This window comes from Melanerpes formicivorus, unplaced genomic scaffold (genome assembly GCF_026170545.1).
Source record: "Melanerpes formicivorus ecotype bairdi unplaced genomic scaffold, bMelFor1.0.p_v2 SCAF_2, whole genome shotgun sequence".
NCBI classification, from domain to species: domain Eukaryota; kingdom Metazoa; phylum Chordata; class Aves; order Piciformes; family Picidae; genus Melanerpes; species Melanerpes formicivorus.
Genome location: NW_027142354.1, coordinates 8136938 through 8208063, shown reverse-complemented (window position 1 = coordinate 8208063; position 71126 = coordinate 8136938). Strand labels below are relative to the sequence as shown.

At 43.2% G+C, this 71126-nt stretch overlaps 3 protein-coding genes across 4 annotated transcripts in view; 1 reads left to right on the top strand and 2 right to left on the bottom strand.

Annotated features, from left to right (window-relative positions):
• SLC2A12 (solute carrier family 2 member 12) overlaps positions 1-12764 on the top strand; it is a 37878-nt gene extending 25114 nt beyond the window's left edge. Inside the window, exons 3-5 of the mRNA XM_068149848.1 lie at positions 6916-7038; positions 9356-9488; positions 12473-12764. Coding sequence (XP_068005949.1) covers positions 6916-7038; positions 9356-9488; positions 12473-12569 — 353 coding nt within the window. The 3' untranslated portion in view covers positions 12570-12764. The remainder of the gene's footprint in view (positions 1-6915; positions 7039-9355; positions 9489-12472) is intronic.
• A 6576-nt stretch (positions 12765-19340) lies between these two features.
• Positions 19341-33065, bottom strand: TBPL1 (TATA-box binding protein like 1). Of its 2 annotated transcripts, none has more exons than XM_068149830.1 (7): positions 32881-33065; positions 26448-26634; positions 25672-25754; positions 24730-24793; positions 22988-23091; positions 22801-22895; positions 19341-20621 (listed from the first exon to the last, which is right to left on the bottom strand). In XM_068149830.1, exons 2-7 carry the CDS (start codon positions 26580-26582, stop codon positions 20551-20553), a joined length of 552 nt encoding a protein of 183 aa, XP_068005931.1. In that variant the 5' UTR covers positions 26583-26634; positions 32881-33065; the 3' UTR covers positions 19341-20550. The 2 variants fall into 2 exon arrangements, with proteins under 2 accessions (XP_068005931.1, XP_068005936.1); XM_068149835.1 differs by lacking the exon at positions 32881-33065 and adding an exon at positions 32453-32553.
• A 12211-nt stretch (positions 33066-45276) lies between these two features.
• TCF21 (transcription factor 21) lies at positions 45277-48257 on the bottom strand. The gene is made up of 3 exons (XM_068149822.1): positions 48185-48257; positions 47369-47821; positions 45277-45816 (listed from the first exon to the last, which is right to left on the bottom strand). The coding sequence occupies exons 2-3, from the start codon at positions 47816-47818 to the stop codon at positions 45727-45729; spliced, it is 540 nt and encodes a 179-aa protein (XP_068005923.1). The 5' UTR covers positions 47819-47821; positions 48185-48257; the 3' UTR covers positions 45277-45726.
• Between the last annotated feature and the right edge of the window lie 22869 nt (positions 48258-71126).

The window sequence follows — 71126 nt, the reverse complement described above, 5'->3', positions numbered from 1 at the left end:
CCCTCTTCATTTTTGTTACCTTAACTAATTTTGTACCACCAGTAAGATTTGCATGTGTTCACCTCCCTTTATGAATACCTTCTCATCTATCCCATGGCACTTCACCAAAGATCTATGCAACCAAAAAGCACAGTAGCTCATTCATTTTGATTCCCATGCTCCTTAGCTCATTCCAAGAGATGCTTTTTCTCAGCAAAACCGGGACAATTCATCCTTTAGACACTGTACATACCCCTCCTTTCCATTTTCCAGCTGAGGTTACTTAGCTTAATCCTATTTCCATCCAGTAGCTTGGTACAGAATTCTACCAGGGTAATCCCTTCATGCATCCTCATTGAATATTTTCTTCAATGCTGGTATGTCTCACCTTCTCCATCCCTGGCCTCACCCATCAGACTCTCAAAATAACTGTCTGCCTGATGATGTCATTGAAAGTCACTTTTCAGCAGTTATAGTGTGTTTTCATTGTTTGGACACAGTTTACATGATTACAGAAGGCCTATTTCTATTTCTAACAGCTTTCTTATCCATTTTTTAATCTGTGCTGAGCTATTTATTTTTCTTTGATTTTGTTGTATGTGTACTTTAAGCCTCTAATCAGGTAATTTACATATTCTCCATAAAAGCATCAAAGCATTTACCCTAATTGTGCTTTTAATTTCTATATAGAAAGCAGGCTTAGTCTAACATTGCTCTCCTTCCAAAACAAAACGTGGTAGGCTCTTGGCTTGTCCATTTCTACAAGAATATTGATTTTGAAATGTTATAGCAAATATAACAGAGCATCTTTGTGACAGTTACATCTTGAACCACCTCTGCTCAGCACTGAAGTAAGATTTGATTTTTTAAATCTCATTAAGTATCAGGCTAAGTGCTAAAAGAAACCATCATCTATGGCACATAAACTGTAGTCCCAGCACTCTGCTCCATTATGCAGTTTATTCAGCCTTAATGGAATCAGCTGAAATTGTCCATTATTATTTTGTTTTCTGCCTTTACAGCTCCTGTGACTTTGTTAAGAGGTGAATGCCACCATCCTGGTCAACGGGTTCTTTTCATAGCTGAGTCCTCTTGCCCTGCTTTGGCAAGAAATGTCAGGGCATTGAGTTTCTGGATACTTAATGAAACAGTTAAGCTTCTTCTGATTCAATGCAATATTTTCTTCTGCATTTGCAGAGGGTGTTCTTTGCTCCAGACTGTACCATAAAGACAGACTGTTCAACATGTTTTCCTAACTATTGTCACCATGCAACACACTGCAGGTCAGCAAAGGTGAGTTATTACCTGCAGCCATTGCAAGAACAAATCACACAGTTTTTAATCTGGGAGAGACTCATGCTGAGTCCTTGGCCTCCTCTCTTACCCACATCTGGCCTGAAGAGCATTAACTCTCTCTCTGGAACAGGCTCCCCAGAGAGGTTGTGGAGTTTCCTTTTCTGGAGACTTTCAAGACCCATCTGGGTGTGTTCCTGTGTGACCTGTGCTAGATTCTATGGTCCTGCCCTGGCAGGGGGGTTGGACTCAATGATCTCCAGAGGTCCCTAACATCCTGTGACCCTATGAACTCTTTTCCCATTCATTCCACAAACACCAGCCAAAGATGGCAGGAGCAGACACTTGAAATATATTGAGTGTGTGCAACATGGTTACTGCCACAGCATCCTTCTGAAATACTGTTAGATTACACAGCAGAAGGAGAGGTGAGGAAGGGGTTATTTGCACCCTCTTTTCAAGGATTTCACCTGCAAAATGCCACTGCTTAGGCTAGTGAAAGCACCACTGCTTAGCCTAGTGAAAGCAGAGGGCAGAGCTGACTTTGCAGTGACTTTGGGAGCGTGCAGGTTAAATTTCTGCAATGATGTGTGCACACAAGGTAGCAGCAGTCATTTTGAATGGGAGCCCAAACCCAGTTACTGGCTCTCCAAGAGAAAGCCACGTCCCCACTGTACCTACAGCAGCTGCTGCTTTTTGGCAAAGATACAAATAGTGAAAACAAGCCAGAGAGGTGCTAAAAGCAAAGAATTGATTGTTATCGCTGGTTCAGCTTGGGGAAAGGGATAAACATACTGCAATAAATATCAGATTTCTACAATTGCTCTTTCTCCATAGGGAATAAGCCTATCCACTCCTTGCCAGCTAAACAGAGGTCAGGGCCATGCCAGAGGAAGCAGCTACCATTAGCAGACATGAAGAACAGATCTGGTGTGTCAGTGGGATCTGTCTGAATAAAAATAACTAGTTGAAAGAGTAGATAACCACTGGTGCAGATAATGTAAATCCTCCTGTATTTTGGTTTCTGAACAGGGAAGCAGTATGTTTCAAACCTCCAGACAAATCATAGTTAGCCTGAAAGGGCCAGTCTGTCCTTGGAAAGTAGTATGGAAGCTGCTGCAGTGTCACATGTTTCAGTTGTGGTATAAGCTGTCTGTTAGTGCCTGTAAGGCTGCTCAAGCTTGTCTAACTCAGGGCTCACCCAGCCTTGCAGGACTGCTGTGTCAGTGCACAGGACTTGTTCCTTCTCTGTGTCTCTCTAGGCAGCCACTGGAAGTTGCTCAAATGCAAGAATATTCTAGAAGAAGCAAATACAGACTCAAGCACCCTTGGTATTTGGGTTATGCTGGGCAGGAAGCAGGTTTGAATTCTGTCTAAGGTGACTCTGAACATCCCTTTTGTTAGTCTCTGTCTATAATCATTTTTCCAGAAGACTTCTGCTACTGCTTGCCAAGCTACCCTGTGGGGACAAACTCCAAGGGTTTCACAAGCACAGCTCACTAGGGCTCCTTTGCATCTTACTGGCTGCTTTGGGGTTTGGCTAGTACTCCCTTTCATGATATATTTGATTGGCTGTGACTGGTTTCAACAGCCCTCATGTTGAGGAAGGGCAAAACACAATCATGAGATCCCTGTGCATTGCCAGGGCCTGATTTTGCTCAGGTTGTAGGGCTAGCTGGTGTGGCAGGGTGTCACATTACTGGTAAGATCCTGAAGTCTGCCTCTCTTAAAGTCCAGACACTTACTGGAACTATTTAACAAAATTAACACTTGCCTCTCTTTTCCAGTGCCCCCATAAGGACTTGCACTGACACAGGTTCAAAAAGTTAAAACAATCAAATTGTTTGACTTATTAAAGCAGCAGTTACAACAGATTTGGGATTGAGGGTGATAAATGCAAGATGATTGATCTCAGGATCAATAAATCCCGGGAAACATCCAGCAAAGTCAAGGAAATAAACCTTTTCAATAGCTCTAATATATAATGGTCATGCAGCAAGTTAAGCTGTATATTGAAGGTGCAATTCTTGCCAAGAAAGGTGTCCCTGTCTTGGGTGTAGGAAAAGAAGAACAGTGTCCTCATCTCTCTCTTTCCCTGTCAGCTGCTGCTGCAGCTCTTGCTGCTGGCCTTTCTGCATCTCCTGCTCCTGGTGCTGGTGTCAGTACCCTTGCACACACACGTGTTGCAGCTGCTGCTGCACCTCTTGCTGCTGGCCCTTCTGCATCTCCTGCTCCTGGTGCTGATGTCAGTGCCCTTGCACACACACGTGTTGCAGCTGCTGCTGCACCTCTTGCTGCTGGCCCTTCTGCATCTCCTGTTCCTGGTGCTGGTATCAGTGCCCTTGCACACACACTTGTTGCAGCTGCTGCCCTGAAGAGATGTGCCTCTCCTGGGTTTTAAACCCTAGCCCTAGCTGTCCACTTCTTCTATCATGATTTCAGTGGAGAGCTGAGTAATATAATCATGCATGCTTAGCACGCACTCATTTTAGCTCATTAGCATAGCAAGGGATGTGAACTTTCATATTAAAATTTCAGTTAATTAGGCAAAGGCCTTTACTTGGGCACTCTGGCCTTCCAAGTCTGTTTTGAAGTTAGGTGTTTATGCTATTTTAGCCTTGTTTCATCAGTTTTAGCCAAAACAGGGCTGTCTTATCTTCACAGGACTCCCTCGGTGGTTGGCAGGCCAGCTTCACAGATCTTCACTTAACTCCTGCTGATTGTAAACGACCTTGGTCTTGAAGTATGCTAAATCAAACGTGCCTCCATGTCCCAGGGTAAAGTAGGCAGTTATCCCACACAGGGGAAAGCGTCTGCTTGAGATGCCAGTTCTCTTTTGCTTTGCTCCCCCCTTGGGTGCAGACACCCCACAGAACACACCCAGGGCATTTCTTTAGATCAATGTTTGTCTTGCCTGCAGTGAGTGTATTAAACTCTGCTGTGATCCAAGTCAGTTAAAAAAACAAAAAGCCTCTCTAGAGCTGCTGCTAGACACAGCAGCAGCTGTGATAGGACTAAGTGCCACTTGACTATGTGCAGCAGTGTTAGGCTGTTTTGCAGTGTGCTCTTGATTCTCTAGAATTAAATCCATTCTGCCATGTCTTTCCCACTGTGGGAGTGAAGAGTGTGAGAGGTTTGGTTTTCTTTTCTTTTCTTTTCTCTTTTCTGTTCTTTTCTTTTCTTTTCTTTTCTTTTCTTTTCTTTTCTTTTCTTTTCTTTTCTTTTCTTTTCTTTTCTTTTCTTTTCTTTTCTTTTCTTTTCTTTTCTTTTCTTTTCTTTTCTTTTCTTTTCTTCTCTTTTCTTCTCTTTTCTTTTTTCTTTTCTTTTCTTCTCTTTTCTTCTCTTTTCTTTTCTTCTCTTTTCTTTTCTCCTCTTTTCTCTTCTTTTATTTTCTTTTCTCTTTTCTTTTTTTCTTCTTTTCTCTTTCCTTTCCTTCTTTTCTTTTCTTTTCTTTTCTTTTCTTTTCTTTTCTTTTCTTTTCTTTTCTTTTCTTTTCTTTTCTTTTCTTTTCTTTTCTTTTCTTTTCTTTTCTTTTCTTTTCTTTTCTTTTCTTTTCTTTTCTTTTTTCTTTTTCTTTTCTTCTCTTTTCTTCTCTTTTCTTTTCTCCTCTTTTCTTTTCTCCTCTTTTCTCTTCTTTTATTTTCTTTTCTCTTTTCTTTTTTTCTTCTTTTCTCTTTCCTTTCCTTCTTTTCTTTTCTCTTTTCTTTTCTTTTCTTTTCTTTTCTTTTCTTTTCTTTTCTTTTTTCTTTTCTTTTCTTTTCTTTTCTTTTCTTTTCTTTTCTTTTCTTTTCTTTTCTTTTCTTTTCTTTTCTTTTCTTTTCTTTTCTTTTCTTTTCTTTTCTTTTCTTTTCTTTTCTTTTTTCTTTTTTATTTTCTTTTCTTCTCTTTTCTTTTCTTTTCTCCTCTTTTCTCTTCTTTTATTTTCTTTTCTCTTTTCTTTTTTTCTTCTCTTCTCTTTCCTTTCCTTCTTTTCTTTTCTCTTTTCTTTTTTCTTTTCTTTTCTTTTCTTTTCTTTTCTTTTCTTTTCTTTTCTTTTCTTTTCTTTTCTTTTCTTTTCTTTTCTTTTCTTTTCTTTTCTTTTCTTTTTTCTTTTCTTTTTTTTCTTTTCTACTTCTTTTCTTTCTTTTCTACTTCTTTTCTTTTCTTTTCTCTTTTCTTTTCCTTTCTTTTCTTTTTTCTTTTCTTTTATTTTCTTTTATTTTCTTTTCTTTTCTATTTTCTTTTCTTTTTTCTCTCTTCTCTTCTCTTCTCTTCTCTTCTCTTCTCTTCTCTTCTCTTCTCTTCTCTTCTCTTCTCTTCTCTTCTCTTCTCTTCTCTTCTCTTCTCTTCTCTTCTCTTCTCTTCTCTTCTCTTCTCTTCTCTTCTTTCTTTTTTCTTTTCTTTTTCTTGAAAAAAATATCTGGGTCAGCTCCACAAAACGTCACTGGATTCAACTCTTTGGTACAAGGAAATCTAGAGTTTGCTCAAATCTACTTCTTAACTGAAGACCCAGGGTTTTGGTGGTGGTGGTGGCTGGTTGGTTTTTGTTTGGTTTTATTATTTTGTCCCCTTTTAGTTAGTCCTTTCTAGCCTTCTTCTGCAACACCTTTTTCTTTTCTACTTTTACCAGTCCCACAGGGATCCTATAACTATCTGAAAGGGATACTGCAGTGTCACAAACACTTTGTAGTACATAGAGGAGCCTCTTTCTAAAATGTGACTTTAAGACTGCTCAGTGCAAGTGTCCTGAGGAAGTTCCCATCTGTCATTTTGCAGAAACAGCATCTCACAGGAGCAATTCATAATGGTCATGACCAAAGATCTGAAAACACAGTTCATCCACGTGTACCTCTCTGCTTTCGTGCCGCTCATCTGCTAACCCACAACCTCTTCACACAACCACCTCTTGCTGAAGTATCTTGTTTGAACAAAAGGAGGGTGGTGTCTGGTTTTGGATGGTTTTGGTTTGTTTTTGAGTTTTAAATTATTTTCTAATAACTAGGAATCATACAGAAATGTGCTGGGATTTTTTCCCCCTTTCACATTTTTTTTTCTCTTGCTGTCAAAGTAGTTACACAGCCCGCTCTTCAGGTCTGAATTTGTTTTTGTGGGCTAGCAACACCGGCATTTAGATCACCTGTGGCATGGTGTGATATGAAGGAGCCAAAAATCAGGTCCTCTCTCTTCATTTATACCTCAGCAATCTCAGTTATATGGAGCAGAGAGCTGGAATAGCAAATACACTTCAGAGTGGCAGGTTGATTTATAAGGTGACATAAACACACAGGGCCTCTCTGAGGCTGAAGATTACTTTGGTTTGCTGCCCTCCTTCCATTAGTGTTATGTCACTTGAGAGTTATTTAGTCAGAGCTCCCTTTCATACACAGATGTGCAGTCAGAGCTCACTTCCCCAGTTCTATGTGCTCTGGCAGATCCAGGGAAGGGATGATGCCTCCAGGCTGATGCTAACTGCTGTGCATGCTGCTTGAAGATCATGGGTGGTCCTCCAGGGCTTGGACCTCCACAAACCTAGTGTCCCTGAAAATGACTTATTCTTTCATGTGGCCTCACCTAAATTCATGGACTACTTAAATTTACAGGAAGGGAACTCATCCTTCCAAAGACTATATATATATTTAAAATTATTATTTCTTTTTATTTCAGTGTCCTGGCTGGTCCTGAGTGAAATTTTCCCTGGTGGGATTAGAGGACGGGCCATGGCTTTGACGTCTAGCATGAACTGGGGTATAAATCTCCTCATCTCCTTGACATTTTTGACTGTAACTGGTAAGATTCCTCTGTTTCCTTGCAAGTTCTTAATATTCTCATAATGGACAAAATAAATCTTTCCCATACAAACAACACTGCTGAAACTGCAGCTAAGATGCCCCGGGAGCTAAATTCAGATGTCCATTTAGGTGGTGTTTGTTACTGTAACTTCACCATTTTCACCACATCTTTGGGTTTGTGTAAGTTTGTGTTGAAAATATATAATATTTAGGATTTAGTCCTGCTCTAGATCAGACAGGATTAAAGGGCAATCCCACTGAAACAATTCCCTTCCACAGGATTGTCCTGGCTTTGAGAAAATTTCCTTTAGAAAAAGGTGTCTTTGTAAGGTAAAAACATTTCATGTTGTAATGTGAGAAAGTAGACTACCATGCAAAGGGATAAACAAGGGAAAAAGTCAAATGCTGATGTTGAAATTCAATGATTGGCAAATATTTTTCTAATTATATTTCATTAAAGGTTTTGCAAACTTTTTATATATATATCTATATATATATATATATATATCACAGTATCACACAGTATCACAGTAATATATATGTATTTAGTTTATTCTAAGGAAAATATCTGCTGGAAATCAAAACATATAAGAGAAGAGAAAGTCAATGGTTCCTTTAATGTTGTATCACTTTCCATAGAGGCAGGCAATCAAAGTCATAGGATCATAAAATGTTTATGTTGGAAAAGATCTTTAAGATCATTGAGTCCAACCATTAATCTAGTACTGCCAAGTCCACCGCTAAACCATGTCACTAAGTACCACATCTATAGTCTTTAAATACCTCCAGTGAGGGTGACTCAGTCACTTCCCTAGGCAGCCTGTTCCAGTGCTTTACAACCCTTTCAGTGAAGAAGTTTTCCCTGACACAACTTGAGGCCATTTCCTCTAGTCCTATTGCTAGTTAACTGGGAGAAGCAACAGACCCCCACTTTCCTCCAACCTCCTCTCAGGTAGTTGTGGAAAGCTGTAAGGTCATCTCTCAGCCTGCTTTTCACCACGCTAAGTAACTCATTCCCTCAGTCAATTGTTGTAAGACTTGTTCTCTAGAGTCTTCACCACCTTCCTTGCCTTCTCTGGACACACTCCAGCAACTCAACAACCTTTTTGTAGTGAGGAGCCCAAAACCGAACACAGTATTTCAGGTGTGGCTTCTCCAGTGCTGAGTACAGGGGCATGATCACTTCTCCACTCCTGCTGGCCACATTATTTCTGATACAGGCCAGGATGCTGTTGGCCTTCTTGGCCACCTTGGCACGTGACCAACACTAGACCTATTCCTATGAAAATGTCCCCAAAACTAGATAGCGCAGACCTGAGGTCTTTAGCATCAACTGTTTCACCTATATGTCTCGTTCTCCTGTCATGCAGCATTACTTGTTCATGCACACCCAGACATTGTTCTGGTCTAAGTTTCAAGAAATGTAAAGCCACAGTAACTCTTTTAGCTTAGCTGGGTCCAACCTGCATTTACAAAAGGGTAACTACAAGCAAATATGTGCTCCTAGTCTATGGCAGACATTGGAAATTTCATCTTTAAAGGAATACATGGGGATGTCATAGTGGCCAGCAACACTTGCACTTAGGTATATGATGCAGAAGATATCAGCTAAATTATCAGCCTCAGCTGCAATTTCTAGCTTGTGACACAACTGTCAAAAGTCTCAAACATCTGGCTTAGTTTTAACAGGGAAAAGAGCTAAGGGGGCTGCAGCAGCCTGTTGGGTTTGTATATGCTTTACTTTCCAGGGGCCACAGAGTGCATCCCTCAGCCTAAGGATCTTCTTGTTCATGGAGTCTAGGTCAGAAAACCACTTACCCTTGGCTGTCTTGGATGTCTTTCTAGCCCAGGTCCTGTGACTTGCACTGGAAATGGACAGAGGGGAATTTAGCTGCAGACAACTGCAACAGTGAGGAAAAATGCTTAGTTTTGCTTCATGGAGGAATGTTGAGCAATACCAGACATAGGTGAAAATTCGAGGCACTTAAGATCTCCAGTGCCTTTGCACACAGGAGTAGCAATGGCTACTCACTGTCTTCACCCAGAGTGACCACAAGCAAACCAAATCTACAGATTTGTTCATGCTAAATAGGTCAATATGGGCTCATCAATTTTCTTTCATGAGGAGTGTTAGAAAAAACAAACTCACTCTTTGTTTCAAATTATGGCCAGGCACAAATAAGTGGGTCAAGAACAACAGGCTAACTGCTTTCTGACTTCTCCTGTGCATTTGGGGCTGTATTCCATGAAAATACATCATTTGAAAAACTTACAATATTTGAAAATTAAATAAGAGATGCTTTCTTCCTTTGTAGAGCTCATTGGCCTGTCTTGGGTGTGCTTCATTTACACGATAATGAGCCTAGTATCCCTGGCTTTTGTCATTGTGTTTATACCAGAGACCAAAGGATGCTCTTTGGAGCAAATATCCATGGAACTAGCTAAACAGTAAGTACCAAGCATGTGGCTGCATCCCCCAGGTGCCAGAAGGACAAAGCCTTTCAAAGCTGCATGCTAACAGAAAAGGAAACTGTGTTGATATTTTTCTGGAAAAATCAGATTCTCCCAAGGCTTGAGTATGCACATGTTGATTTCAGTGGCCAAGAACAGATTTTTTTTGGTGCTGAAGGACTGGCCCTGAAGGGATCATTGTTTCCAGTATCCCTGTGGGGAATACCTGGAGCCAGATTTGTCTCCCCAGCACTTTTGCTGACTGGTGTTTTCCCAGACAGGAGGGAAACTGTGTTCCCTCACTTGGGGCTATATGTCTTGGCTCACATGGAGAGAAAGGGCTGTAGGGGGGCCCTATCTCAAACACTTCAAGGCTCCATATGCATTTTGATAGCTCTTGTAGATAGGGTATTTTTGTGTGCATTTACTAAGTTCTGTGTCTCTGCAGACTCTATGAGATCATACTAAACAAATGTTCTTACAGCACGAGTTTTATGTCCCCAGCTCAACACACAAAAAGGGTAGAAGGGCAATGAGAGGGACAGAGAGTGCTGCTGTTATGAATGCCTGAATGCCATGTGGCTGCTCCTTTAATATGATCATTCTGACTGGGTTGATGTCTTCTGACTCTACCTGTCCTTTCTCATCCCTCAGAAATAAAGTGGCCCTTGGAATCACGTGTGTTCAACACAAGTAGCACATCAATTTGGAGAACAGCATTAAATGGTCTGCTGATACACATGCTGTTTACTTATGATCTCTAAACACAGGTGTCATTGACCATAAATTAACTATCATTTTTTTACTGTCAGTTTGCTACTGTCCACATTTTTTCAAATGTTCTTGGTCATTAAAAATATAGGAAAAGAAAAAAAAAACACCTAAGCAGCTAGGTTTGTTTAAAATGCAGTACTCTCCTGATCTGTTCAAGAGCTACTTTCCAGCTGCTACTTACATTTTCAGACTTGTCTCAGAAGCTATCAGCATAATGAATAAAATGAATAAATGATAGGGGGAAACAGCATAATGAATAAAAGAATAAAGAAATTATGGGGCAAACAGCATAATGAATAAAAGAATAATGAAATCACAGAATCATAGAATCAAACAGGTTGGAAAACACCTCAGAGATCAAGTCCAACCTATTACCGAATACCTATGACCTGACTCCTGACAACTAAACCATGGCTTCAAGTGCCATATCCAATCCTTTTTTGAACACCTCCAGAGACAGCGACTCCACTACCTCCCCGGGCAGCACATTCCCATGGCCAATTACTCTTTCTGTGAAGAACTTTCTTCTCACCTCAAGCCTAAACTTCCCCTGGTGCAGCTTGAGACTGTGTCCTCTTGTTCTGGTGCTGCTTGCATGGGAGAAGAGACCAACCCCCACCTGGCTACAACCACCCTTCAGGTAGTTGTAGACAGCAATAAGGTCTCCCCTGAGCCTCCTCTTCTCCAGGCTAAACAATCCCAGCTCCCTCAGCCTCTCCTCATAGGGCTTGTGCTCGAGGCCTCTCACCAGCCTTGTTGCCCTTCTCTGGACACGTTCCAGTATCTCAATGTTCTTCTGAAATTAAGGAGCCCAGAACTGGAAACAGCATAATGAATAAAAGAATAAATAAATGATAAGAAAAATAATGTAGTGGGGCAAATTTTCACAGGGCTGATGGCCTGGAGTGAGAGTCAGGCCCTGGGCACAGCTGCTGGCATGTTGCTACAGGGGAGAAAACCTCCTCCCTGTTCCTGCACACAGTGGACAATGGGGGCTCCCTCTCCCTGCCAGCAGCCTGCTGGGCAAACCAAACAGCACCCAGAGAAAGAAGGCAGAGGTGGGAATATTCAAACTGAAAATAAGACACAGAAAGGTCTGGACATGCTGGAACATGTCCAGAGAAGGGCCACGAGAATGATCATAGGGCTGGAACACCACTCCTGTGAGGACACACTGAGGGAGTTGGGGCTGTTCAGTCTGGAGAAGAGAAGGCTCCGAGGAGACCTTATTGTGGCCTTCCAGTATCTGAAGGGGGCCTACAGGAAGGCTGGGGAGGGACTTTTTAGTGTGTCAGGGAGTGACAGAACTAGGAGGAATGAAAAAAAAAAAAAAAAAAAAGAAATGGGTAGATTCAGATTGGATATTAGGAAGAAGATCTTCAGCATGAGGGTGGTGAGACACTGGAACAGGTTGCCCAGGGAGGTGGTAGAAGTCCCACCCCGGAGGTCTTTAAGGCTAGGTTGGATGTGGCTCTGAGCAACCTGATCTAGTGTGAGGTGTCCCTGCCCATGGCAGGGGGGGATTAGAACTAGATGATCCCTGAGGTGCCTTCCAACCCTGACAATTCTGTGATTCTGCAGAGTGAAAGTGATTAACATGTGCCCAGCCTAGTGGGACAGGCCATCCTGTAGTGGGGTTTGTTGGATTATCAGAGAATACACTTTCTAAAGGATAAAATGCAGCTCAGCCGGGCTTGAAGGAGATTGCTTATGGCCTAATTAAGAACAATTATCCTAGTGCTGAAGGCCCGGAGCTAATTGAGCAGCCGAAGCCCCTGGGCCGTCCTTCGCGGAGGTCAGGTTCATGGGCTGAGAAACAGGCGTTTCTGGTGCAGCCTCTGCTGTCTCCCGCCGGGCACCCTTTCCGCCTTCCGTAAACCCAGGCGGAAAAGCGGCCCAGTGGAGAGCAGCCCGGCACGGCGCGCGGACCCTCCCCTGCGCGGGGAGCCGGGCCCAGCAGGGGGAGCCAGAGGCGCCGGGCTCAGAGCGGGGAACGGGCGGCGACGGCCGCCCCCGCGCGGTGAGGCGGGGAAGCGCCACGATCTCCGGAGCATCCCCGGGACGTACCGGTAGCTCGGCGGGGGGTGCGCGCAGCCTGCCCAGCCGTCCTGCTTTGCTCTTAGAAGGCGTGAGCAGCAGGGAAAGTGCAATGCCAGCAGTGTTCAGCGGTAAAACTCTGTGGGCTCATTTTTTTTTTGATTCTCCAGGAAATACCGGAAGAGCCCCTTGTGCTGGGTGAGCCAGCGCAGAGAGAAACTGGTGCCGGTGGAACTTGCCGAGAGAGAGAAAGAGCAGCTCTACTAGATCCGAGACAATCAAAACAGCCTTCACTGGGAAAAATAAAAGAGAAAAAAAACCAAAGGTTCAGTGATGTTCATGCTCTGATGGGACACGTGCTGTCTTTATTGTACACAAGTTATTCTTTCTTTCATTTCTTAGTAGAGCTTTTATCAGTGGATGTTTACAGCCAGCATTAAAGATTGTTGTAGTTTATATATCTTTTTTTTAATCTAGGCTCTGTCTGTTTCAAACCACTATCCCACACTGCCTGTGAGGTTAAATCACCTCTTATATACAGGAGGTGAATGGAAATTGTGCACAATTCCAGTTATTAATATTCAAGAAGAGTTCAGCCTGGGAATGGTGCAAAGAACAACTGGGATGCCAAGAAGGGATAGACTCATGGGAGCTCACCAAAGATGGGTCTGTTTAGCCTAGCAAAAAAAAAAATAAAAGAGGGGGAGAGGGGTGACTGAAAAGGGTTTGATGCTCTCTGTCTGTACCTTTGGGAAGACAGGAAGACACTAGGGAGACAACTGGACAGCTATGGAGTGTAAAGGACAGTGTTAATGCAGAACCAGGTATGAACTGCTTACAAAATAATTTAGGCTTCAGCTTACTGAGATTTGAAAAAAGGATCTTGTTCATCAGAACTTAATTATTTGTAACACAGAGCATGCTCAGCTCATAGAACAAACTTTACATACGGTTTCCTTGCAAGGGTCAGAATTCAGTGACCTAGGAAATACTCAGAAAACAGCTGAATCTTTTTAATGAGGGAACATTTGCATAATCAGTTACTCTGGACTGAGGATAGTCTTACAGAAGTGGTAAGATTTCTGTGGCTTCCCAGTCCCGAGAAACTTGGAAGCTGGAGGTACCAGAGTTGATGTCAAAATAATTTTATTTCTCAACACAGGGCACACTAGACTTTGACTTTTGGATTCAAGAAGCAAGAACTGTGTGGTACAGGGCAGCATAAAGAGAGTTCAGGAACCATAATCATGGCAAATCACAAATTACATTGAATTCTTGGTTATTGCTTAGCAAGTGTATCCTGAAGTACTCTACAAGTCTCTACAAAGAACGATCTATATTGCTCCCATAAAAGAACATGGGTTGCCTTTATTTTCTTAGAAGGTTAATAGATTTTGTTAGATTTATCAGTAGATAAATATTTATTAGCAGATAAATAAATGGTTCTTTGTTTAGAGGGGGAAAAAGTAGCATTCTTTGAAAGCATGCTGGCTATCTTAGCAGCCACACAGCGGCATTTCTTCCAGCATGTAATTGAGATTGACACTGTCACCTGGAGTGCAGATACTACTCCTCCCTAAGCACATGATCTTACTTTATTTGCTGTCTCATAACACTAAAACCACATGACTGTGTCCTGCACTGAAGGAGCAGTAGCTTACTGATTCAGGTAAAGTTTTACTTCTGAGCAGAGTAGATCAGTTCTGGTCAGATTGTCACAAGGTCACACTTCCAGATACTGACACTGTAAACTTATAGGAGCAACACTGTAAATGTATAGGAGCAGGTCTATTTGGACAGTGAGAATGTGTTCAAACCTGAAAAGAAACTATTGAACCTAAGGACATGATTTGCCAGAAGTCACTGGAAATTTAGCTATCTCAGGGTAGAAGTCTACCAACCAACTCTGTACCACAACATTCCTGCATTGTAAGCTTTAAGGGAACCAATATAAAAAAATCCTGTTGGACTTTGGCTACAAAGGTTGGGTAAGTAGTTATCACAATGCAGAATGTTTAACTATGCAGATCTCGTGCCATCTATAAAGCTCTGAATTGCTAGGCTGCTGGTTAGCCAGTCAGCTTGTATCTGCCTTCTTTTTTCCTGTCCTGATCCTCACAATAACCTGCGAGATCAGGCTGAATTTAGGGCTGCTTATGGTAGGGATGCATAAGGCTCAGCAAGATGCAGTTTTTGGCATAAACAATGTACCAAAGATTAAGTAAAAACTTCTCATAAGGGATCATGTGAGTCCTCTTGACACAGTCTTTAAGCAGTGAGAGACCAAGCACACTCAGGACACATTGAGAGACAGTGGAGCTGTGTACCCGAGACAAAAATGACTCACACCAATGAAGCAGTAAGCCTTTTGCCCTGTGGCAAGTTGGCAGGTTCCCATCCCAAGCTAAAATTCCACGCTGTGTCACAGGTGCTTCCACAGACATGGAAACCTTTTGTTCCTTTTCTTTGAATTTTACAATAAAAATTGAAGACCTGCTTAGAATTTTGTTTGCGGTCCACAATTCCAGTATTGACCAGAAGAGGCTAGAAGGGGTCCCTGTGCTGCTGCATAGGCAGAAGCCCTTGCTGCTTGTGTTTCCCTGACCTCAGCAGTTAACAGTTTACTCCATGCTACAGCAGCAGCAATTGACAAAGGTAAGAGCATTCCTGTAACTTTTGCAAACAATCAGAAAAAGCATGCAAAATGCAGTAGAGCACAACTACATAGGAGCTGCACAGCAGTGTGAAATGGGGAGAGCTGGAGAGATGGATTTGAAGCTGTGGGAGAGAAGATGTGGATGAGGAAGGCACACACAGTGCAAAGGAGGTAAAGTTAGAGACTGACTCTGGAGAGGGTGGGGAAAGAGAATCAAGTTTTAAAGCCGAGATGTTTCATGCACTGAAAGTTGAATTTGTTACCTTAAATATTCACACTTGGACACGTGAGGAAATCAAGATGAGAACATGGCCAAACTGGCAAGATTTGGTGAGGTTTGGGGTTTATTTGGGGGGTTTGTGATTTTTGCACTTTGGGGATCTGCTCTTATTGTGATACAGAGAAGGATTTTATTTTGTTTGTTTAATGTAGTAGGCTCAAACAAAGAACAGTTTTGACAAATACCAATTTCTTCTTGCTAGAGAAAACAACACATTGTTACTGAAATGGAAAGAATAATAGAATATAGAATACAGGGTCAGCCCCTCCTGCTGCCTAATGAGTATGCATCAAGCCTGGAAACCTGGCAAGCACTCACTGAAGAAAAGCAAAAGATCTAGAACTTCTCAAGTGCCAGCAAAGGGCTGCAAGCTGGACCTCATAGAGTAAGAACACTTGTAAAATGATCTTGTAAAAAAAAACAGCCTGAGCCCATTATTTTCTGGGTTCCTGCATGTTAGTATCCTCCTCAGTTTTTCAGCATAGTTGCCTACTGAACTCTCTCCACTTGCTTCATGTCTGGGCTGGAGGACAGTTACCAGTATCACACGTTCTGCTAATTCAGCTTCAGAGCGAGAAATACCAAGGTGACTGAGTGGTTTCCCAAACATGTTGTTAAGTTAACCACATCATTCTCATACTAACAAGTGCCTGAGATTAAATCTAACAATGTAATGTACTTTTAGTAGGATTATATTACAGGCAGTGCATCCATTTCCTGCTCTATGATGTTACTAGGTAGTGAATTACCTACATGCCCAATGGCATCCCCATTTGTTGGTACTATTTTCTGATAGTTGCTCCTAGATAACAGATCTTTGCAAGTGCAAGCCAAGACTGCACTGGCTTACAATGTCTATTCCATCATGTTTAGTGAAAAGGACTTCTGAAAAATCTTTCTCAGCATTGCAGCTTCTCAAACCAACCTCTGCTGTAATGAGTGAGTGTTCCTACAAAAATAAATTTAATTCAGACAATACCATAGCAATTGTCTCCCCACCTTACAGGTTTTGGGTTGATCGTGACTTCTTCTAAGCTTTCCCTCATCCACATCTATTTACTGCAGAAATAAGTCACAGTATCACAGTATCACTAAGGTTGGAAGAGACCTCGAGGATCATCGAGTCCAACCTGTCACCACAGACTTCATGACTAGACCATGGCACCAAGTGCCATGTCCAATCTCCTCTTGAACACCTCCAGGGATGGTGACTCCAACACCTCCCTGGGCAGCCCATTCCAATGACGAATGACTCTCTCGGTGAAGAACTTTCTCCTCACTTTGAGCCTAAACTTCCCCTGGCGCAGCTTGAGACTGTGTCCCCTTGTTCTGTCAGTAAAAGTATCATCTTTCTGAAGAAGCTATCATTTCAACACTGGTTTAACTGCAGAGACCTTATTAGCTTCAGATATGTCCAAAAGGTGATGCTGTAGTCAAAGGCTTTTAGAATTGTTATAGCTGTGTTTTTAATCACAGCCCTACAGATTTAACCCTCTGAAGGTAGCCCTAGTTGTACTGGTATTTTATAACAAAGCCTGCACATCTGATGACACACAACTGGCAGTCACAATCTCAACTGAAAATACAAGTGGAAACAAGGACATGTCTTACAAGTCACATCCCTGGATCTCTGAAGCATTCCACAAAATAACTTGTCCCAGATTTAAAACTATTCAGTGTCTTCATTAATGGTCTGGACTACAGAACAGAATATGCTTATTAAATTTGCAGGCCATACTAAACCAGGAGAGACTGGGCTGGAATGGAATTCAGAGCTTCACAAATCCATGAGAAGAGTCTGAAAAAAGCAGGATGCAGTTCTGTAAGTGCAAATTTTTTTGGGAACACTAATTACAAGTCAGAGAATGACACCAAAAAAAAAAAGAGCTAGAAACTGCAGAAAGAGACCTAGCGGCTATGACAACTCACAAGGTAGCAATGAGTCAGAGTTATCATTCTGCTGGAAAAAGGAGCCCTTAGTAGGCTGTATAAATAGAACCAACTCTTCTCTTCAAGAAACACGAACTTTTTACGGCACTGCTAGTGCCACAGCTGCGCACCGTGTAGTTTTGTATGGGAGCCACCACTAGAAGCCATGGACAGATGAACAGTGCTTTAGAAAACATGGTCATTGAAGAAGACCTCACTGATTGACAGGTAAGTTTAATTCAAACCGCTGTTCCTCGGACTGCAAGTGAGAGCCAGCAAGTGGGGGCATGCCGCCTGGCCTGGAGTCTATATGATGACTGCAGAATAGACTAGACTAGACCAGACCAGGCTGGAAGAGACCTTCAAGATCATCACGTCCAACCTATCATCCAACACCATCCAACCAACTAAACCATGCAACCAACCACCCTATCAAGTCTCCTCCTGAACACCTCCAGCAATGGTGACTCCACCACCTCCTCAGGCAGCCCATTCCAATGGGCAATCACTCTCTCTGTGTAAAACTTCCTCCTAACCTCCAGCCTAAACCTCCCCTGACACAGCCTGAGACTGTGTCCTCTTGTTCTGGTACTGGTTGCCCGGGAGAAGAGACCAACCTCTGTCTGTCTACAATCACCCTTCAGGCAGTTGTAGACAGCAATAAGGTCACCCCTGAGTCTCCTCTTATCCAGGCTAAGCAACCCCAGCTCCCTCAGTCTCTCCTCATAGGGCTTGTGTTCCAAAGCCCTCACCAACTTTGTTGCCCTTCTCTGGACATGCTTCAGCAAGTCAACATTCTTCCTAAGCTGAGGGGCCCAGAACTGGACACAGTACTCGAGGTGCGGCCTAACCAGTGCAGTGTACAGGGGCAGAATGACCCCCCTGTTCCTGCGGACTCCACTGTTCCTGATGCAGCCAGGATGCCATTGGCCCTCCTGGCCATCTGGGCACACTGCAGAATTTGACAGCTAAAGCCTAGATAAGGGCAGCACAGCACGGCAAAGCAACAAAGACTAACCTCTGAAGATGGGGAAGTGGGTGTTTGTATGCATGTAAAAATCATCACCAGCAGCAGGGCTTATTTCAGACTGAGGCAGGGACCTACTGATGCAGGGGAGCGATAGGAAATAGGAGCAATTTCCCCAAGTTTAAGTGTACACTCCCAAATGCCCTTCCTCCTCAGAGGTTTTAAAGTGTATTTGTCACCAACAGTTTGAGGTTCTCTTGGAACTAGGATAGGTGAGCACACATTTCAAGGAATCTTTTATTTGCTATTATTCTCTTTCACAATACTACCCTGCAAGTTTAGTATTGTGCTTTTTTTGCTCCCTTACAGTCTGTTACAAAGGCCTCAAACTGCTAGCATGACTCTAACCAGTATGTCAAAAGAAACAGTTCTTATTTTAATACATTGCAGCTCATTATTACCTTTCATTTTTGTTTTAACAGGCACATTTCATGCTAAGTGACAGTGCTAATGAAAAAGCAAAATGTTCCTCTTACTTCATGGATAAATTTAGGAGACATATGCTTTATAAAAGCTTGAGAATTTCACTAGTAGCACTCTAGTGCTTTGTTAATTTGATACAAAAGAAGCGAGCCTAATCTAAGATACTTACTGTAGTTGTAATGGCCAAATTCTCATTCGTTTAGGACTATACTTTGTTCCTGCAAAACCCATTACAACTTTGTTCATTGTTCAAATACTATGAAAGGGAAAAGCAGAAGGTAACAGCATTTCCTAATGGTGGTCTACCCTTTGCTTTCTCTGACTTTTCACAAAATTTGAGGTCCACATTCTCTTTTATACAAACTAGAAAGCTTGCACATCAGCATCCCTGTTCTTTATCAAGACTCTTAGTAATTTCCTGGTTCTATGTTTTTTCTTTCCTATGCTGCTTAAAAGGGCTTTTATGAATCTATCATTTAAGGCTTGTGGCAAATTGTTGCTTCTTTTTGTTCTGAGAGATTTGAACCATTACCTCAGACAGGTCAAATACATTATCATAGGCATGTGCTTCTTCAGGACGTTCTTTCACCTTTCTCTTGCAGCTATGACTTCTGGTACAGTGACAGCTCACGATTTACTATTTTTATACTCACTAAATTCCTTGCAGCACACAACAGAAGTGTAACATTTCTCTCCAGGGAGATAGGATAAAAAAGACATACATACATTTATACATATTTATTGTAACTTTTTAAAAGTATCATTTGCAGTTATTTTTAAGCATTCACCTCTCTTCTTGCTTCAAATGTGCACTTATTGAGAGAAACATCTACTGGCTTCCAAGTCCAAGATTAATACCAAGAATAATACATGCCACGATCAAGCTTCATTGCTTGTTGGCAGCTCCTGTCATGGAAAATATTATACAGTAAGAAGAGTGTAGAAAAGGTCTGTGTTAATCATTCAGCAATAGGCTGCGGCTGGATTAGTGTGACCACACCATCTTCTTGAGCTGAAGCACACCACCACCTTCCTGAAAACTGAAGTTTACACAGTAACTTTTTCCGTTTTGCATCCAGCAGGTGGACAAGGCAGTTGGTTTTTCTACAGTAGCTTCTTCAGCTGGTAAGGTCTCCTCATCATCTACAGGGAAACACTTGCTGTACATCTTTACATCTGGAAACGCCTTCTTGTCATGTAACAGCAAGAAAATACTTGAAGTCGGGCAAGTAGTTCGGAGAACTGGGAACAAACCAAGTTTCATCTTCGGATAAACATACGTAACTACTAGAGAGTTCAATCTAACCCACACACAAAATCTTACACATACTACAAATAGAAACAGAAGTTATCAGCAAAAGACTATTCTTACATTGTTTCAAATTAATTTGCAACTATACAATTTTAACTGTAATAGAAAAAGGGAAAAGGAATATAACAGGGTATGGAGAGAAATAGTTTCCAAACTTTTATTTGTGCACATTCATCAGGTGAAAAAGATAACTTTTACAGCTTCTTTGGTGCCCAATATTCAGCATACAAAAATGTAAAAGACTATTCACAAATAAAACACAAGCTCAAACTGAAAAAAAACAACCAACCAAAAAGGAAAAAAAAAAATGTTTTAAAGGTAGTGCACATCGTGATAGCTTTGCTTATGAATACACAGAAATTACTGCAAAAATAAATAGAATGTCTTTTTAAAAGCAGCAATTTCATATCTTGTAAACTTCCATTTTTACAATACAGCACTGTTAAGAGTAAAATCCAAAAGAACTGGAGTCTACACTGTGGCCATGAGCAAGTAAAAGTCCTTAATCCTCTGCTATGATTGGTCCAGTTTTCCTTTTTTTTTTGCTTTTACTCCAATGTGCAGCAGTCTTTAAAGGTGCTTGGTTAGGGAACCTAACCATCAAGTGGTGAATTATAAAATTTACTTCCTGCTTTCAAACACGAATGGGTAAATCTGTTCCACGGCACTGGCAACAGCCTTTACGTTTGGCCCTGAGACACATTGAAAATAACAGAAATAGCGGGAAGAGAACAATTAGGGAAACAGAAATGAAAACAATAGTATCTTCAAAACAACATGAACATTTTTAGGTACTTTATACTGTAAACACAAATAGTTTCTCCCCCATTTCTCCCAACTCAAAGTGTTCCTCTGATTACTGTTACTTCCAAGAAAAGACTCCGGCACGGAATCTACAAGATGTTCTACACCAGTCAATTAGACTAAAAATAATACTGTAATTTAATTTCATAACAACTTGGGGGCTTTTTGATTTACTGGCTTAAGCAGTCAGCCCAGAAGGCAGAGGCAAAATAAATACTTAAGCTAATCTTCTAGGAATTTTTATTACTGAAAGCCTAGCCATTTTTGTACAACGTTTTAAACGTCTACCAACAAAATCTACTGCTAAATAATTCCTGGTGTAACCCAAATATGTTTCAAGCCAGGCTATCTTAGTTTTCATGTGTACAGACTCTACCTCTTTACTCTAGATTTTGCAAATGGATTCACCATTGGTCTTAAGGTAAAACCTGCAAGTCACGGAATGGTTATTGCCTCAGGATGAAGCATCTGAAGGTTATCTAACATGATCTACAAGCATTTGGGGAAAGAAAAAGAAGAATGAACTTACTAGAGCAATTTATGCAATGAACAATTATGATTGAAAATAAGTGAGCAGTAGCATGCCAGAAATTCATCCTGGATAGAAGTTTGGTGATGCAGATAAATGAAAATAGCAATTTCTCACATGCTTTGATGCCTGTGAACTCAGGGATTTTTTTTTGCCTCACCTTAATACTTCCAAAGTTTCTTCCAAGTATAGAGAACTATTCTAAATGGTTCCCAAAAATCACAAATGAGTAAATTGCTTCAAGTAATTATGAGAATATTGTTTTAATTTACATGCTCAGTCAGGAAATGGAATGGAATAGGATTCTTCCTCTATTTTCTAACCTGTTGAGTTAAACACTGGCCTAAACCAAGCCTGGTGACTGCTATCTGCCTTCTGTGCAGATACTGCATCTTCCTTAAATTTGACTGTTATTACAGAAATGCCAGTGTTAGAGAAAGATACAGGGTTGTAGAAATATATAAAGTGATGGGGGTTTGTTTTGTGTCATTTTAACTGTTACTCTACTCTCAAAAAAAAACCCCCAACAATCTTGACTTTTCGTATCTGGAAACCTGTGGTGGACACATCACAAGCAAACACAGCCAAGGGTGGAAGACAAAAATTAAGAAAAGAGGGGGAAAATGTGGCATGGCATCTCCAAGAGCCAGGACAATCAAGTCCCTCATTACATGGAAAAAAAATCATTGATGACTAGAACCATCTAGTGGTTCTCTTTCAGTTGAGTCTTAACAGAAGAGAGCACAACCTCTCCTATGAGGACAGACTGAGGGAGTTGGGGCTGTTCAGTCTGCAGAAGAGAAGGCTCTGAGGTGACCTAATTGTGGCCTTCCAGTATCTGAAGGGGGCCTACAGGAAGGCTGGGGAAGGACTTCTCAGGATCTCAGGTAGTGATAGGACTAGGGGGAATGGAATGAAGCTGGAGGTGGGGAGATTCAGGCTGGATGTGAGGAGGAGGTTCTTCACCATGAGAGTGGTGAAACCCTGGAATGGGCTGTCCAGGGAGGTGGTCGAGGCCCCGTCCCTGGAGGTGTTTAAGACCAGGCTGGATGAGGCTCTGTCCAGCCTCATCTAGTGTGGGGTGTCCCTGCCCATGGCAGGGGGGTTGGAACTAGATGATCCTTGTGGTCCCTTCCAACCCTGAATGATACTATGATACAAATGTGAAGAATTGCAAGTGTTAGTTAACCTCACTTATGACAAAATGCTATGCTGCACTGTGACCCAGTAAAAGAAAGACAATTCTAATATTTCAATAAACAATAAACCCCTGAATTCCCAAGTCCTATCTCACTTTCATTTTTATATAAAAAAGAGGCTATGTACTTCCAGTCAAAGTAATTTCTGAACCTGCCAATAAGAACACTTCCTCTCCAACTCTTCCTGAACTTGCACTCAAAACCAAAACTATGTGCTAGCACTGGGAAACAAAATCTCTTCAACATATCTGTTTTAAACATCTTCCTTCCCTACAGCTACTGGCCCTGAAGTTAACTATTCCCAACAAGTTAAAACATTTATTTTTGACATCAAAATACCTGTAACTGTGATACTGCCTGTGGAAAAAATCTGTAAGGTAGCTCGGAGAGTTTTTATTCTGTAACATACGGCAGGATGAAGTTCTGGTTCATAACTAGAAAACAAAATAAAAGGTAAAAAAGACAGATCTAGAACTGAGAAAGAAAAACTTAACAAGTATGCCAAGACAATAAAATCTTACTGTACCTAGCATGAGGTCTGTTATTCTTCGTGAATTCTGGCAATCTGATCTCAAAGGGCATGTTGCACACTGCTAAAACATTCACAACTTTAAAATCTGTGAAAATTACCTTTTCAAAAGAGAGGGGAAAAAGACATCAGAAATTCAGTTTACAGCAAGGAAGTGCATTAATTAGAATTGTTTTGCTGATACTTCAAAATGAAAATGTGATTAATTTATTTCAAATAGGAATCTCAACAGTACTTAACATACTCCAACTGCTTCCATTATCCTTCTATGGTACAGTAACTGTGAAGCAGATACTACACAGTTACACTATATGGTTATAGTACAGCCTAAGAGAGAAACTGTTCATATTGCTCTACCAAACACCTACAAATAGAAAGCAAACTAAATTAAATAGCTCATGGAACACTAAAATCAGCAGGGAAAAAGCATAAACTTCATTGTTACAAGAATCCTACACAATTTGAAAACTTCTTTGATGCCTTATTGCCACATAACATTTTTATCAAAGCTAAAAATAACAAACAGGTTGGTAACTCCTTTGTTTCAAATTTCCAGTGGCCAGTACACCAAGCTGTTTTTCTGAAACCCAGCTCAAACTTCTGGCTTTCAATTATTCTTTATCACAGCTATTTCAGATGACAACAAAGCAACAAATAACAGTGCTGAGAAGTCAGTGCTGGCAATATCACTGAAGAAACTTTTGTTCATTTTCTGAGATTGCCTGAACTTAAAATGACCATTCCTCAGTCAAAACTTTTTAGAGGGATACTACCAATAGAAGCAATTTGTCCTTATAAAAGGTCAACTATCAATGTAATCTTCAAAATATGTTCCACTTAAACTGTTCACTTTATAACAAAACTTTGTGCATCTACCCTGGAAGCACTGTTCACATCACCATTCCAACTTCAAGTGGCTGAGTATCATGTATGTATTCGTAACAGTGTCCAACTTCTGCTTGGGTCTGATGCAGCATTACCAGGATGCCATCACCACTGCCTTTATTTACTACAACCACAGCTAGCTCCTGCCTGCCGAAGAACAGGCACTGTGTCTATTTAACTACCTGTCCATAAACAGCACAAGTGAATGCCAGAAAGCTTTAGAGTACTTAAATATGTCATTTTAAGTCATTTGTGTTGCTGGTTTTCAGCCTTTACTATGAAATGCAAATGGCAGTGTGTGCCTGGTAATGTTAACCCACAGCCAGAAAAAAAGAGGGGTTTCATGTCCAAAGTATTTTATTTGGTTTATTTCCTGCTCTGCCACCTGACAGTGGAGAAGCATTTCTGCCCCCTTTAATGACAGCTCAAACTTGCACTTAACACAACAGACATATATCAGCTATTTCATCAGAAACGAGGAATATGATGCTCAAACGACAGTTAAGATTCATGCTCTTCAGCACCTCCTCCAAATAAATCTTTCAAGATATTGTAAATGCTGTCCAAGAAACATCTGTAGGTGGTTCATTTATTAAACAAGTTTTGTTGTTCATTAGCCAGCAAAGAAGCACTGCTCTGAGCTGCCAAAGGAAACTCAAAGCCACAAAAATAAATCAGCTCCTCTTTAACCAGCATCTGGAAAGTGTATGCAGACACAAAAGGGGTATCTGAGGGAAAACATGTTCACTGCTAAATAATTGTTATGCTCCCTCCTTTTTCTTTCTTTGCTTCTTTCTAATAAATGGACTACCAGCCTTGCTGAAGTCATTAAAGTGTTTTTTCATTAGAATTACCTGAAAACCTAGTTTCTGCAGACTACGAGCTAATCGTCTGGCACCAAATTTAGCTTCTTCTTCACTATAAAGGAGAGAAAAGAATCTATCATTAACAGAAACAGACTGTATGCTTGTGTGCACACATACCACAATAGCTACTCAAGACTACAAAAGAATGCATAGTGCATGAGCCATGATCACATGGACAGTCCTCATTTTAGCCTAATGTACACATTACAATTTAACTATCCAGATGGGTTCTTTATGCCCCATTTGAACAGTATCTTCACACTTGGCCCCAGCTGAAGTGGGAGATGTATTTTGATCACACATGATACTTAAATACTCTTAGGAGACAAATACAATCAAGGCTAGTCTGGAGTTAACATTCTGAAAATCATCTTCTATTTTGAAACAAAGACCAGGAATAGAAGGTATGCAAGTTTATTACTGTACCTTGCCCTTATTCCACAATGGACATAACTTAAAAGAACTCAGCTCTTAAGAACTTAGCAAGTCTCAGATGCATCTAACCTGACAATCTGCATTTGCTTCTTTCTAGTCCCTCAATACTGTAGAACTCAGTTAAATTCAGGTAGGTTTTCATGAAAGAGATATCTCTCCCTCAAAAAATGTCATCCCTTCCCAAGTTCCAAGCTCTGGCTAAACCCAGAATTCTTAACAGACCTGTCAAATAAAGTCTCTAGGATTATCTTCATAAAATAATTTTCACTGCTGGTCTCCCACAAGGCTGAACTGATGTTGCTTAAGATTTCAACTCACTGTGATGTAGACATTTCACACACAAAATTTCCTCCTAACCATGCAGCTTGGCAAGGATCTATGTGTAACCCAATGTGAGTGAATCTCAGCAGTGGCAATGCTGCCTCTTGCCATCTTCTTCATTGCTTTCAAATAGACAAGCATTTACAGCTAAAGAAAGAATCCTCACAAGCTCACCTTGTGGCTCCTGTGCAAATAACTTTTCCTGAGGACCAAATTGTGGCCGTAATCCTAGGTTTCCTAAGCTTCATTAATACTTTCTAAAAAAGAAAAACAGAAATGGAAGAGCTGGGAATTAGTGGTAGTTCAATTTCACACTGGAAAATAGATAAATAAGCAAACAAATTGTTAGACAAATCAACTGTTACACTAATACTTCCTTCATTTTTTATAACCCTGAACTGTCCCTTCATCTCTTTCAGTAATTAAACAAAACCAACAACAACCCACAAACTACAAAACCAACAAACAAAACCAAACCCAGCTCCTGAGAAGGGCAAAATATGCATGTAATATCTCAGCCAGTTTCAGCATTCACAAAATAGATTAAATGAAACTATTCTCCTCTGAATAAAATGCTGAAAGCCCTGAGAATTGTACTGTTTTTTTTTCCTTATTACAGTGACTCCCAAACTGCTGCCTTCTCATCAGGATCTATTCTCTTGACAAAATTATCACAAAGCAGATGATACTGACCCTGAGGTATAAGAGTTCTCATCTCCTCTTATACTAAACATTCACTTCACTATCTGCAGTCTTTTGAGACACTATTTACCCGCTCATCCTACTGCATGTTTAGTATATGACACACCAAATGTCCAACATAACAGAAATTCTGAAATCAAGCTGTGTTTTTCTCTATCCACCATACACAGGTAGCAGATGAAAAAAAACATGTTTATCTTGAGGAATATTCTTAAAAACAGGTAACTGAGATACATTAAATCTCTTACCCCAACATCACGCTTGTAAATCACATTTGCACCCTCTAGCGCGATCTTCCTCAAGTTTAAATGACATCTTGTTCTAAAAACACACACTACATTTGTGATTAAAATGTCCAATGCAACATCACTGTCCGCATCCATTGGGGTGATTTACAACTCAGTTTTCCCACCAGCTCACCGTGAAGATCACATCCTGAGAAATGAAAAGTATAGAGTTAAACACAGCAGGAGAAAATGGCCTACTAATGCCACTGTATACATCCTTCCTTTAAATGAGACAAAAAGCAGAAGTGATTACACTCTGACTCATCTAAGTTAACTGTGTGTGGGGAGGGTGGGTGTCTGTATGCTAGAAAATAGGTTACTTGTTTAAAGCCATGTTGCCAGACTTAACAGAAATGAAGTGTGCATACATATATATAATATTTAAACTTGCCAGTTAAATATGTTGCAACTCTTACCAACTATATTAAGGACACAGTAAAGATTACTGAAACTTTTTCCATAGCTCCAGTGGATAATCTTTCCTCAACTCATTTGAGGATGTCATTAGACACCTCAGGAAAACACATTTCTCTGACTGCTGAAGTTGATAATTCTGAACAGCTTGACATTTGTGTTGGAATGGATGAGCCTGCTAAGTAACTTTGAACTAACAATGGGTTACACAAACTGCAGCCCTGTAGACAGCTTGCTATCACAGCTTTCCCATCTTCATCCAGCACTCTTGGCCTATCTCTCCCAGTATAATAGCACAATGCAAACTATACAAAATGTCCTGGTGGCAGTAACAGCCTGGGCTGAGCTGCAGTGGCCTCTCACTCCCTTCTGTACTGCCCACAGGAACTGCACAGAATGAGAGCATTGTACGTGCAGGGCAAAACCGAGTGGCTTTGAGGAAAAGGATGAGTGAATCATGAAGGCACAGGATGGCTGCCCACTGCATGCACAGCACACCTAAGGCACCAGGAAGTGTCCAGTCTGCCTGTGCACATTGAAGGTGACACTTCTAACACCCCTCAACTGGGGAGAATGCTCATGAGATGAAGAGTTTGGCTACCATTCAGCCCAGCCTGAGGCTGCTTGACATCTCAAGTCTCAAGTGAAGTATTTGGTGAAAGGAGAGGAGAAAAGAGCAAGATTATACCTGGTATACAGTACAAAGGACTTCTATCAAAATAGTTTGTTCAGTATTTTTTCTTTGTAGAACAATGTAAAAATCCTGGGTTTACTCCAGGAGCAGAGGAACATAGCCTAAGAGACAGGGGCAGTATTATCTTGATCCATTCAACTAAAATTTTAGTAGCATTTCATCCAAAAGGAACACAATAGAAAAATAAAAATCAAAGAAAAATAGTCAGATATATGAAATGCTCCACATAGTTACTGCCATGGAGGTAGCAGGAGACTATGCAAAGAGAACAGCAATATATGTAAATAGGCTGCATTGTACTTGTATCACCTCAACTGTTTTGGCCTTACATGCTATATCACAAATCTTCAAGATACAAAATTAATGTTACAAGTATTTTCATCTGACTATGACTTTCTAAACATCATGCCATAGTCTCTAATCAAACTCACTCAAAGTGCACTTTCGACTACAATTCACCAACAACACAGAATAAACTACAAGGCAGGTGTGCATAATGTACTCGGACAACTGCTGTGACAGTTGCTGCTTCCACTGTGCAGCTTGTTCCCAGCTGAAAGAATTATTCTGTAATTGTTGCCTTGTCCAATGTAAAAAAAAAAAACAAGAGGGATGAAAACACAGAAGAAGAAGAAGAAACAGCAAGAGAAAAGCAGAAAAAAACCAAAGGCTATGTGTAGGTCTTGGGGGGGAAAAGCAGGCAAAGAGAAGAACAAAGAGTAACTAATTAGTATTCCTGGAACCTTCTTTTTAAACTAAAAATTATATAAATTCCCAAAGTTAGAAATTACTTTTCCCATCTGGTTTTGACGGACTACTACAGATTGGGTTAGCAATTTATGGCACTAGATCCAAAGATAGCACATGTGCAGATTTTGAATGGCATGCAGGCAGGGCCAGCTCAGAGCTGGAACCCGTGGCATCCTCAGAGAGGCATTTGTGTTCCACCCTGGCTCCAACTCTTGGCTCTCACCGAGTTCACTTACTGGAACCCAGGAGCGATTGCTATATGCGAAAACAAGATGCCTCAGATCAGCAGCGTCTCCCAATTATCAGCAGGTTTCTGCTGGCACCCTCCATCTCTACACTCTGAATTAATATCAATGCCACACATAACACCGTTGAAAGGTTGCTAACTGCTAAGCGAGCCGTAATACTGTATGACAATGTCCTCATAAAATTCTGATGGCTTGTCTTACATCAGGGGAGAAAAGTCATGTGCTTATTCTGAACAAAGGAAAAGGTGGCTGAAAGAGAGGAAAATTAAAATTTAAAAGGAAAAGATCTCTCCTGAAACAGGGATCCACAGACAACAAAAAGAACACCACCACGCTGTGAAGCTAGCTGTCAGTAAGGATGTTTTCAGCAATGATGGTGTACCTTGCTTAGAAGTAGAGTTTACTCTCACAGGTTTTAATGGGAGAAAAACGACACAGTTTTACAGCAGTGTGCCCCCATTTTCATTACCATGTTCTGAAAGCTCAAGACAACAGAAATTTAATTTGAGCTCTAGCTAATGTGTTTTGTGACATTCACTTCGAAAGGGACATCATTTCTTGGAGAAGCTGTAGCGGAACACAGCATAAAAATACCGAAAACTGCCTTTAATGTTACTTCAGGTAACATTACACTTGAGGTAATTTCATTGCTAAACCCACTTGAATATTGAACATTTCAAATACTAATTGCCAAGTTTTTCTAATCTGTATGGAGAAAACTTTTTATTTGCTGATGCTAAACACTGGACCTGAATCTAAGTGTTAATAATTTTGAATGCACCCATTCCATTTAGTATAGAAACACAACGTTAGCCTCTTCCAAGGGATAGTTCAAAGGCATAGGTAAATGAGAATGTTTCTAGATTGGGATACTTCTGTTCAAGAAGTGAGTGAGCACAACCTTATTACAACTTCTGTCTTGAACATTTATGTTAATGTCTCACATTGTACAACAACAAAGGAAAAAAAATCAGAGAAAAGACATCCTGCTGCCTTTCTTTGGGAAGTCTCCAAGAAATACAAATGCATAGAAACCATGTGAAAAGAAGCAAGCTAAACTTAAAAAAAAAAATAATACATGCACTGCAGAAAAAAAAATATCTGAAGAACATGTTTATTAAAAAACAAGGTATAAACTTGTTCTCTTTAAAAAGAAAGAAACCAAGAAATCAAAACCATATGCAGTTCTTATGCATGCCTATGGCCAGTAGCATGACTAGCTGGAACACAGAAGTCCTGCACAACAGTCTTCTCTTTCCCAGTTTTCTCTTGTCACTGTGCTATTGCTGCACACTACTATATCCCTGCTGCATGATCTGTTAATTTATATCTCAAAATCTGAATTTCTGCATTTCTATCTCCTATCTGCAAAACGGGGGGGGAATGCTCCCGTGGTTTTACAAATACATTCAGAGGCATGCAACAGCTTGCCATAAGCCTGTTACTATTCCATATTTATGCATTTACACTTGCAGAACAGAGGGACTGCAGAGAAACCAAGTATCTTATTCTTTTCAGTTCTGGATTTGCAAATGCCCAAGTGGATTTTATTAAGCTCAGCCTAAGTTTTGTTGATTAATTTTGCTCGAAGAGTCTCCCATCTGAACCTTAGAATTCTGGCACCTTAAATCTCATTTCTAAAAATATCTATTCCTAGCTAATGCTGATCTAGTAACAAGCTAAAATTGAATAGAAAATAATTTACTTGTCTGTATGTGCATTTCTTTAAACTTATGTATTGCATTCAGTATTCTCCAGCACCAGAAACTAGTCTGCTTTGATTTCAACATCTTACATGAGTATAACACAATCTGCCTCAAGGATGAAAAAAGCTAAATACATCTTTGCAAGAGTTTGCATAGTTTTATTAAGTAATTTTTTTAAAGTTTGTTCTTCCTTTCCAACATAAATTTCAGGGATATATCTGGAATATTACCTCAAGAAGAAAAAAAAAAAAGAGGAAAGAACGAAAAAAAGTAGATAAGTAAAGCATGGTAATACACATAAAACCCACAAAACCTAACTCAAGGATATTTGACACTGTAATGTATTCTACACTGAAACATGAGAAACTTCCCAGAATAAGAAAGACTTTGGAAGAAGGTTCTTAAACAAAGCACTACCCAGGCACCCCCAGTTAGGAGACAGCCACACTATTTTAGATACTACATAAAAACACATGAAGATAATCATCCTGCCCTGAAAGCTTACAATCTAAAAAAAGCCAGCACTCTCTGCCTTCAAAAGTTCCAAAACAACCACGCTATCACCATCAAAGAGAGGGGAAAGGCACTTGGGATGGAGTATATAAACAAAGTATTTTAAGCTTTTGGCTACCTTTGATCCAAGAAACTCAGAGCTATAAAGGTAGATGAGGGGTATCTAACAATGGTTATGTTAGTGTCAGAACAGTTTAATAAACACCTTTTTTACCAGCAGTCTAAGTATAAGCAACTTCCACGGGTTATTTTTAATTTTGCTCCAAAGCAGTTCACCAACTCCACCAACAGTTCCAACAGCCCAGCTGAAGGGATATCTATCACTGCTGCACCACAGGCATTCATCAAACTAGTGCTTAAAGAGCATTTTAGAAAAAAGCTAACAGGAGTCTTCACAGGAGGCTTCCATATGAGAACAGAGAGTGCACAAAATAAAGTCCATCAGGAAGAAGAAGAGGCGATTGCATCCATCCACGGAAGCACATTTTTAAAGATCTCTGTTCAGCCCCTCAGGAAGCAGGTCCATATGGAATGCTGGAGGTGACAAATCTCTGAAATTTGCTTGAATTCTTAGATAAGAAATGGTCAGGGTAGCAGGTGAATGCCTCCCCAGACCTGAGAGCTACAGCTACTACTGTTCTTACAGAAAATCCTCTGGTCCAAACAACTTTCCAGTTACAGCCGATGAGCAAATGGGACATGCTTTTACTTCTTCTTGTCTCTAGTGGCAAGTTAAATTGTCCCTAAAGCAAAAGGCCATTTTGAAGTTAATAGTCTCACCTTCCAAGATTTGCACAGTCACGACAACTTCCTACAGAATGAAACAAGTATGGGGGAAAAGGAGAAAATTTCCAAGCACACATAAAACCACTGCCAAAGTCTGTCCACTTAGACCAATGCACAGAATGATGATACCAGCTATATGATAAGCAAGTAGGGCACAAATGCCCAATCCTGTCAAACCTCCCAGATATGCCTACTTCATTCCCATGGACCCAGGATCTTCCAATACAAATCCAGCGACAGGAATAAACTCAGTTTATAGAACAAGACCAAGAAGCTTATTTTTAAATAATTCATAAAGATTTTCCTCATATCTTTCTCATCAAAAAAGGTCTATCCATATTCAAAGCAAGATTCACTCGCATCCAATTTAGTGTCATCTTTCCCTTACAACATCCAGTTACAGCCAAACAGCAAGCATTAAGAACAATCCTTCGGATCTTCATGATGCGTGGAAGGCTGTCAAAAGTATGTCAAAAGTATGAATCGATTGGTTAGGTGGCCATTAGAACTTGATAAAACATTGCAAAGAAATACAAATCTGGTTTGCTGTTACAAAATATCGTAACACAACAGGTAAGCCTCTCGTCCCTCTAGCAGTCAAACATCTACGATTTGCCTGCCTCGACTGAGGAAATTTAAGCACTGTTCCTATCCACACAAGCTGGAATCTCACTCAAAGCTCTACATGAACCAGTGTCACAACACTCAGGTTAACCAATAACTCATTCTTTTCCCCTTTAAGCCCAGCCAAAAACTTATCCGGCCGTCCCTGCGAAAACAAAGCACCCGGAGAGGCGGCCTAGCCACGCCGGTCTCTGCCGCTCGGCAGCGCTGGTTTATGAAGCGCTTCGTTACCTGGAGCGGCGCCGGGAGCCGCTACAGGGGACGGGGCCGTTACAAAGCCTCCGGGGCCGCGCACGCTATTTCGGGGAGTCGGGAGAAGGGGCAACCGGTGGAAGACTCGTGGAAACCTCGCGGGCTGCCGGAGAACGGGCCGTTTCCCAGGGAGGATGCTCTGCCCCCTTCCTCTCTCCGACACGGCGGCCCCAGCCACGCACTGCCCGCCGCAGGGGGCAACGGACCGCGGCGGAACGAGCCAGCAGGGCCGCAGCGAGGCGGGGCGGGGGAGCGGGAGGAGGCTCCATGCTGCCTCCCTCACCTCAGCTGGGAAGGGACGGGTGGGAGCGGGGCGGTGGGGGGTGTGCACGCGGGGACCCGACGGCCGCGTCGGCCGAGGCGGTGGGGAGGAGGAGCGCGGCCCGTCGGCGGGCGGCAGCCGTTACCGTGCGGGCAGGCGGGCAGCTGGGCGGGTGGCGGCGGTCGGGGCGGGGCGGAGCGGGGTGCCGGTTGCTAGGCGCCCCGCCGCTGGCGCCCGGCGGCGTTCCGGGTCCTGGGCCGACTCCCCACGACAATAAACATCCCCCAACGCCGTGGGCATAGACACGGCGCCGGCTAGAGCGGCCACCGGAAGTCACGACGGCGGGAGGGGAGGAAGGGGGCCGCGCTAGCAGCGTACTTCCGCTTTCGTCTGCCGCCCCCTGAGGCGCTGCTGGCTGAGAGCGCCAGCACCGCCCGGGGCTAGGAGGGTGAGCGGGCGGCTCCGGGCTGCCCCGCTGTGGCCGAATCGGACAGTTACCGCGCCGGCCCTTTCTCCGAGGCACTGAAGTCCGCTAGTGCCCGCCGCCTTTTGTAGTGTTGGCGCTGACTCAGCGCCCCAGTTCGGGCGCAGGGAGCCTTTCAGCTGTGCCAGGGCATCCGTCGTGAACTGCCCGCGAGCAACCGCGTTGCTTCAGAGCTCTCTCGGGAGCTGGCGAGGCCGCGCAGCAGGCGGCGAGGTTTTGGTTTGGTTTGATTTGGTTTTCTCGTGGCTTCCAGCAGGCTGGAAGCAGCTGTCTGCAGTGGGCTCGTGGTACTCTGCTTTTGCCAGCTGATCCAGGCTTTATCCCATTGCCTGCGGTAGCACCTTTGGCAGCAAACCAGCAAGAGATCTGATCCAGTTTGTGGGTCGGATGGTGTGAATACTCATGGCACATGCCCGTTTATTTCCTGTGAGGCTACTTGCCCTTAGGCCACTTGATCTTGTTACACCTTGATCCCTGGCTTGGCTGCTCTGTGTGCAGTCTGGCTGAACGGAGCAGTCGGCGCTGGTCGTGACCCAGTCCGGCAGTCCTGTGTTAGGATTGCTGCTGCTGCCGCACACATGGCATGTTCCACTGTAAGCAGGAGCCCAGTCACTGCCTCTTCTCGCACAAATGCTTTAAGAAATGTATATTTCAAGCAACATTGTTTGGTACTGAAGGGATAGTATCGTAGTATCATTCAGGGTTGGAAGGGACCACAAGGATCATCTAGTTCCAACCCCCCTGCCATGGGCAGGGACACTCCACACTAGATCAGGCTGGCCAGAGCCTCAGCCAGCCTGGTCTTAAACACCTCCAGGGACGGGGCCTCGACCACCTCCCTGGACAACCCATTCCAGGGTTTCACCACTCTCATGGTGAAGAACCTCCTCCTCACATCTAGCCTGAATCTCCCCACCTCCAGCTTCATTCCATTCCCCCTAGTCCTATCACTACCTAAGATCCTGAGAAGTCCTTCCCCAGCCTTCCTGTAGGCCCCCTTCAGATACTGGAAGGCCACAATTAGGTCACCTCGGAGCCTTCTCTTCTGCAGACTGAACAGCCCCAACTCCCTCAGTCTGTCCTCATAGGAGAGGTGCTCCAGCCCTCTGATCATCCTTGTGGCCCTTCTCTGGGCACGCTCCAGCACTTCCACATCCCTCTGGTAATAGGGGCTCCAGAACTGGACGCAGTACTCCAGGTGGGGTCTCACCAGGGCTGAGCAGAGGGGGAGAATCACCTCCCTTGATCTGCTGGCCACACTTCTCCTGATGCAGCCCAGGATCTGATTGGCTTTGCGGGCTGCAAGTGCACACTGAGAGCTCATGTTGGGCTTTTTGTCCACCAGCACCCCCAAGTCTCTCTCCTCAGGGCTGCTTTCCAGCCAGTCACTGCCCAGCCTGTATTTGTGCCTGGGATTGCCTTGACCCAGATGCAGGACCCTGCACTTGCTCTTATTGAACCTCATGAGGTTGGCTTGTGCCCACCTCTCCAGCCCACAGCAGTACACTGTGGTACCTTGGTGTGTGAGCAGATTACTGAACCCAAGTGAAATAAAGGATGTGAGCAGCTGACTGAGAAGCCTTGAATAGTCTGGCCTTCAGCATTACTTTTTGAAAAATAGTTTTAATGTTAAAATGACTAAAGCAAAACTGCTGCTTTGCACTTTTTCAATGTGCAAATTGTTTCATCTTTGCAAAGTGAGCACATGGTGCTTTGACCGAAGAGAAAAGGTGATGAGAGGACTCAGTGAGGGTGGCTGGGATGACACTGCTTCTGTCCAGGGCAGTCCTCCAAATTTGGCACTGTCTCACCTGCCTGTAGGGTGTAGAGTCTGTGATGAACTGCCTTACAGCTATACTTACCTTTTCTTATGGGAGACCTGTTTGTTCACTTGGGAACCCAGAAACAAATGAGTGTGACTGCAGTGTGGCCAAAGTGAAGAATTAAATAAAGTTGCCAGGTTGACTTTAGGCTTATAAAGATACATCAGACATGAAAGGTATATATGTGCATGTATATATATATATATGTATATATATGTGTGTGTGTGTGTAGAGGAGAGCATTAATGTCTACTGACAATTTTTTGAAACGGAGGTTCTGTAATTAATGTAGGTTCTCTGTGTGAAGTATGAAGAATAGAGGGAACAGTGACATTTAAATGTTGAAGCCTTCAGAGCTGGGATGCTTCCCTCTGCAAGCTTCAATTAAATCCTCAAAATGCTTTACTGAGTTCACTTGTCAAGAGTAGTTATTTCGGATTCTCACTTCAAATCAGCTGCGAGTACGTCGGTGACAGAGCTGCTTGCTGATGCTGGGTTTGTCTCCCTGTTGCAGGCGGGCTTCACAGCAGCGAGTGGCTTCGCTGCCTCCCCGCGGCTTCTTGCAGAAACAGATCTGCCGTGTGTAGGTGAAGGTGGTCAAGCAAGGCGAGCTTTTGAAAAGAGGGAATCTGAATTTACAGCAACAGTTACCGCAGTTCAGTAGCTGCTCTCGAGTGCCTTAAGGCTGTTTTGTTCTGGGATTCAGCATAAAGGCTCTGAGTCATTACAATTGACGCTGCTACTGGGTGGTAGATTGTTATGATGTCTTCTTGACAGTTCTTTTGAGGTTCTGTATAGCTGTTTCACAACAGATGCTAGTGGTTGCTTTTTTTTTCCTTGATGCTGATCACATAGGCAAGTTATGAAGAAAAGCAGGTCGAGGGAGGTGATCCTCCCCCTCTACTCAGCCCTGGTGAGACCCCACCTGGAGTACTGGGTCCAGTTCTGGAGCCCCTATTACAAGAGGGATGTGGAGGTGCTGGAACATGTCCAGAGAAGGGCCACGAGGATGATCAGAGGGCTGGACACCTCTCCTATGAAGACAGACTGAAGGAGTTGGGGCTGTTCAGTCTGCAGAAGAGAAGGCTCCGAGGTGACCTAATTGTGGCCTTCCAGTGTCTGAAGGGGGCCTACAGGAAGGCTGGGGAAGGACTTGTCAGGATGTCAGGTAGTGATAGGACTAGGGGGAATGGAATGAAGCTGGAGGTGGGGAGATTCAGGCTAGATGTGAGGAGGAGGTTCTTCACCATGAGAGTGGTGAAACCCTGGAATGGGTTGTCCAGGGAGGTGGTCGAGGCCCCATCCCTGGGGGTGTTTAAGAGCAGGCTGGCTGAGGCTCTGTCCAGCCTGATGTAGTGTGGGGTGTCCCTGCCCATGGCAGGGGGTTTGGAACTAGATGATCCTTGTGGTCCCTTCCAACCCTGAATGAAACTATGAAACTATGAAACCTTGATTTTGCTTAAATTCCGACTGAGCTGCTGGGTTTTTTTTTTGTTGCTGTTGGTTTTTTATCATGTTCATAAAAGTCCACATAAATTAAACACAAAATATCTTCTAGCAAATATACATCTATTGCCTATCCACTTGCTTGCTCTTTTCAGGATATGACTTTCTTTTTCCTTCTTCTTTTTTTTTTTTTCCCCAGCAGGTGTTCCACAGAAAAGTGCAGTAATCACTGAACACTAAGATTTCTGTGGGGTTTTTTGTTGTTTGGTTGGTTTTTGGTTATGGGTGATTTTTTTGTGTGTTTTTGTTTGGTTGGTTGGTTTGTTTTATTGATAAAGAGATGAACCTCATCGTTTCAAAGTTTTGGCTGCTCCGAAAAGCCTGAGCATTCCCATTTTACATGTTCTTCAGGTCACAGAATCACCAAAGTTGGAAGAGACCTCAAAGATTATCAAGTCCAACCTGTCACCACAGACCTCATGACTAGGCCGTGGCACCAACTGCCACATCCAATCTCCTCTTGAACACCTCCACGGACGGTGACTCCACCACCTCCCTGGGCAGCCCATTCCCATGCCTAACGACTCTCTCTGTGAAGAACTTTCTCCTCACCTCCAGCCTAAACTTCCCCTGGCACAGTTTGAGACTGTGTCCTCTTGTTCTGGTGCTGGTTGCCTGGGAGAAGAGACCAATCCCCTTCTGGCTACAACCACCCTTCAGGTAGTTGTAGACAGCAATAAGGTCTCCCCTGAGCCTCCCACACCTTTAAATATGTATTTGCAAAATGCTAAAATCGGTGCGAGTGTTTATGATCCCATTAACATGGAATGCAAATAAGGCACTTGATCTCCTAGCTAATTCGACAAGGAAGTTTATCACTTGTGCCTGCCTCCACATGTGTATAGTTACAAAATCGTTGTTCCTGTCCTTACATTCTCCTCCTCCTACTCTCCACCACTCTGTGTAATTCTAATTTGGCTCCCTGGCTTCCTCGACTACTATGACCGAGATGTTAAGGATTTCCCACCTGCAGGAACAAGCAATAGCCTCTTGCTATTGCTTGTTCTAACTTATCAGATGCTGTTGTGGTATCAAGCACAGGCCATTTCTAGCATTGATGCTTCCTTACTATTGATTTAATTTTCCTATGCCTTTCTTTTTCAATCGATTGTTTGGGGAGTGAAGAAGAGATGGAGCTGTGGGGAGGATGTTTCCTGTGCTTGGACCTTCTGCAGTGTGTGCTGCTTGGGACCATCAGTACTGTCATGGTAAAAACAAGGATAATCAAACTTTAGGACACTGTACATATTTTCATTCTGTAATTACAGCAGTCAGAGTGAACAAAGATGCATGCAGTTTCATTATGCTGTTATTACTCATCAAACTGAAGCAAATGCTTGGTTATCTGCATTTTTCTATTTTTACAGGGCTAATTTTCTGTCAGATAAGATCCAGTGCAAGGTAGACTGTGTGAAAGTGTGGTGGGGAGAGTAGAAAGCTGGATGCCCCCTTGAGGCATGCCACGATGAAGGCTAGATGCAGAGTTTTTTACAGCTGCATCTTAGGTACTGTGGGCTCTGTGCAGAAGACTTGTGTTTGAAGAGTTGTGTCCTGTATCTCAGGCAGTTGATAGAAATGACAGTGTGTGGAATGGTCATCAGCTATATGCATGTGATACTCCAGGTTAATTATGAGACATCTCCCAAGCTGGTGGCCAGAGATCAAGCTTAAACCTGTGGCAGGAGATCTGTCAGGGAGGGATTCCTTCATCCCAGTGCTTACTTTATCAGGTGAAAGTGTAAACTCAGCTGTGACTCCACACACTTCTCTGATGATGTACAGTGTGATAGCTCGTGCCAGCGCTGTTGGACTATTACCTCCCTGCCATAAGTGGTACTTCAACCAGCTCCACAGTATTCAAACATTCTGTTACATTTTGCAATAGATCTTGTTTTATATATTTGTATTTATATAGAAATAAATATAGATATTCTCTAGTATATAATTATTTATGCCATAATTTGAATGTAGTGTATATATATTACATTGTGTATGTATATATTGTGTAATATCTATAGCTGGATATACTATTTCATATAATATAAATATATGAATAAAATGAGAGTCAAATACCCCATAGTAAAAGTCAAATGAGGTTTTACTGTAGTAAACTCTACAATAATTTAATATACATCTGTAATTTCAGCCTCTACAACTGAAAGAGTAGAGTAGATTATGCCTACTGATCTTTGTTGGCAGTTAATATGGAAACATGCTGGAAGTAGGATCAGAAGGCTAAGTGCAAAGGAAATCAAGAAGTTTACAGGAAGATGGTACTGCTGGCTCCTCACCAGTCTCCCTGATGTGCTATGTGTAGCTGTAGATAAACAGTCAGGGGTGCTGGCCTTGGCTCACTTTGCCAGCCAGCTCCCTACTGCAGCAGAGAGAAGTTAGCACGTGCAAACAACAGTACCTGCTGAGTTGTCTCAAGCCTTCCCATACACATAAGTAGGGGAATATCTCAGTTCTAGATCTTGGCATAAGTTTAACATGATGCTCCTTGACAGTGGCAAAAAAGAGATACTCTGAGGGCATATGTCAAATTTGGGTACCAGGGAACTTGTGACTTAGGTAGAAAGGGAACTGCAAAGCTTAGGAGAGTTGGGCAACAACCAAACATGATTTAGGATATAATATTGTTTAAAGCTTCTATTATGTTTGTTCTTGAACTTGGCCACTAAGAATTTTTTGACCCATAAAAGAGGATAGCAGGTTGATCTAGGAAACAAGTGAGAAGAGTACGGGACTAGAGTGAGACAAAGGCATCAAGTACCTTTGTCGCTCTAGCTTCTAAGGCTACAGTGACGCTGATAAGTAAACCAGGTTTAAGTCTTATTTTGATTAGTGCATGGTTGTTAGCAGGGTCCTTGGCACACCATTGCATCTGTCTGACTTTCTCCTAGAAAATGTCTAGGTGTGGTTTGGTAATAGCATTTGCTGAAGAGTGATCTTGTCCTTTGGTGACAGTAGAATAAAACATGGAGGGTGGTGTATGTGGTCCCTGCCACAGCACTGGGTGTTGGAGCCAGAGAATGGTCCATAGCCTGTTTTATCTCTACTAGCAAGCACAGATGCATATATACATAGATATGTGTGTGTATATATATACACACACACATATACACATATATATATATATACACACACACACACATATATATGTAGCTTGAGAGAGAAGATCCTTCCCCACACTCTGTCATTCCTATCCTTATACTGAATTCAAAGAGCAAAGATCCCTGGTGATTTCAACATGCCTAAGAGAACAGCTCCTAAGTTTGTGCACTAGAAGGCCTGGCACCCTAAGCCTGTACCAAACTTACATATGAACCTTCAGCCAGTCACTTGTCAGGCCTGTGCCTTTTTTTCTTCCCATCTGTGTAACGATAGCAACTTCCTACAGAAAAGCATTTGGTCATGAGCTGGTTGCAAAAGCTCCAAGGTTTGCTGGCTGCTTTGACTCTGAGTTGCCAGTGATATGAAAGGCTGTATAAAAGAACAAAACAAAATGCTATAGGTGAGGAAGAACTCTTCACATTCTGGGCAGCTTGGCCATCAACAAGCATCACAAGAACAGGGTGCTGAAGCAAGAGGCTGTGCTGACACTTGGATTGCTTGTCACACACCCCTGTTAGGGGAGGGAAGTGCTGCTGCAGCAGCCTGGGAAGCCATCCAGTGGAACAACTATCTGTGTGAATGCATCCCTGGGAATGCTTGCTGCCTGTGTCTGTTCCTCCTCCCCTGCTGCTGCTGCTGCTGCGCAGGATTTTGCAGATGTTCCTCCTAGAGAAGGCAGCTGCAGCTCTCAGCCTCCTGGTTTCCATCTTCCCGGTGGTCTGGCTCCACGCAGCTATGAAGGAGCTGCTGATAGTTTCTCCCTTCCCTAGCTCATCCCTTTGCAAGGACCAAGCAGTAGTAGTCAGGGGACAAGGGATTATTCTGTGCTTTTTTCTCCCCTTCCTCTTGTTTCCTGGATGTGTAGCCATACCCTTCCCTGTTTTCCTCCCCAGTGTTTCTGATCCCATTTCTTAAACAGGGTGTAAACAACCAAGAGAAAATTCGGGTGTGCAGATAATCCGTATTTACAGTCGGATATGGTCTTACAGTTTACATAGCAGCCTTGGATGTAAATAAGTGGTGTTTTCCTCCTTGCTTAAGAAAAATGGCCTTGTAGAATGTAAAGTGAAGGGAAGGTTTACATTGGGTTTTATTCTCATGCTTTTGTTACGATTTCCCTTTTTTTTCTTTCTTGCAAGGAGGTTTGGATCGCTCCGTTCCCCACGCGAGGACAGTGTGGCTGTGTGCTAGCATGCACTTCATCTTGAAAACACATTTCATCTGTTTACAAGTTTCATTTTAAGGGCAAAACCCTAAGGCAAGAAAATGCGTCATCTCAGGACTGCTGTGACCCTAGGGTATGTCCACGCCGCAGTTGGGAAATGCGATGACTGCATGTCTCGGCCTACTCAAAGTTTTTTTTATACACTTAGCTCAAATACACCAGTGTCTGAAGTGAACTGAGGAAAAAGCAGTTACTTGCAGAACTTTGCTGGGTCTGCTGGCAGCAGTCCTCACAAAGGTAACACGGATTTTTTTCCCTCCGTCCCGCCCAGAGCATAACTCTAAGGTCGGACTTATGACATCTTCTCAGGGTTGCAGAAGCTCACCAAGCCATAGCACATCAGCAGCTTTTGCAGCACTAGAGGCAAAAAAAGTAGTTTCTTGTTTTGGTTGTGCCACTTCCCATTGATACAGCACGCCGGGCTGAAGGACGTGAAGCAGTCCGTGACTGAATAGTGAGCCCAAAGCTGTATTTACACTGGGGGTCTGCATTTGGCAGCAGCTTTAATACCAGAATAGTCAGCCTTGCATGGCTGGCAATGAGCAAGGACAATTCAAATCACTGGTTTGGGGAGAAATTCTGTATGGAGGTTTCTCTGGGTGTATGTATATATGGAAATTACAGAATGTAATTGTGTTTGCTGCCACACATTTCAGTTTAATTGAAATCCAATTTCATTTTAATGTCATTAAAATTTCTTTTGAAAACTTGGCTGCTGTGGAAGACTAAATGTAATAATCTACATTCAGATATCCAGACAGAATTAGAAATACTCTGGAATTTTACCAGATTATGCTCTCCCCTTGTACACTAGATATATGCAAGCTTTGTTCTCTTTTAGGCAGCTTGTTACTTGCAATTTGCTGACATCTTCTGCATATGTCTGTTTATTTTTTTAACTGAAAATAATAATCAATGGCAATGACAACTTAATTTTGGGAAAGATTACCTTCTGAAAAATAGGTATGATTCACTTACAAGGAAGCACGTTTTTCCAGGCAAGCACAACTGTGAGATTACCAATGAAAATGCTTCAAACCAACCTGTGCCTGTGATCCTGTCATTATGTCTGGGATTCAAACCAGCTTCCCTGCAGAAGAAACCACGCAGATTTTCTATGTCTGTTCATTTCTGAGGTGAGCTGGGTATTTTGACCTCAGAGGTCCTTTAAGTTATCTAGCATGTATCCTTCTTGTGCATCTTGGGGGCGCAACCATCACTGTGGCCTCACTGTGGCCAGGACTGTGAGGCATTATGCAAGTGTCTGCAAAGTGGCTTTCCTGCTGTGCTGATGTTGCAAGCTGGCAAATTTCCATCCTAGAGAAAGGATAAGATAAGCCTAAAATGTATTTTCTGTAAGGGATGGAAAAATGCTTGCCCCTGAAGACCTTATGGACTGTAAAAAACTGCTGCTGAGCAGTACAACATGGGCACCAAACCCAGAAGCCAGAGCATGGAGTGAAGCTCTGCAAGTAAAAGGTAGTTTTAGTCTCTCGCTGAACTGGAAAACAGTCATGAAGTAGTTGGGTGGAACTGGATTTCCTTCCAAAAAAGAAAAAGAATAATAGTACTAAAATCAGCTGAGACTAAACTATTTTTAGAGAGTTTTTATCTTAAAGCACATACTCCATAAGCAGGTTTTCTGTGAACTTGTACCCTGTGTCTGATGCAGCATATGAAGATTTATCTACAGCTAGCATTCTGCTCTATAAGCTCTCGTATCTGATCAGGGCTGAGTTCACGCTGAAACCTGTCCTTTAGTTGCAGAATTGAAAGACATTCTCTCTACTCACTGCCTATTTTCACATACACACACACACAAATTGAAAAAGAATTAGAGCAATTTAGTTATCTTTGGGACCTGTCAAATTCACTTGGAATCAGGCAATGAGTTCAAACATTATTAGGAGGGAATGTATACAGACACTCATGCAGCTGCATCTACATCCATGTAGATACAAAAGATAAATCAAGTCAGCTTTGTTTCCACATGGAGGAGGGGTACATTTCAGTAAATATTAAAATGTGTCACTTTGTACAGAAAAACAAAAAGCAAACAAAATATTTTCTTTAAAATGGTTGACATAAATCCTTAAACCTGTTCCATTTTCCCTTACCCATATTTACAAGTTCCTCTCAAAATCATCAATTGCTATAGTCAGACTAAACACACATCTTCTGCTTGCAGATATTTTTCTGTCAAATTGCACTCAGCAGCAGGGAAGAATGATTCCACCCATTGTTCTCCTGAGATACATGGACTCTTAATCCATCTAAGGAACTTGTGCTGTTGAAGCTAACTGCCAATATTGTCAGGGCTGTGCCCTTACACAAGAAACAAGTAGACCAAGGGTTTCAAGCCTCATAAATGCCTCTGGAAAATACATTCATTATCTCCAAAACGGAGATAAAGCCACTAATTGTCTTACAGTTAGAGCAAAGCTGTTATTTACCTTTCTGTGTAGCGCTGGTTGCTTTTCTGAATTGATTGTTGCTTTTTGTGTTTTCGTTTGTTGGTGAACTGTGGCTCAGAGGCAAGAACAGAGGAAAGTGGAGGATGCTTCAGGAATTGTTTAGTCCCCAAGAAGCTTACAATCTTGACTGCTAGACAAAGTGAATAGCAGCATAAGAAATAACGGAGTCTATGGCCTCCTCTTACCATTCCGCTTACATTGCAGCTTTTTGCACCTGGCTATGGTTGTGTTCCTCACATTGCATGGGAGACTGTGGCTTTTCTCCATTCCATTTCTCCATGCTGTGTTTGAGATGGCAGATGAACACTGGACACGGCTGACAGAAAAGGGTAGGAAGGATGCTGAGTGCAGTTGGTACGCATTGCAGAGCAGGGTGGCAAAGAAGCACATGTGAAAATTTCTGTGTTCTACACAGCACCTTGCTATGAGTCTCTGCTTGAGCAGACATTAGTTAAGTATTAGTTAAGTATTGATATTTGGAGTGATTAAATCCAATGGTTAATTTCAATCCAGTGGGTAAATTCAGTGGTTATAGGGGTATTTGTGCATTTGCACTTAGCTTAAGGTTGGATGGCTCTATTCTGTCTCCCTTTAAGACAAGAGCAATTCCCCCTGGATTTTCCAGGTCCTGTGGTGAAGAGATCAGCATTTTCTGCAGCACTTACTGAAGCTGCTCTCGCTTCAGCAAGAGCTGTGGCTGCTCAAGGTGATGCGTTAGGCAGTAAAGTCAGTCAAGCCCTTCTGTGTCACTGTGTTTCTCAGCTGACGAGGCCCTGCTTGCAGCGGTGAAGTTGCAAATGGTTAGGCCAGGCTCGGAGTTCTGTTTTTAATTGTGCAGGATGGAGATAAAGCTGTGAAAAAGTGAAATTAAACAGCTCTCCCCTTCAAAACCATTAGGACGATATAGCAGACCCTGGCCCTTTCCCTAACGAGGGCCAAGATGTTTGCACAGCCCTCAGCTCACAGCGAGCTGCTTTAATTAAACGTAGCCCACGCATGAACCCGACTGGTGAATTTGGGTCGCCTGGAGGACGCGCTACCTCACCCGGTTATCTCGGGGGGAAGGGAAGTATGGAAGAACATAATCTACCCCGCAGGGCTGCCCGGGGCGGCTCAGCACCCGCCTGCGGGGGGTGCCCGGGGTAGGGGCTCAGCTCCCAGGGGGGTCCGTGGATTCCGCGCTGCCTGTGATCGCGCCCCGGGCCCCACTGCCGCCCCCTGCAACTAGTCCGGCACGGAGGGCTTAACGCTGCCCCTCCTTGGCAGTGACTGCTTTTGGCCTGAAAGTGCCCAGGTATCAAACGGAACCCGGGGACGGCATTGAAAAAACAAGTGAAGCGGAAATTTAAAGCCCCTCTGCTAATAATAACAGTATAAATAACCGAAGACGTCTTGTAAACAGTGCGGTCATAACCCTGGAACATTAAACAGCGCGGTGGGATCTGGCGCATCAGCTGCCGGCGGCCGCTGCCGGTGCAGGGGGAGCGCCCCGCAGTCCTCTTTATCTCAGCCTCATCTCCCGCAGGCGCGCTGATCGATAGAGGGGAGATAAGTTTAAGTTAGAAATTCCCAGCACCAAGGACCGGGGCCAGAGAGAGGTCCTCCGTCCGACTGTGATTCGTCAATACATCACTGTTCCCGTCCCCGCGGAGCGGCGAGAGGGTCTCCCGCAGCGCCCGGGCGCCGTGCTGCGGGGCCGGGCCGTGCTCCCGCGGCGAGGACAGGTCTCGGCCACCCCCTCCCCCAAAGATTTGCTCCGAATCTTTAGCTCCGGAGAAACAGCCCTCCCCTGGCTTGAGGCGTAGAGGCGGGCTCCCCGCAGCGCGCCAGGCGAGCGCGGCCGGAGGCCGGCGGAGGAGAGGTCCTGTCCCCCGCCGAGCCCGAGAGTCAGGAACGAATAGCACACCGCTCCATGGTCGGTGGAAAGGAAGGTTTATTCACAGAAATAAAGCAAAACCTGCTTGAAGAAAATATATCTATATATCTTTAGGGTGAATTACTTCATAGAGATGACTGTCAAAGTCAGTTTTTCTAGGCATCTACATATCTCACAGGTCTCAGACAAAAGATACGCGCGTGGTAGGTTTTGTTTGATCTCTGTCTCTTCTCTAGTAGCGCTTGAACCAGCAAGGCTGTTGTTGCAGGACACTCGACTGTACACAATTTAATAAAGTTAAATAGGGTCGTGATCTCTCAGGGTGGAGTCTTTGCTAGGGCACGTTTTGGTCTCCTCTGCGCCGGGAGAGAGGCTCTCCTCGTCGCTCTGCCCGGGGCTCGGGACAGCGGCGGGGCCTCGGCGTGTCCTTGCCCACCCCGCCGCCCGCTCCCCGGTCGCGCCGGGACGCTGCTGGCCCGGCCGCCGGGGCTCAGGATGCCGTCGGGCCGCACAAGCGATTTGTGTTCACCACTTCTTTCAGGTCACTCTCGGGTTTGCCGGCTACCATAAAAGGCCAAGTCTGTAGCCAGGAAAAGACACGGGTGGGAAAGGGGTTACATAGGGGGAAATGCACATTGCAGCCCCGATTTCGCCAGCGGCTCCAGCTCGGAAGCGCCCCGGGGCATCGAGCTGCCACCCGTCGATTGCGCTCTCGTTTGTCCGCGTTCACCAGGGTTCGGGCAGCCGCCGCTGGCTTCAGCCAGGGCCTTTGCCGTTAGCCGGTGGCTGATGCCGCTCCTGTTCCTAGCCGAGGCGGGCTGCTTCTCGGCGTCCCCGGGGCTACGAGGCCTGTCTGAACCGCAGCGGCTCCAGCACCTACTCGTCTCCCTATCACAGCCGCCGCCACCCCCCTGCCTTGACCATGACCAACGTGGGGCCTTTGTCCCGCGGAAGCTGCCTCTCACCCCATCATGGCCACGCTCTCCGGGCACAGGAGCTGCCCGGATCCCCTGGCATCCCCTGGCCACCCTCCCTGGGCTCCCACGGCTCTGAGAGCAATTTTTGGTGTGTCTCTGTGAGAGACAGGGGTTGTATTTGGTTTGGGTGTTGGCCTTGTTTTACTTTATTTTTCCCCCCATGTTTTTGGGCTGAGGAATTTGTTTTCAGCCAAAAAAGTATCTTCCAGGCCTTTATCAGCTAGCACAGCAGGCAATGTAGTTTCCCTCAGAATCTAGAGCTCAAAAGGCAGAGGCAGAACACAGTGAAATGTATGCACGGATCCTCTGCCATTCCTTTATCCAGTGAGGTCCAAGCGTGTGGGCAGTGTAAAGGTTGTATCTTTGAAAGGATCCCAAGAGGATCTTGCCCACCCCCAGTTTATATCAGTTGCATGCATTTTTAGAGCTGGAAGCTGTGTGTTTCTGGTGGCTGGGTTTGGAGATCCTGGGCTGCTGGGGAAAACTTCCTGTGGATGGTGGGAACAGCTGGAGGGATGCCATGCAGCCTAGGGAGACTTTGTGGAGTGTGGCTAGGGCAGACACCCCTTCTTGAGAGTCCACACTGGTATTCATTTTTCCTTTGCCACTTTAAAAAGATAGGAGAAATGTCCAGGACCCAGCAAACCTGAGCAACTGAGCACAGAGCCCGAGAACTCTGTCTTAAAAAAGCCAGGACTTGAGTGGACTAGTATGGTAGGAAAAGTTAAAGGAGGGATAAGAATAAATCCTAGGTCCATCCTGACATACTTTACCAAAATTCCTATACTCATCCACTTGCAGGTAGAAAGCTGCCATCAACCTGCTGAGCTTTCCCATGCATTTCTGGGGCAGTAAAGCCTGTCCCTGCCTATCTGTGGCTTTGTGGCCCCTGCCTGTCTCCTGAAGGTAATTGCCAGAAGTGGCATATGGGGCCTGGGAGGCTCAGCTCTCAGGGCACAGGGTAAGAGGGCAACTGGAAGCCTGTCCCTTCACAGAGTACCCCTTGGAACCCCACTTGTGCCATGCTTTCTGTGAGAAGCACAGTGAAAGTTTCTTCCCGCGCCTGCCCCATCTTAGCTCCTCACCCGCCTCTCCCCATGCACACACACACACACACGCACACAGAGTGCCTGGCCCTGGCAGGCTGGGACTTACCAAGTTGACTGGGTGGATGTAGCCATTTTCATACTTGTCATTGGCCAGGATCTGCCGCAGGTGAGCAATGTAGCTGGAGGCCAGTCTCAAGGTGTCCAGTTTGGAAAGCTTAGTGTCTGGGGGCACCCAGGGTAGGGTGGTCTTAAGCCTGGAGAAGGCTTTGCTAAGGACCCTCATCCTTGCCCTCTCCCTGGCGTTGGCAGCATTTCTCTGGACCTGCTTTCCCTCCTGGCTGACTCCATTTAAAGGGCTCTTCTTGGGGGGAGCTTTTTTCCTCTTGCCCGAGGCCCCTCTCCCCTTCAGAGGGGAGCCATTCTCGCCATTGGATCCCTCCTCGTTGCTCTCGGTGGACGCCCCAAACTCTTTGTTAGTATCCATTTTCAGGCCATCGCACTCCAGCATCTCCACCTCCTGCAGATCTTCCACATCACTGAGGGACCCAGTGGACATGGTCTGGAAGATGCCAAAGGACCAGCGGGAAGGGGGGAGGGGGAAGGAGGAAGGGCAGCTCCTCAAATCTACTTCAAGACGGCAGAGGAGAGAAGGGGTGCCAGTATTTTCTTCCCCTTCCCTCCCTCTTCCAGTGCTAAGGCGCAATACCAGTCCAGAGAGGATCCCCGCCCTCCCACCCCCCAACTCTGCTTTGCCCGTGTTTGAGGGAGGGACTGAGTGTGTGTGAGAGAGGGAGAGAGAGAGAGAGAAAGAGACGAGGAATTTAGTGAGGACACTAGTAATTTATCTGGGGGATAAGAGAGGCGGATCCAGCCCAGGGGAGGGGCCCTGCCCGCTGAGCACACCACATCCCCAATCACAGACCTTTGCACAGGACAGGGAATGAGGTATCCCGGCAAGCCTTTGCAGAGAGCTCGGAACTGGGATTCAAATCTTCACAACTGGAGCAAAGCAACTCCCTCTGTCTCTCCCCCGGCTCTGTCTTTCTATCCTCCCCCTTCCTCCTCCTCCTCCTCCTCCTCTTCTCCTTCCCCATTTCCCTTTTCCAGCCCAGGGTTGCTCTCCCCCTTCCTGCCTCCTAGATGACCCAGGCAGCTGGTGTCATGATTCTTGATGGAAGCCAAAATGGGTCATGAGCTGAGAGTGCAGCAGATCTACCAGCCAAGCCTTCCAGGGAGCTTTGTAATGCGTGCCGTCAAAACGCCGTCCTGTAACCTAATCTGGAGGAGATTTGTGGATGATTATATTTGCAAACGCATCCTGTCCAGCTACTAGTGTAGTCCAGGAAGGGAGCGCTCTGCCGCCCAGCCGGCCCTGAGGACCTTGCCATCACAGCCCAGGGGCTGGAGGCAGGAGGAGCTGATTTCTTCCAGCCTTCCTGGGTGACCTCCAAGAAGTCTCAGTCCCTTCTCATTTTGAGTCCCCTCAGCTGCTGCCCAGTTTGCAGGTGTGGTGGGCAGTTGATAGCCCAGTGGTTCACTGAGCCTTGCTGAGCTAAGAGAGAGCACTGCAGTGCTGGGAAGGGTCAGCAGGGCTGAGGATGAGGCAGCAAGGAAATGAAGGAAAAGAGAGAGGGTTATTGGGTGGTAGAGATCACACAGGAATCCCTCCCCCCCCCCCCCCCCCCCCCCCCCTTCTTGGCATGTAGTTGCAGTGCAGATGTTGTTCTGCTGTACTTATGGAGCATTTTGTCCACTGATTTGTGCATACTCAGAAGTCAAGGAGTTTTGTCTGAATAAAGAGGCAAGATAAGGCCCCTTCTGTGGGAGAGGTAGGAGTGAGGGCATTAGGTCATACTCTGCAACCACTGAAGCCAAACATCCACAATCATTTTACCACTGCTGTGAATGAGCAGGTTGCTGTGTAGTTTGAATGACCAGACTTACAACATGTAGCTGCAGTTACAATTTTTATGCACAAGTCTATTCAGTCTCCTCAGAGCAGGCTTTTAAGACCAGTTAATCTTGGCCTAGTTCCTCTTTCCTTTCAGGTAAAATCTTTTCCCAAATCTGCATGTAGACCCCAAAGAGCCTGGTGAAGGATGAACTTGCCTCCCATAGTTCCTTTGCTCCTCTCATGCTTCCTGAAACCTCACAGGTCCTCTGGCAGCCTGGGTTTTCAACATAAGAAACTAAAGAGCTGAGCACAATCTGCACACAAGACTTTTCTGGACTCAGTGTCTGGTCTTCTGCAGGAGCTACTGCACTTACTCAGCTGCTTACCTGAGGATTCATATAGCTCTGGGCAAAAATGTACAGATTGAGCAGTGGCTTCAGAGTTAATCCAAGGTCACTGGAGCCACAGGAAAGCCTCTTAGTGATCTGCATGGGCATCACATTGGGTGTTCTGCATACATGAAACAGAAAACAAACAAACAAACATAAACTGTGGAGGGCCAAAGTGATGCGTTTGCCAAGCACAATGTACTGTCTGCAGATGAATGTTTCAGTAGGAGGCAGAATGTCATCTTTCATAATGAAGTCCTTCCTGCCTCTTGATCCGTCTTGGTTCCTTGACTCACATTAGCCAGAAGAAAAAGGGCAGGTCTAAACTTTACACCACCTTTTCACTGTTTGTCTGGAAGATAACACCTTCCCACTCACAACAGGATAAGTACATTAAGATATCCTATCTCCAACCCTAGGCTCTTGGGAATTCACTAACTTCTAACGCTCTGTGTTAACTGTGCCCTGTTTGTGTTTTCTCTGTGTATAAACTAAACAGATTGTCAGCATATCAGTCCTAATTAATGCATTAACTCTTTTCTTTCTTTCTTTCTTGCTTTCTTGCTTTCTTGCTTTCTCTTTCTTTCTTTCTTTCTTTCTTTCTTGCTTGCTTGCTTGCTTTCTTTCTTGCTTTCTTTCTCTTGCTTTCTTTCTTGCTTTCTTTCATTCCTGCTTTCTTGCTTGCTTGCTTTCTTTTGCTTTCTTGCTTTCTTTCTTTCTTTCTTGCTTGCTTTCTTTTCCTTCCTTCCTTCCTTCCTTCCTTCCTTCCTTCCTTCCTTCCTTCCTTCCTTCCTTCCTTCCTTCCTTCCTTCCTTCCTTCCTTCCTTCCTTCCTTCCTTCCTTCCTTCCTTCCTTCCTTCCTTCCTTCCTTCCTTCCTTCCTTCCTTCCTTCCTTCCTTCCTTCCTTCCTTCCTTCCTTCCTTCCTCCCTCCCTCCCTCCCTCCCTCCCTCCCTCCCTTCCTCCCTTCCTCCCTTCCTTCCTCCCTTCCTTCCTCCCTTCCTTCCCTTCCTTCTTCCTTTCTTTCTTCCTTTCTTCCTTTCTTTCAACATCCTTGTTTCAGATCCAGAATATTACTAATCACCAGTGCGGAGATTTATGAGCGTTCTTATTTTCTAGGACTGATTGTTGTTTGTGCAGGTGGAGATTTAAATGGCCATATCCATTGCAGAGCTTTATAGTCCAAGTGATTGATGTTAGAAATGAGCTACAAGAATCTTACTGGAGCAAGGATGACAGAAAACCAAGCTGAAGTTACTCGTGTCTAAGAGCAAGAATGACCAGAGATCAAAATATCCCATATAGACTCACATCCTTTCTATCACTTGTTTTTTGTCTTTACTTGAGTAATTTCTAAATATTTGCTCTAAACCCAAATGATCTGGCTGCTACATGTGCATTCTGAAAATCAGGGTGTGCACACCTGCGTGTTATGAGCCTTTAGAATTGCTACACATTTGCAGCTTTTACTGACTCACAGAGACAGTCAAACTCATCTAATACAGACCATGCACTTTTGTGGAGATACAAGTCACATTTTTGTGTCCATTTTGTGGAGATGATTGTGTGTGTGATGTATACTTCCATCTAATATGTACTTTAAGTCCTCTTGCACATGGACTATTACACTCTCTTTTTAACAACATAACTGCTATTTTTCCCCCTTCCAAAGGAGCCAGAATGGACAGACTTAAAAACTGTCCTCTCATCTCCAGGTAACTCCTGTTTCCTTACTTGTTTGTTACATCATTTGAATGTCTGCTTTTCCAGCATTTCTGCTCCTTATGTCACTCCTGGCAAACCCAGGGCTTGTACCCCTGCTCTGGCATACTTGGAATCCCTCTCCTCTCAAATACCTTGCCCAGTCCTCCTGACTCTCATTCCAAGTGGCAATTACAGTATGAGGTATAGAATGATGTGGGTGAAGACCAGCTTAGTCCTGTGGGAAGGGTCAAGCTGACCTGACTGCAGCCATCACAGTGATGGTATGGCCACTTACTTCTCCACTTAAATGACTGGGGCAACAGATCAACCACCAGGTTAATAACTGGCTGGGAAAGACAGATGGAGCTAAAGTCCTTTTGTCTTTTCTAGTATTTTCACATCTTCATTCATGTTTTAAAAAGGAAGTTGACATACTGGCATGGAGAACATCAGTACAAATCTGTGAGTTTTCCCTGTAGCTGACTTTATCCTCTGCTTTGCTCTGGCTACACAGGGAAGTGCATTTCTTTTTCACTTCTAATTTAGACCCACTATGCCATAAGATCGTATAGGACATGCCAGGGGTGCTGGGAGCAGATTTAAGATGCCTAGTCTGATGGGTGTGAGATGGGGGACATGTCACACAAAGGCTTATGCTGATCTAAGAAAGGTTACAGATTTCCCCCTGGAAAAAAACCAACATCCCAACACTTTTTATGCCTCTAACCTTTCCTCCCCTGAGCTGGGATAACACAGTAATTTGAGAATGGCTTTGGAACTTGAGGCCAAGATTTCTGCAAGTGTCTTGTGATTTTGTGTGGCATGGCTTGGGTTTTTTGTTTGTTTTGGGGTTTTTTATTTAACGTTCTGTGTCATTTATCAAGGTACTGTATTTTCACCATGCATTGAACAGTCACCCAAGAAGAATTTCAGATCACCCACAGCCAAGGAAAACACAATCAGTAGCTGGTTTTAAAGCTCTTCACCCAAATATAATGCAGGTGTTTTCCTATATTTGAGAATAACTAAAGAAATCACCCACAGCCAGCCAGCTGATCATGAATCACGTTCAGTCAGGTTTGAGAACAATCAAGAAGTACAACTAGATTAGTGTTTTCAAGTTGCAAGTTGCTTGTGCTGAGAGTGATTTCTCCTGCTCACCATTGGTCTCCCCTGGAAACTAAGTAAAATGGTGGAGGGATTTCAGGAGCATATCTTTACATATCTTGAGTGAAATAATACTAATAATATAGTATTATATTTGAATCATAGTAACAGTAACAAATACTACTAATAAAATACTAATACTACTATTAATATAATAATCCTGTGGTATTTTTGTGATAGGATTCTGTCCTGTCCATTGTGGAGGATGGACAGTGCTGAGGAAAATGGTCAAAGTTAGAATCATAGAATCAACCAGGTTAGAAAAGACCTCAGAGATCATCACGTCCAACCTATTAACTAATACCTAAAACCTCATGACAACTAAACCATGGCTTCAAGTGCCACATGCAATCCTTTTTGGACACCACCATGGATGGTGACTCCACCACCTCCCTGGGCAGCACATTCCACTGGCCAATTACTCTTTCTGTGAAGAACTTTCTCCTCGCCTCAAGCCTAAACTTCCTCTGGCACAGCTTCTTTAGACTGTGTCTGCTTGTTCTGGCTCTGGTTGCCTAGGAGAAGGCAGTGAAGTAGATTTTTGTAAGGACCAAGGCATGGAAACCCTCCCTTGGCTCCTTTTCAGTGCAGTGTATCTGTTTCTGGTCACAACTGTGGTTTCAAAGGTAATAGACATTGTGGTACATAACATAAAGCAATATAGAAAGTGAAAAAGAATGTCATTACTAAGATACTGCTAAGATGTTGCTAAGACAAGGCTGTCCTGAAGAACTGGCTCAAGAGGCACAGGTTTGTATGTGATACCAGCTTCATTATCTTTCCCCAGCACATCCCAGTGTCTTGCTTTAAAGTCCTGGGAAATTGGAGCTTTTTTGAGAAACTGTTTTCTAGGATAGTTTATTGGAAAAAACAAAACAAAACAAAACAAAACAACAAACAAACAAACCCAAAACAAACAAACCCACCCCCCAAAAAATATTTCTTTCTGCTCTCATTTAGAAATATCTGAAAGTTTTGCTCATACCAAGAATGGAAAAATTGCAGCCTTGCTGAATACAGATTAGAAATATTAAAAGGAAATAAACTGCAGTTTCAAGAAAATCAATGTAGAAATGTATGCAGTAGCTGAAATTCCACTTTGTGTGACTTTTTAAACCTTGAAATGTTACAGACCCCGAACCATTGAAATTCTGGGAAATGGAGTGCTAAAACTTTCTTTAGTGGATATTGAAAACATATTTTATGAAACTCAAAATATTTAATTCCAGACTTTATATTTCAGTCCTTTCTGTCACACTGACGACAAAATCTGTGACATGTATAAGTAGTGCTCTTTTCTACTGCAGAGAGTACCTGACATGTAATTACTGGATGATATCTATCACCCTGACTTACGCCATCTGGTACCTTTTCCTTTGAGTAGCTTCATAAAAATCAGCAGGAGGAAAATAGACTGTATGAACAAGGATGGCAAAAGCTGTCTCTGTAGAAACAAAGTTGTGGTTAAATATTCTATTGCCTAAAAGTGATACTGGCAAGAAGGGCAGTGTCCTAATCATGAAAGATGAATTAAATACCAATATGACTCACTTCCCCCCTCCTATGCCAGGTCTCTGGTGAGGGTTTCTGGTGTTGCTGATTTGTTAAGCAATGTCTTGCAAAGGATCTGTCAGCTAGAAGCTGAGTGTAGCAGAAACAAGAAACATGCAAGCTGTAGAAGTTACTGAAACAGGAATGAGACAGACACTTCTCGACATGAGCACTGAGCACAAAATTTTAATTAACTTTTCACAAACACACAAGTGAATCTTTTGCTGGATGCATGCAGGAAGCAAGCCTAAGTGGCTGAGTCATGCTTGTTTTATAGTGCATGTTTATTCCCATGAAAAAGGAGGCTCAGAGACAGTGACGGGAGGTATCCATTTCCATCTCTACTGGTGGTGGAACGCTGGAACAGGTTGCCCAGGGAGGTGACTGGGGCCCCATCCCTGGAGATATTCAAAGTGGGGTTCGACAGGGCTCTGGGCAGCCTGATCTAGTTGAGGATGCCCCTGCTTATTGCAGAGGGGGTTGGACTAGATGACCTACAGAGGTCCCTTCCAACCCAGACCATTTCTATGATTCTGTGATTCTACTGACTACTTCCAGGGTGCATCTCTGAAACATTACTAGGTAACACTGTAAACTGCTGACTCTTTCATGAAATATGCAAAAAAGCCAATATATCTTACGCAAAATTATCACTGAGGATTAAAGTGCAGACATAACTGTTTTATTTTGAATACCTCTTTCTGTGCTGTTGCTTTGTTGGCTAATCCTTTGCGGTTTTGTGGCTTTAAGACATGATGAAATCTGTCGATAAGAAAGTAAGTTCTCTTTCGCCTTCCAATGCTTAGCACATGGGATAAAGTTTTGGAAAATAAAACCAGATTTTTGCTTCACAGGAAAATGTGGAAAAGAAGAAACACTTTGTGGGGCAGTGGCAGGAAGAATGTCAACTATTGTGGTAAGCTTTTATTACTTGTATGGTTTATGGCATGCTATGCACGCATGTAGACACAGAGTTTCTGAAATTCCTGTTCATTTAAAATGCTCACAGCTTCTGAGAGTCAAGTTCTCACAGCATCCATCATTGAATGTAGTAGGTCAGCCTATGTTCTCTGCTCCCATCCAAATGAAACATCACATGCTGGGACTCAGACTCTTTGTGGGCTACTTTACACTATTACATATTGAGTTGGACACAGTTTGTGGCATTGAACTCCCTGCACTCCATTTGTCATGGGAGATTTGCATTTTACCACCTCCACAAGGTGATCACATTAAATACAGATGGCTAACTGAGGGAGCTGGAGTTGTTCAACCAGGAGAAGAAAAGGCTCTGAGGAGACCTAATAGCAATCTTTCAGTATCTGAAGGGGGCCTACAAGAAGGATGGAGAGAGACTGTTTACAAAGGCCTGTAGTGATAGAACTTCAAACTAGAGAAGAGTAGATTTAGATTGGATGTTAGGAACAAGTTTTTTACCATGAGGGTGGTGGAACATTGGAATGGGTTGGCCAGGGAGGTGGTTGTGGCCCCATTCCTGGAGATATTCCAGGTGAGGCTTGGCAGCGCTCTGGGCAACCTGAAGTTGAGGATGTCCATGCTTACTGTGGAGGGGGTTGAACTAGATGACCATTAGAGGTCCCTTCCAACCCAAATCATTCTGCGATTCTGCAATTCTATGACATACAAAGGTTTAAGGTCATAGAATCGCTGCACCTAGCTGGAAAAATATTTGGGTGCAAAATACTGATATAATAAACCAGTAAATTGTCACATGTGCAACTGCACACAGGGATTCACCCAACACAGTAATTAGCTGCAGATGTGTTATAGATGAGTCTTAAATAGGAACGCTAACCGGCAAGGGAAAGGAGAAAGCAGATTACACATCCTACTCAAGTGACATAGAAAGACCACAGTCACTGTGCATTTCTGCTTACTGACAGGTCTTTCACATACCTCACAAACTGTGACTCTCAGAGCTCCTGGAACATACCCAAAGTGGGGTTATGGCCCTTTGCCACAGTGCAAGCTTCTGGTTTTATGGTGCGTGTTGTAGTCCATAATACATACAGAAAACGGTGTTGGTTTAGAAAGTGGCATTGCAAAAGCACATCATAAAAGTCTATTTAAGTAATTTGAGGAAATAAAAAGCTTTGAAAATGAACCAGAGGACAAGCAGACTGTAAATGTCTTGCTCTCTTTCCCATCCCTGCTCCTCTGTTTTCCTTTGTGTATACAAAACTGGGATGATGCTCAGACTGCCCAGTACTCACTTCTTAGCCAGGAGTGTGACGAACCCAGAAGAAGGGTTGGTTAAAATAGGAAAACAGAGAGATGAGCCATCAGACCTGCTTATCAGGACTCTTAGGCCTTGTATGCCCGTTTAGTGCAGTGAGAGGAAATAGAAAACACCTAATGACTGCTCTGAATTCATCCAAAGCAGAAAGACCAAGTTTTTAAAACCTGCTGGCAACATAAGGCCCTTGTTCCAAGGAACCACCCATTAAAGCAGTCTGGACTTAGAAAGAATAGTGTGGGACTCAGGTATGTGTCTGCTTATGTTTTAAGATCAGATAGGATGATGTCTGAGAGTGATGTGAAGAGAGATAAGTTATCCAGAACCTCCTGATTTAAAACACTAAGGAAGGATTTTGTAGCTAATTGAAAGGTTTTTGATTTGATGCCTTATTTCAATCTCCAGTCATTTCAGCTTGTTCTACCCCATTCAATAGACCTCTGTTACCTGAATTTTGCACTAAAATAAGGTAGGTCTGTCTGTGCACATGGGCCATTTGGATTACATAGCAAAATTTCCAGGCATTGTATAGCATACCATTTAAATTATCTCAAGACTTGATGGCAAAAATATCTCACTGTGTACTCTGTAAGGACTGAACAAAGATGTATATGTGATCACTGTGATCGGTATTGACTGAAATTTGCAGAGTAGAAAAGATGACATACATATATGACATAGCATCCCCAAGTTTTCTCTCAACACTGTACAGTGAATTCCTCAGAAAGGCTTTCCATGTACAGAAAATCCTCACTGAGGAGCTGCTTACCCAATCTGTTCAAGTATGGGGGCTTTAAGAGGAGTCACAATGCAAACTCAGATGGAGTACTAATACACACTGTATGTCTGGGGCCAGCTTGGGCTTCCCACAACAAGAACTGTATTCTGTCCCGAAGAACAAGAAATTCCAGGGAAAGCCTCTGTGAATTGTCTAGTGCAGCACCCATAGCAATACACCATGTCATCTTTTCACCTCACATCACGCCCTAGCTCACTGTGGTCTTTTGCCTCTCCTTGGCAGCGTGTAGCCAGAGCCCTTTTTGGGATGCAAGCTCCGTGTTGTTTCTGTATTTGAGTATCATAGGAATTAGTTTCATAGCTAATCACTCAGTTCTATGTGTAACACAGCCTTGCTTTGACAATTTATGGTGCAAACCAATGAAGTGCAAACCAGGCTAATACAAAAGAGACAAGCTCTTCTTTGATTAAGGTGCTAACCTGGGATATGTAGGTTGATTTTCTGCTCTGTTATGGGCTTTCTAGGTGGCGATAAATGTAGGATTCTTTCTGTTCCAGTCTCTTAGTGGTAAAAAAAGGGATGGAAACGCTTCCCTGCCCTACAGAAACACTATGAGGGACTTAGGCACTGTGGTAATGGATACCGAGGGTAGCTAAGATAAATAACCTGATAGTTAGTTGCAAGAAAATGATCGATGTTAGAATACTACAAATATGTTGAAAGCCTAAAATATCTTTGTGATGTCTCCCCATTTATTGAAATGCCAATTAACATTTTTCACTCAGATACCTGATGTTTACATTGGCACATTTTTATGCTCACATATCTTACAAAATGGATACTTGCCTGACTTTGATTTTAGATGAAAGCGCTCTTCCCTCAACCTCATAGTAATTCTGAAAGATAGAAAAGTTGCATTTATAGGAAGAAAAACAATGAGTTTTGATCCTGTTGGTGATGAGTGACAAGCCAAAAGTTTAACAAACAGACCATGAGTACCATCACTGGTAACACTATAGCACAAGTAGCAAATCACCATTGACTAAATTACTCCGAAGTCCCCAAGCTCTCTGTGAAGAAAAATAAAGTGTTACTTTGGTTTCCTGTAATCCTTCCTCAGTAAAACATGAGATTCCCTTAGGAGATTTAAAATCCTTTACTAGGCTTCTTTATGCCTTTTTTTTTTCCTTTTCTTTTTTTTTTTCCTTTTTGTTTTTCTTTTTTTGGGTAACTAATTGTCTCTTCCATGAAGTGTCTTACTTCCTTGAGTCATGAGCTAATGCAGATTCTCAGAGTGCAGTGGGGCTGTGGAGAAATCAGCTCTATGCCTATCTTTTTGAGTTGTCCTGCCCCACCACGGTGGTTTCTAAACCTCTCAGCACTTACCTGTGCATTAGCCATATGCCAAATAATGTGCTTTGAAGCATCTCTTCATATGGATGTGGGAAGCAGCCAGACTGGCTCAGCACCTAAAGCAGAATACTTTGTACCAAAACCAGCACGAAGCTGGATTTGTTAGGAGGAGGAGTGCAGCTTCATTTGTTTTTCAGATAGTGGAGCACACGCTTAGCTCATCAAAGCAAGCCTAGCTATTTCTTCTTACTGGAGGTACTGTTTTTCCCTATGGCTTTATATCCAAACTACTTTTGTTTCCCATCTTTGTATGCCACCCTTCCCCCTTTTGGTCTGCTTGTTTCATAGCAGAGTTGTGATTTTTGCAGTTTGTTCCATGTGGAGTTGTTTCTCAGTTGCCTGAAGAGCTGACTTAACTCAAACTGTCAGAAGAACCTTTCAAATAATGTTTTCCACAACTGAATGGTAAAAGCACACATTTGTGCTGCATCTGACCTGAATCTGAGGTCCTCAGTGCTCAGAAATGGATGTGTTTGGGTTTTTTTTAATGAATAGGTAAATGTGTTTACAAGTATAGCTGTAAAGGCAGGGCTAAAACAAAACCCTATCAAAAAAGAGGTCTTTTGATATTACACTTAAACATAAGTGGCATGTGATAGTGCATGTGTTGAATACAGCAAGTGTAACAACAGCCAAGAAAATTCTTTCTTGATCTAGTTCTGAACTATCTTAACTACAGGAAAGTTATGAAGTACATATCTAAAATACATACCTTGCTACTTCAAATTCTTTGTTTTCCTTTTAAGAAATGGATGAGGAAAATTAACTAGCTCCAGGCCATACAGCCCTATGCAAGGTGTTGAAGAGGGGGGAGGGTGGCTCAGTGATGAATGACCAGTCGTTCAATTGTTTTCTTTCTTGCAGAAATCAGAGACAGAGTACAGTTTATCTTACCCTGACTTTTAGCAAGACAGATTGCCAGGCAAAACCCCCAGGTTGAAGTCATCCAACCACCAAGTAGAGTAAAGAAACCATTGCTGTTACCTTTCCAGGACCCATCCCCACCCCCAGTGCCTTTTAAAAGTCTGTGCTGTTTCTTTCTGAGGATGTAACATGAACTTTAGCTACCTTCATACAGTTTTCATGCTAAACACAACCTGAAATGATTAATTCAGGGCCTGAATCCTTTGCTGTTAGACAGGCTGAGAACGGCTCCTCTCTGTGCATCCCTTGCAAATGACAGTCACTGATGCAGAATTCCCTCTTGCACCATCTTTAATCCTCTCCATGCTTTCTTTCTGTTGCTACTGAACTTGATTTCCTCCAGTTTGAATATTTCAGGGCTTCACTATTCTACTGGCATCAGCCAAACCTCTCCTTCACTGCACAGGTGTGAGCAGGGAGAACTGTGTTGCCAAGAGCATAAAATCCCTGAGTAGCAACAAGCTAACTCCAAAGCAGGCTGACATTTCCTTTTTCCTGGACTTCCCTTCAGTTGTATCTTTTTTCATCCCTGTCCTAGTAATTTGGAACAATGCTTCCAGACGTTGCATCTTGAATTTATTCCATCTGCATGTGAAAGGCAGTGTAGATCTGAAGTGCCCTTAGTCATGCCCTGAAGATGCTTATTTCACAGTGGCACCTATCAATGGATCAGTAGCTTATGTCAGCTCCAAAGAAATTGGGCCAAAGTGCTCATTATTGAACTATTAGATAAAATTCAGAGGAGTACAAAAGGCAGGGCAGCCAGAAAGAGTTAAAAAGGAAAGATGGATGTATTTGGAGTATCTATTACTTGCAAGTGACTGTAATGTGTTTATACAGCTCTCAACCAGGCTAGCGGATAATTAAAGGGAAGAACTGACACTAGACACTACACCACCCTACAAGCTACGGCATGGGGAAAGTCACCCAAGTGGGATTATAAGTAAACAGCAGCTGATTCCCTCCTTCTTTTCTTTTGCCATATTCAATCTCTTGTTTTTAGCAGTTAGAAGGATGCCTGAGTAGTCTGCATTGCTGGGAGGCAGTTAAAGTGTACTGCTTAATTTAGTGTCCAAATTGATCCGATTGTGTTGCAGTCAAATATTTTATACATTCTGTCCACAGCAGGACAAACACTTTTCCCAGGCTCATGTTCAGCAGGACATACCCTCACCAGCATAAATCTGCCCTGTGAACTCTTTGTTACCTGCCCATTCCTATAACCATAGACTGCACTTTTGGCTCAGACTTGTTTTTTTGTTGAATTCAATCATAGATTTGAGCCGCGGATGATCAGCTTCTGGGTGCACAGAGAATTCTTGGCAATGATGTGATTTCTGTCTGGGCTTGTGGCTGGGGGAGTGATTACCTGTTCTCTGGCCATGTGAGGGGTCAGAGAAGATCATCCTCCCTCTGGACTGCACAGACCACTCGGCCAATTTGTCAAGAATCCCATAGGATAAATAGCTGTCTCCAGAGACCTTTATAGTGACAAATCCAAATAAATCAGAGTCACTTTTACTGAGCACTTCAGCAGACAGCTCAGATTTAATGAATCATCCTTCAGACCCCCAAGGAAGATTTTCTTTTCTGGGCCCAAGGGGAACAAATCAGTGACAAAAAAATTCACTTGTGGGTTAAAACTCTGCCAATCCAATGTGTGAAAATTTTGTGGTTGGTGTTACCAATAACCACTAGAGCTTTCAGGATCAGCTATATGGTCAGTGTGTCCAGTGCAGAGAAAAGGAGGCTGCTATAGATCAGATGATTTTCCTCATCGGTGACTGAGGAAGGATTTTGCATTCCTTAATTTGTGCCCTTCTGTGCATTTTTGGCTGGAACATCTCAACAACACTGAAAAGAAAACAAAAAAGAAGGAAAAAGAAAAAAAAAACACAAAAGAATAGAAATCAACTCTAAACCACACCACTACCAAAAGTCATCACACAGATAAAACATCGCGGGTTAGTCATTGTGGGTCATTCAAACAGTTTTAAGGCTTAATGTCTTGATCCCCTCTAAAAACTTGCATCTCCATTTCCTTCCCCCCTTTGGGATCCATCCAGATGCCTACTCAAATACCTGCTGGCGCCAGAGGAAATTCTCCTGTAACAGATACCCTGTGATGCAAAACCAATATTTTGTTTCCAGGGTCATCCCTTTCACACCCCCACAGACCCTCTTGCTTCACCAACCTGCTTTTTGGTCAAGCCAAAACATGAGAAATTGCGAATCTGAAGGGTGGGATTTTGAAGCAGTTTAATAGGCTTGGTGATTGCTAACCCACACATTTCCTCTGCCTTCTCCTCCGTTGTGGTAGCCTTGTCTAAAAATTTATGTTGGGTTAACAGGCTGCTGGGCAGGATACCTCTGTCACAGTTCAGCAGAGGAAGAGGAAGAGTAATTTAACCTGACCTTAAAATGTTCATGGTGATCAGACTGGTGGCACCTTTTCAGAGAGGGTAATAGGCTAATTCAAAGGCCAGATAAAGCTAAGAGGCATCCTTCAGTAGTAGGGTGTAAGCAAGTGCATTAGAATCTGGATCCAGGTAAAATGGTCAGTTACAAAGCAGTTTTTGGTGTCGTTCATGTGCAAACAAAAAGGCAAAACTGTACTTTGTGCAGGTTCCTCATCATTTGATTAGTGAATTGTGTTAGCAAGGAGGAGTGGAACAGGGCTTGGAATTTGGTTAGGAACTTCTTGGTTTGACACTTTATCCTATTCTACTTTTGGATCTTATTTGTGCTTTCTGGCCATTCATACATTTTATGTCATAAACAGAAAAAAAATAAATAATAGAAATCAACTCTAAACCTCACCACTACCAAATGCTATTTAGCATATGGCATACATGAGAAGGAATCCTTCAGAAAGGATAAAAATAAGCACTTTTTTAGAGTGACATTTTAGGTGCTCATTTCTTCATTTATACTTAAAATATATAACATGGGCAATACCTCTGGGATGATAACTGAAGAAGATAGCTAAGATTATTTACTTGTAAGAAAATGGACAACCCAATCTTTTATGTAAGTCTAATGAAGTTAAGTTCAAGGCTAATACACCAAAGACTCTCTTTGGATTCCTACAGTTGGCTTGCAACTGAATTTCTTTAAAGAAACTTTATCCTTTTACATTTTCCTCATGAGGGAAACAAATAAAATAGCTGAGTTTTTATCTCCTATCAGTCTTCTAAAGAAAATAAAATATACTGAGAATGTCAGGAAACAAACAGACTTTTGTCCATCACTGAAAGAAAAGAACTCATAAAATATTATTTTCACAAAATGGATGCGTGTAAGATTTTAAGACTTTGCCATAGAGTGAGCAATTTATTGCACCAGAAATTAGTCATCCAAAAGCCTGCAGAATATGCCAGAATGCTTGCTCACTTCTTTAAAAAAGCCTTCCATTCCAAGATAATATATTGCATAAAGTGCAGGAGAACAAGAGTAAAAATGTGTTTTTTTAATGATTAAGGACTGATCTTGTTCCAATTGAGGCAATGGCAAAACTCCATGGAATTGAGCTGAATATATGGGTATAGATAAGATGTTGTTTACTGTGCTCTCGCTTTTTCTGAGAGCAAAATGTAAATGAAATATATCCCTTGCACAAATTAGATTATCCCAAGTCATCTGCTGACTCCTACTTGAAAGAGAACACAGGGATCTCTCCATGTTCCCCAGGAGCTGCAAGCCCTGTTATCCATGCAGCCTTAAGGACCCTCTTGCCAGTGTGTGAATTGGCTGTTGCACTGAAGGAATGAACGCAGTCACGGAACAAAAGTTCACGAGATTTTGCTTGTGTGTGTAAAGGAATGTAATCATTTTTAAGTCCTCCCAGTCCTCCTTCAGTTGTAGTTGGATTTCTTTTAAAAGCAGTACATGTCTTTGTGCAGAGTCATGCGTGCTTTCGGCACAGCCCTGAGCAGGGAGAGAGCAAGAGTTTCCTCCACATACCACATTTGAACTGGGAAATGAGCAGAGGGAGCGTGAGCTGCTTCGTTTATGCTGCAGCTCACCCCTCAATCACTGGGTAGGCATTGACCAAAAAGAAAAAAAGAAAAGGAGAAAAAAAAATAAATAAATGAAGGAACAGTGTTGAGTCAGGCTCTGTGAGCATCAGCCAGGTAATTCATGTGAGAGAGATGGATGGAGATTGTGCCAGTGGTGGAAATTATTCCTTCCAAGGAAGAAAACAGGATCAGAGAAAACACTGTGTTTCTACAAGTCCTCTGTTTTCCCAAAACACTTCTTTGGGAGGTAAAACTTCCAGTTTGCATGTCTTAAGGTTAAGACTCTGCAAGTCCCTCATAAGATGCTAAAGAAGAATTTGTCAAGAGATTTTTCTTAACAAAACCTTTAGAAGACAAACAAATAATCTGACAGGTTCTGCTTAATTGCTTCAGGGGTACAAAACATTAGCCAGCTTGTGCAATGCCTTGCTGGCAGAGGCAGACCTGCATGAAAAAAATAATTACCTCTGAAACAAGAGGTGGGGAAGAGTGCTGTAATTGCTGCAGAGCAATGTTATTAGGAAGTGTGAAGGAGTAGAAGGGAGTTGTTTGCAATAAACTGACCAAATGATTCCTATGTTCTTGGCTGTACGACTCATCAGCCCATCAGGTAAAAAGTGCAAGGCAAAGTGAATTAATACAGTTGCCTCCTTCCCTCTCTGGCCCATTCTGGTGGGTTACAGAGCATAAAAGTGTTGGTTTTGACATTATTAGGTTATCCTGAAAATAAATCTCTTTTGAAAAGGTGAATAATTGGACAGAGCTTAGTGCTGACAAGCAAAAGATTGGAGGCAGAGAGAATGATGGTGAGGGGGAGAGGGAAGAGGGCTGTGGTGCTAGAGATGCAAACCCATTCCAGGAGGCCACCAGTATGTGAGGAGCTGTAAGTCTCATTCTGGTTTGTACTTTGGCAAATGAGTGCAGTTTTGGGTCTGATAAGGATCAAACTTCATTTATGGTTTCTGGAACTGTTTTTGATCCGGCAGAGAAATGAGACATACCTTTTCATGTAATCTAAACTGTGCAAGGTATACCCCTGCCCAATAAAATTAAAAGGTAGTAAATTTAGTCCCTATAAAAGGAAATCTCTACTTTTCCCAACATTTAGCTAATCTGTGGGGTTCACTGCCATAAGTGGTCATCAAGATAATATATTGTGGCTGGACTCTTAAAAAGAGCTAGATAATTTTATGATCACCAGCAACATCTGTAACTATGCAAACAAAGATCATGATAACAGTAATCCAACCTCATAATTTTACAGCATAGAATAAATCCCCTTGGGGACACAGGAAAGGCTGTATAATTCACTAGTTGTCTGATAAGCAATAGGTGTCTTCTCCTGACACCTAAGAAACAGGGCACCATGAGACACATCTTACCAGACTATTTGCTTGTGTCTACTCCCACCAAAGACCATGGCAGTGTTTCAAGTGCTTAATATGAACTCAAACTTCATGTAGACATGTCTGACGGCTCGATTCTCTTTGTCATTTTTTTACAATGAAAATATAATGAGGTTTAGAGGGCTGGAGCAGCTCTCCTATGAGGACAGACTGAGGGAGTTGGGGCTGTTCAGTCTGGAGAAGAGAAGGCTCCGAGGAGACCTTATTGTGGCCTTCCAGTATCTTAAGGGGGCCTACAAGAAAGCTGGGGAGGGACTTTTTAGGGTGTCAGGTAATGATAGGAGTAGGGGGAATGGAAAAAATTAGAAATGGGTAAATTCAGATTGGATGTTAGGAAGAAGTTTTTCACCATGAGGGTGGTGAGACACTGGAACAGGTTGCCTAGGGAGGTGGTAGAAACCTCATCCCTGAAGTATTTTAAGGCCAGGCTGAATGTGACTGTGAGTAACCTGATCTAGTGCGAGGTGTTCCTGCCCATGGCAGGGGGGTTGGAACTGGATGAGCCTTGAGGTCCCTTCCAACCTTAACAATTCTGTGATTCCTGGAAAGTTTTCTGAATGCGAGTGCTGTGGTTCTGGCACTGTGTTGGCATTTAAGGAATTCTAATGCCCAGACATTTCTGATCATAAATAAATCATGTATAGCTGCATTACCCAAAGTCAGTGTAAGAACAGGTTTCCGTTTATGCAGTGTCTTTCTGTCCCATCCATTCCATCTTAGCTTGTCTAGGTGAGGACTCTTATAGTAGTTTTGTACAACATCTAACACAAAGAAACAGCTTGCATCCCGAATTTCTCTGGAGTTTTATTCACACAAAACTCCATTGCAATTAATGGGTTTAATTTTTGTCTTTTCAAGACTTTCAGAGGAATGACCAGACAGCTTGTAGCACCAGCCTACTAAACATCTTCATTGCTCAAGGAATGAATCATGTTTGGGCATCGAAATTGTGGGAAAAGATCCTGAAATTGCAGTTCCAAGCAGAGTAAAATTCTGTCTCCTTCTTCCTGTCTTCTAGCAGGTACTTAGGGACATTCAGAAGTCCGGTTTCCAAGAGCTCCCCTTCTAAACACTTTCCTTACTGTGCGTGCTGGTGTTGTGGAGATGGGAGAACAGGAGGCAAAATAATTGATGCTATCAGGGATGAAAGGTTAACGTCATCTTCTGGCCTTTTTAACATTTGAAAGCAAGTCCTTCTCATTCAGAAAATGCATGGCTGGAAATTTACTACAGGAAAACCCCAGCAAATGAAACAGGCCATAAGCCATCAGCTTTTAAAGCTCCACAGAAATCCAAAATGAGCCCTCCCAGAAGTGAACTGTCATAAAGTAGTCCATTTTGCAGCCCTGGGCATGGTTATTCCACATATCAAACCCTGTAGTGGTGGGCTCACTCAAAGAGATCCTCACCACTCTCTGCCTTTGCTGCTCCTTCCCATCCTCCACCCTGTGGTGGTGTTCATGGTCTGCTCTGCTGTGGTGAGTCAACTGTTTGGGTGGCTGTGCTCCCAAGCAGATTTATCATAGTGCCTGCTTTCAAACCAAGAGAAAGTCATCTCTTTTATTGCTTTTTTAAAAAAACAACAGACCATTCCCTAGGTCTGGTTTGGTGCCCAGCCATCAGATTGGCAGGATTGAAGGGAAGTAACCCCTATCAAGCAAGGAGGGAATCCCTTCACACATCTCTGCTTTTAAAGAACTTGTGCCCTGGAAAAACACTCTGCTGTTAGATAAGAGTCTACCCAGAAAAGCCACCATGCTTGGACAGGGGAGGGACCTATTTCAGACCACACTGCTCTTCTAATAAAGCTATTCAAATTCATTATCACTGCCTGATACAATCAGGCATACATAATTATAAGGATTTTGGGCTGTTTTCTTTTTCTTCCAGTGACAAATAGTCCAAAGTAAACCAGATCACCGATAAGAGAGACCCCTGGGAAGATGTTCTGCCATGCTTGATGCATGGATAGGGCTTTTTGTTCATCACTTGGATAATTTTGTCTTGCAGCGTCTGTTTATTTTCCCTCTTCTTTCATTGCCCAAGTTTGAAAGCTGCCTGAAATAGAATAGGATTTATGCTATGATCTGCAAACTCTGAACTTTTTATTTAGGAGGCTCAAGACTATAAGGATGAGAGAGAGCCCTTTGGTATCCTCTTGTCTGACCTTTGCTATGACCCAGGCCATTAGCTTTCTCTGACTTAGTTCTTGTTTGGTCTATCTACTGGAAAAACATCCAATCCTGATTTAAGAATTATGAGAGATGGAGAGAATTCACCACAGCTCTCCACGAACTGTTCTTATGGTCAGTTACCCTGTCTGTTAGAAAATTTCCATTGTACTTCAGCTGAGATTTGCTGAGCTTCAGATCCCAGCCACTGGCTCTTGTCCTTGCTGCACCATCGAGATGACCTAATTGTGGCTTTCCAGTATCTGAAGGGGGCCTACAGGAAGGCTGGGGAGGGACTTCTCAGGATCTCAGGTAGTGATAGGACTAGGGGGAATGGAATGAAGCTGGAGGTGGGGAGATTCAGGATGGAGGTGAGGAGGAAGTTCTTCCCCATGAGAGTGGTGAAGCCCTGGAATGGGTTGTCCAGGGAGGTGGTTGAGGCCCCATCCCTGGAGGTGCTTAAGACCAGGCTGGATGAGGCTCTGTCCAGCCTGATCTAGTGTGGGGTATCCCTGCCCATGGCAGGGGGGTTGGAACTAGATGATCCTTGTGGTTCCTTCCAACCCTGACTGATACTATGATACTATGATTGTAACCCTAGTGTTCCATCAAGAGTCAGCCCAGAGAATGGGGTGGTAATCAGACACATATATATCACCTAGAGATATTTTCAGTCAGGTTGCCTCCTGAGCCAAAATGGGATCTCAACAGAGTCATATAAAAGCTTTCTGAGAAATAAATCCTAATTTGTTATCATTCCAAATACAAATACTTTTGCTGTCATTTGAATTACAAGCATAAGATTTTCCAATACCTGTGGAACTCCCACTGGATGCTCTGGAGGATCCCTGGGTAAAATGTTAAATGAGAAATGGCCTGTCAGCCTGAATTGCAGAGGACCAATATTTGCCATTGTTGTCAACTGAATTATACCAAAATATTTTCTTTGGAAAGAGAGGCCAAAGAGAATGTAGATAACATACTGTTGCAAACCTATGAATTACAGTTGATAAATGGACTTGAGAACAGTTTCTGAAAGGTGATTTCATGATATTAAAAGATGTATCTCTGATGTGATGACCTCTTTCCTGAGAATGCTCTGTCAAACGCTGCAGACCCAGCATGAAAAGATGGCAGAGCTGAATTGGGATGATAAAGCACAGCCAAATACCCACAATTTGCCTGTTTAATTGTTCTCTCTAACATTAATATATAACTTTACCTTTTCTAGGGTAGCATCCACCTACACTAAACCACATTTACTTTTCTGATCTGATTAATTAGAATATTTTTGTTGTTTAGTTATTGTTCTGCTTCTTGGCTTCTGCTCTTTAGCTATGAACTTGGCTACTGACAGCCTCTTGTACACCTGTAACTCTTCTCCTGAGCCTCATGCCCTTCTACCATAAATATGCTGCCCTTTCTTTCCTGTAATCTGGGAAATAACATTTTTCTAGCCCTCCACTGTATAATATTCTTTGTGGGAAGGCTTCCTTCCTTCTGGTCTCAGATGAGATGAAGAGAAGAGCAGAATGTTTTGAGCTTGAAGCATGTTATTCTTGTAATAGAGATGGAACTGGCAGTGAGAAGACCTTCTTGAGTATTTCTTGAGACTTAATTCTTAAGAAATGGGAAGATCTTGACAATCTGAAAAGAGAGGGAATTGAAGATCAAAGACCAGGAGAAAGGGCAAAGTGTGCATGGTTGATCCATGGAATGGTTTCCACTATAGGTACTGGTACACATTCCACTGAGAAAGGCTGGTCTGGGAACTGAAGACAGGTTTTCAAAGGACTTTGTGGTAAAGAAGGCCAAGTGGGAATATTTAAACAGTGAAACATAACTCTGTAACCTTTTATAGAACCTACCTCTGTTCCTGGTCTATTTCCCTAATGCAAAAAGACAGTGCTTGAGGGAGAAAGTGGGGACAAAAGAGCTGTCATGGATCAGTTGCCTTGCCTTGGTTGCTAGACCTATGGGGGCCTGGCGTGCACAGTAGATAGGATGTTTTGTAACAGATGTAGGAGTAGGAATTCAGACCTCTTTACTCCCATGCATAACTGTCTTCAGGCAGGAGGAGCTGCTTTTCACATTGCTCTCCTATCTTGCTTGGTCCTGCTAGCTCTTGAGGCCAGGACAGATTTTGAGTTGGATCAAGGAGATTTTCCCCAGTAGGTTATGCCACAAGGCAATGAAGAATTGGCAAGGCAGTAGAAAATGCCCTGTGCCATGTGTCCTATCTCAAGCAGAGCATCTGCCCTAGGAGGGAGCTGTGCTGGGTTGATGCCAGCTGGAAGTTTTCCTCTCTGAAAAATGAATTCTTGGTAGCTATTTAAGATCAGTCCAGATGGGTGGCAGGAAGGGGAGAATCTGGCCCATAGGTGGACCATGCTGGCACTTCCATGATGATAAACTCACTATACTGGAGCCAATCTAGAAGCATAACTGAGCAGACAGACTGGCAAGGAGGGCTAAATCCACACCCAAGTAAAGACATCAGTAAAAAGTCTGTTGTCAGTTTGAGACTCAAACATAGTCAGTCCTACCACTCTAAACACTACAGTATAGTTCCTTTCTTTCAGTGTCATTTGACAGTAGCTTGGTGCTGCAGATGAAGAATATTTAAGTAAGAAGCAAATTTAAATTTAGCTAATGTGATGAAACCCTCTAGAAGTTCCAGTTAATGATGTTAGATCATTCCTTGAGAAACCCTGTGTCGCTTTCCACGTGACAGGGATGCAAGAACAGCTTCCTTTTGGAAGTTACACTGGGATGACTTGGGTCGGTTTTGTCAGTCATGCTGGTGCAGTAGGAATTCATACTACATGGGAATGAACAGTAATTATCACTGTGCTCTGCAGTTAGACTTTCCAGTGGTGTTTTTTGTTTGTTTAATAATTTTCAGCAATAGTTCGCAGACGCTGGCTCTCATTGTCCAAATATTTCATTTAGATCCAGCTTTATAGCTGTCCCGTAATGTAGCTGGTCATCTGGTTGAAAACAGAAGACAGCCAATTAAATTCACAGGAAAACATTAATCTGAGCTGAAGAACTCACAGCACATGTGTGCAATCATTTCTCCTTTTACGTATGCTTTCTGTTCTTCCCCTGCTCCTGCTCCCACAGCTTCCACCCCCCGCTTCTTGTTTCCCCGGTCAAAGGAGAACGTGCCAACTCTAACAGCACTGTCCGAGGGGAAGGAAAATTAACACCAGCTTTGCTTTTGTGCATTCAGGACCTGGTCCAAGAAGGCCACTAGAGTGAATGTGAGGTCTTCTCCTGCTTTTACCAGGCCTGGGATCTGGCCCAAGCGCTGTATGGCTAACACGGCAGAAGCCAGGGCAGGAACTGGGAAGGAGAAGAGGGGAAGCTGGACAAGCTGGGAGCAGGAGCAGATGTCTGGGAGCACGAGGACATAGTCTGTTTTGGGCTGGGAGCTGAGGCTGGTCTCCTTGCTCCTCTGCTGTCAGTAAACATCTGTGAACAACCACTGGAAGTGTGTGTTTCTTGTCTCCTTCTCCTTTCTGTTTCATTCAGCAAAAAGTGTCCTGGCTCTGCTACGAACTTCAGCTGGGGAGAGGTGTGCCATGGCTGCAAGGAGCTCACACTCTTCCAGTGAGCTAAGCTGAGGTCACCCTGCTTCCACTTTCTGGCATCTCAGGACAAAAAGGGATGTTATTCCAAGGAGGTGATTGCATCAAAACCCAAACAAATTTATGTCAAAACAGCATCCAAGTGACAAAATTAAGCATTTACTATCCGGGAAATAATGGAAAGGACGGCGCTTGCACTCTCACGTTGAGCAAGCAGAGTGCCCAGATGGCCAAGAAGGCTGATGGCATCCTGGCTTGGATTAGAAATACTGTGTCCAGCAGGAGTAGGGAGGTGATTGTCCTCTTGTACTCACCTCTGGTGAGGCCACGCCTCAAGTATTATGTCCAGTTTTGGGCACCTCAATGCAAGAGAGATGTGGAGGTGCTGGATCCAGTGCAGAGAAGGGCAATGAAACTATTGAAGGACCTGGAGAATAAATTTTATGAAGAGCGACTGGAGAAGCTGGGGATGTTTAGTTTGAAAAAGAGGAGACTGAGGGGAGACTTCATTGCTCTCTACAACTATCTGAAAGGATGTTGTGGAGAGGCTGGTACAGGTCTCTCCTCACAGGTAGTTAGTGATAGAACAAGAGGGAATGGCCTCAAGCTGTGTGGGGGGGTAGGTTTGGACTGGACATT

What these genes read in the sequence shown, in the direction of transcription:
- TBPL1 (XM_068149830.1), bottom strand. Translation starts at nt 26,582, where the DNA reads ATGGATGCGGACAGTGATGTTGCATTGGACATTTTAATCACAAATGTA. An exon ending in ATTTGCACAGGAGCCACAAG is followed by an intron (nt 24,794 to 25,671) that starts GTGAGCTTGTGA and finishes TCTCCTTTATAG; the next exon opens with TGAAGAAGAAGCTAAATTTG. An exon ending in AATAACAGACCTCATGCTAG is followed by an intron (nt 22,896 to 22,987) that starts GTACAGTAAGAT and finishes TTTGTTTTCTAG; the next exon opens with TTATGAACCAGAACTTCATC.
- TCF21 (XM_068149822.1), bottom strand. Translation starts at nt 47,818, where the DNA reads ATGTCCACTGGGTCCCTCAGTGATGTGGAAGATCTGCAGGAGGTGGAG. An exon ending in ACATCCACCCAGTCAACTTG is followed by an intron (nt 45,817 to 47,368) that starts GTAAGTCCCAGC and finishes TCCTGGCTACAG; the next exon opens with ACTTGGCCTTTTATGGTAGC.